The sequence below is a fragment of the Alligator mississippiensis genome, chromosome 2 (genome assembly GCF_030867095.1).
Source record: "Alligator mississippiensis isolate rAllMis1 chromosome 2, rAllMis1, whole genome shotgun sequence".
Classification (NCBI taxonomy): domain Eukaryota; kingdom Metazoa; phylum Chordata; order Crocodylia; family Alligatoridae; genus Alligator; species Alligator mississippiensis.
Window position 1 is genome coordinate 135,605,299 of NC_081825.1, and position 72,089 is coordinate 135,677,387.

The 72,089-nt window shown below is 46.8% G+C and overlaps 3 non-coding genes across 3 annotated transcripts; all 3 read right to left on the reverse strand.

Annotated features, from left to right (window-relative positions):
• Positions 1–7,328: 7,328 nt before the first annotated feature.
• Positions 7,329–7,400, reverse strand: TRNAC-GCA (transfer RNA cysteine (anticodon GCA)). The gene has a single exon. It is a non-coding gene; the product is annotated as a tRNA-Cys (tRNA).
• A 5,199-nt stretch (positions 7,401–12,599) lies between these two features.
• On the reverse strand, positions 12,600–12,671 carry TRNAC-GCA (transfer RNA cysteine (anticodon GCA)). Its single transcript has one exon. It is a non-coding gene; the product is annotated as a tRNA-Cys (tRNA).
• Positions 12,672–17,863: 5,192 nt separating this feature from the next.
• Positions 17,864–17,935, reverse strand: TRNAC-GCA (transfer RNA cysteine (anticodon GCA)). The gene has a single exon. It is a non-coding gene; the product is annotated as a tRNA-Cys (tRNA).
• Between the last annotated feature and the right edge of the window lie 54,154 nt (positions 17,936–72,089).

A 72,089-nucleotide genomic window follows, 5' to 3' on the forward strand; every position in this document is an offset into this window, starting at 1 on the left:
TTGCATTGGTGGAAGCACTACAGGGTGAGAGGCATTTGTAAGAAAGTCAGGGATATGACCATCTGTTGCTGTGCCCTAGTGAAAGAGGAGTGTAGGGGGGCATCAGTCTGGAGGTCTGGAGCCTGTAATGTGCAGCCTGGCTGGCTTGTGCATTTAAAGGCAGAACATAAATGGCTCTGGGGCTGTGGGAGGGAGCCCATTCCCAGAATTCCTCTGGCCAATTCCCTGGAGGGGTGGAGCCACAATGGAGAATAGAAAAGCCCTAAAGACCTGGTCCTATGCCTGGGCCAGTACCACCTTTGGAGAATTCCCCACCCCCACCCCCTATTCCTCACTGCTGTAAAGCAATAGCCCAAGCCCATTCCCATGTTACCATGGTACCTGTGGGACTAGCTGGGCTGTAAAAATTCCAAAGGGAGGGGGAACCTGCTTCTTTTGTCTCAGGTTCCTGCCCTTGCAGGTCATTTGACTAGTCCTCTCACCTAGGCTGTCCAATGTCATTTGGAAGCACCGATCAGCATCTAATGCTTCTGATGGGAACTTAGTGGTGAGGTCCAAACAGGTGTAGAGAACAGCCTCCCACCCCTCCCCCGCCCTGAGGAAGTGTGGGGAGACATATTTGGGAACATGAAGCAAGCACAGGGCCTCTGGAGATCTTTTAGACTCCAAATGAATATGTGAGTAACTTACCTAAAATTTAGCCAGTAACAGTGTTCTAGAAATGTAACAAAAGGCTACCAAGCTGCTTATATTTTCTAAGGTCTATTCTCTTGCTACTGCTCTGACTGGTACCCCTCCCCATGCCTATCCTCTCTACCCAATACAACTATCCATTATAGCAAGCCTTCTTGTACATGCTTGGGAGGGATTGTGCAAGCCTTCTTTCTCCCTTTACTCAGCTGACTAAGCAAGGCTACTTTCTATGTTTCAGGCTACAAGAAGCACGCATATCTATCCAGATGGGGTTAAAGAACCCCTAGGTCTACAGGGTCTATGTACCCCAGGCGTCACGGGGCCCAGACAAAGACCTGAGTCCAGGTGGTGGCAGCGTTATGCCAGGCTTGCAGGTGTACTTCAGGAACAGGGTCAGACAGATGTAGGTGCCCCCAGGGGAGGCACTTGAAGCTTGGTTTTTGGTGGGGTGCAGTGAGGTGGATGACTCAGCAAAGCAGCACTCTCTACTGGCCCTTCATACTACCTGGACCTTGGCAATGAGACATGCCTAGCATGTGTGTCTGTGGCCAATATAGGCCAGATATGTGTGATGGAGCACCTTTGGGGTGCTTGCCATATGGCAGGGGTAGTTGTAGGCTGGGGCAGAGCCCAGCAGGGAAGGCAGCCAAGTGAAGCCCCCCTCCAAAGCTCATTCCAAGGGGGGGAGGTGTGTGGCGGAGCATCTTTCAGGGTGCTCACCACTTGAGGGCTCTCACAGGCTCTGAGGGGAGCCTGCTTTGGAGGAGCAGCAGGGGAAACCTCCTCTGGGGGGAGGTGTGTAGCAGGGCACTGTTGGTGCCTGCCACTTTAAGACCTAGGCCAATCAACCAGCAGGTGCCTCATTGCAGTGGCCATTTTAGAGCTTTGGCCACATATATAAACAGGGCAGTTCATTGCCTGGCTGCCCAGGCAGCAACATTGTCTGGCTGTGAGGCTCCATAACATCCTGGAGGTAAGAGAGGAGCTGTAGGGGGATGGTTTAGGAAGCTCCTGGTCCTGGTCCTCATCCTAACCTAAAACTGCACCCTGCCAGGAGTGGGTGGCCTGGTAGGGCTCTCAGTGGTGTAGGAGCCTCCTGGAAATGCCAGGCCATTTATCACCCTGGTGAAAGGCAGGAAGGGGCACCTTAAACCTAGCCCTCACCATTGGGTGTGTTTATGTATCATTGGAGGCATCTGGGGCCAGGCATGGATGCAGCCACGTGAGCCCACTGGGGAGGAAAGCCCCATGGCCCCAAGTGATGGGGCTGTGCGGAGCCCCAAGTGAGGGGGCAGAGATGAGTGGTCCCAGTGAGGGGGCGGTGTGGAGCCCCAGTGAGGGGGTGGAGATGTGGAGCCCCAATGAAGGAACAGAAGAACCAGAGGGCTGAGGGCCCAGCACATATATATATTTATAGTGTTACCCGAGAATGGGACAGAGTATGCTTAGACTCGGTCGGGAAATTGCCTGACCACTACCCTGGTGAGAGTCAGAGGAGAGGCCCAAAAGACGGTACGTCTGCCACCCAAGGGATGGACTAGCTAAGCCTATGGCCTAAGGGGCCTGCTTCAAGAGGGAGCAGGGCAGCATAAGTTGGTGAAGGATGAAAGAGACCCTGTGAGAGAGGGTGGAGTCTGAGTCCCAAGTGAGAGGTGGGCAGTACGAATGTGCATGTGACTGAGGCCTGACAGCGTGGCCTAAGCTTGCTCCGGCTGTAGGCCAGGAGGACTGTAACATCCAGATGCCATCTGCGAGGCATGGGCTGCAGTGTAGGGGAGGTACAGAGCTGCAGATAGCAACCCCTGACATTGGGGAAGTAAATGGGCAGCCTCCCGCCTAATTAAGATCGATTAATTAATAACAAGGCACAGCAGGTGAGTAAAGTGGGGGGCGTGCCCAAAGACAAGTGGGGCAACTAGCACTGTGGCTAGTCAGGGAGTCCCACTGTGCTACAATATACAAAGAAAAAAAATCAGGGGCTGAGAGCATAGCTCAGTGGTATGGTGTTCAACTGTAGATCAAAAAGTCTCCAGTTCAAATTAGGGTGCTCCCTCTCTATGTTCCTTGCTGTTGGATACCTCTTGGGTTGGGTAGGTGATCACCCCAGTTTCCTAGGTATGATTGTTGGCCCTTGTGATTCTGAGGGAATTAGGGGTTAAGTTAGGGATACTTTCCTATCATGGCAGGAAAAAAACAGAAGGCTACCTACATCCCAGCAGAGAAACTGTGGGAAAGAATGGGATACGCTTTGATAGCAGTGATGGGGTGGAAATGGTGGGCAAGATAGTGCTTCTTCTTTGCACCTCAAGCAAAACCAAGGGGCAAATTAGGTAATATTCACTGTGGACACCTGTCAAGTGGATGATGGTGGGCAAATGTGAAAGGCTCATACCTGAAGTAATGTTCATGGAGACTTCGTTGCATGTCTTTAGCCCAGAGGTCGAGATTGCGTGTCCAAATGGAGATAATGGAATCAGAGAAGGAGCGAGGCCAAAGCTTACCTTACAGTGTGCATAGTGGTTCAGTGACAAAGTGAGGAACCATTTACGTAGAAGGAAGAAGGAGGTGTAGTGAGGTAGTTTTAAGATGATAGGTGGTGAGGCCAAACATTTCTTTTAATAATTAGGAACAGGGCTATAGAAGGCTGTTACACCATGAAATAAAAACATCAGAGTCTCTGAGGTGTATAAACATGACAGACACCATACCTCCAAACCTGCATCCCAATCATGCAATACCATCCCCTTTCCCAGGGCCCCTGCAAGACATTGCTACACCCTTTGACTACTAAACAATGCCTAGATCCTGAAATTGCTTCTATCATAGCAAAATCATCCTGTTAGAAGCCCAACACTGACACACCCTTGAGGGGTCTGTACAACAGCCCCTGGTCCAGGGCTCCCCATGCCTCCTACCACACACTCAAACTCCACTCCTGGACTACAGCCATGCTCTGAGCCCTCTCTCAATATCTGTTCAAAAAACGCAGCCTGTCCACCTTGGGTCTCCAAAACGTGCCCCCTTTCAATCATTCCACGGTTTTGCAGAAAAAGAACAGGAGTCTCAACCGCAACTGCTGAACAGTTGCTCTCTGCCTTTACTGTAGGTCTGAGCAAGACCTGTTTCGGTGCCAGGCAGCCAGGTCCTGATCCTCACATGAACCCAACAGCATCCCACACCTTCCAGCAGCTTCTCCAAGCAGGTTAGTAGCAAGCCCTCACTCTCTCCCTACAAGGGCAGCCAAGATTCACCAACAGAGCCCCTACATTGCCCTTGAAGCCACAATGGCCAACCATCACAGACAAAAATGCAGGAGGATAGGGATGGCCACCTGGGCTGCCCCAGAGGTACCCAACCCCAGGCAACATAAAGAGGGAGCACCCAGATTTGGACTGGGGACCTCTTGATCTGCACTCAAATGCTCCGCCACTGACCTATGCTTCCAAGTTAAGGCAGCCCAGCGCCTTCTGCACACCTTGCCACGTTCACTACAGGCACGCAGGCTAGGCTTCTCCCAATGCCAAGAGCTGGCTGGTAGTGGCCAGAGGCATAGACCTGGCGCTTCAGGGCTTGTCCTGTCTCTGTTGTGGCTTTGCCAGTCCAGGAGATTACCTAGAACAATGCTAAGAATGGGCCCCACTCCCACAGCCACACAGGCAAGCCCCTTCTGCCTGTCAACACATGGGCCATCCTGGCTGCACATGACAGGCTCCAGACCTCCCAGCACATGGCCCAATGGCCCCATACCCTCCCCTTGCCCAGGGGCCCGCCAAGAGATGGCCCCACCCTCAGCCATGTGAGCAAAGTACGGCTCCCTGGACTGCTTCTACCAGTGCAAAGCCATCCTGCTTAGGAGCCGAACACTGACACACCCTTGAAGGGGTCTGTACAACAGACTCTGGTCCTGCGTTTCCCATCCCTCCACCCACACAAGCAAACTCCACTCATGGACTACAGCCATGCTCTAAGCCCTCTCTCAATATCTGTTCACATAACACGGCCCCTCCATCCTGGGTCACCAAAATGCGCCCTCTGTCAACCACTCCACGGCTTTGCAGAACAAGAACTGGAGTCTGAACCGCAACTGCTGCACAGTTGCTCTCTGCCTTTACTGTAGGCCTGAGCAACACCTGCTTTGGTGCCAGGCAGCCAGGTCCTGGGCCCACAGAAACCCAACAGCATCCCACACCTTCCAGCAGCTTCTCTGAGCAGGCTAGTAGCAAGCCTTCACTCTCTCCTTACAGGGGCAGCCAAGACTCACCAACACAGCCCCTACATTGCCCTTGAAGCCACAATGGCCAACCACCACACACAGGAATGCAAGAGGATAGGGATGGCCACCTGGGCTGCCCCAGAGGTATCCAACCCCAGGCAACATGAAGAGGGAACACCCACATTTGGACTGGGGACTTCTTGATCTGCACTCAAATGCTCTGCCACTGAGCTATGCGCCCAAGTTGGGGCAGCCCTTTGAGTAAAACCATACCAATTCCCTTCTGTGCCGCCGTGATGAACTTATAGGCAGCCACAAGGTCGCCTCTCAACCTTCTCTTGCGGAGGCTGAAGAGGTCCAGGTGCCCCAGTCTCTCCTCATAGGGCTTGGCCTGTAAGCCTTTAACCATACGAGTGGCCCTTCTCTGGACCCTCTCCAGGTTATCCGCATCCCTCTTGAAGCGCGGCACCCAAAATTGCACACAGTATTCCAACGGCAGTCTCACCAGCGCCCGATAGAGGGGAAGTATCACCTCCTTGGTTCTGTTCGTCATGCATCTGCTGATGCACGATAAAGTGCCATTACCTTTCCTCATGACTTTTTTTGTCACACTGACGACTCATGTCCCTTTCCGCTTCCTGCTACCAAGCAGGTCATTTCCTAGGCAGTAGGTATGCTGGACATTTTTCCTCCCTAGGTGCAGCACTTTGCATTTCTCCTTGTTGAACTGCATTCTGTTGTTTTCTGCCCATTTGTCCAACCTATCCAGGTCTGCTTGTATTTGTTCCCTGCCCTCCGGTGTGTCCACCTCTCCCCACAGTTTTGTGTCATCTGCAAACTTGGACAGAGTACACTTCATTCCCTCGTCCAAGTCGCTGATGAAGACATTGAAGAGTATCGGTCCAAGGTCCGAGCCCTGCGGTACCCCACTGCCCACACCCTTCCAGGTCGATACCGACCCACCCACTATGACTCTCTGGGTATGACCCTCTAGCCAATTCGCCACCCACCAGACCGTGCAGTCATCCAAGTCACAGCCTCTTAACTTGTTCACCAGTATGGTGTGGGATACCGTATCGAAGGCCTTCCTGAAATCTAAGTAAATGACGTCAACCCCTACTCCTGCGTCCAGGTATTTTGTAACCTGGTCATAAAAAGAGACTAGATTAGTCAGGCATGATCTACCTGCTACGAACCCGTGCTGGTTTCCCCTCAGCATAATTTTTCCTGCCGGGCTCTCGCAAATGTGAGCCTTGATCATTTTTTTTAAGACTTTGCCTAGGACGGAGGTGAGACTGACTGGCCCATAGTTGCCTGGGTCCTCCTTCCTCCCCTTCTTGAAAATGGGTACCACATTGGCCCTTTCCCAGTCCTCCGGGACCTGACCCGTGCGCCACGAGTGTTCAAATATTCCTGCCAGTGGCTGTGCAATGACGTCAGCCAGTGCCTTCAGTACCCTCGGATGGAGCTTATCTGGGCCAGCCGACTTGAACGCATCCACTTCCTCCATGTGCTTCTGCACCACCTCAGGGTCTACGCTTGGTAGTCTGGAGCCCTGCTGCTGCCTCTCTACAATCCCATTGAGAGACTTGTCTTGCCCCTCGCTTAGGAACACTGAGGCAAAGAACTCACTGAGGAGTTCAGCCTTGTCCCCCCTGTCCGTCACCAATTGCTTCTGCCCATTTAGTAGAGGTCCTATTCCACCCTGGGCCCTCCTTTTACTCCCTATATATCTAAAAAAACAAATTTTTGTTATCCTTAACTTGGGATGCCATCCTCAGCTCCATGGTAGCTTTGACCCATCTAACTGCCTCCCTGCAAGCGTGAGCAGAGGAGGCATACTCCTCTTTAGTAATCTCTCCCTGATTCCACTTGTTATGTGCCCCCCTTCTTACCCGTAGGCTGCTCTGGATTTCTCTGGTCAGCCAAGGAAGCCTCTTGGCCCCTTTCTCCCTTTTTCCCTGCATCGGGATCGTCTCCCTCTGTGCCCGAAGGATCATTTCTTGAAGGCACAGCCACCCTTCTTGGGCTCCCATCTCTTAAAATCTCTTACTCCTCAGTGCATCCTTGACTAAATGCCTGAGTTAATTGAAATCAGCTTTCCTAAAGTCTAGCACTTTCACCCTACTAGTTACCTTACCGACTTGACGTCTTCTGATGAAGCTGCCTGGCTCCATTGCCAGGCAGCCAGGCCCTGGGCCCCACAGGAATCACAACAGCATACTTCACCTTCCAACAGCTACTCTCAGCTGGCCAGTAGCAGGCCATCACTCTCTCTCTACAGGGGAAGGCAAAGCTCAACAACACAGGCCCTACAGTGTCCTTGAAGCCACAATGGTCAGGCACCACACACAGGAGTGCAGGAGGATAGGGCTGGCCATCTGGCCTGTCCCAGAGGTAACCAACCCCTGGCAACATAAAGAGGGAGCACCCAGATTTGAACTGGGGACCTCTTGATCTGCAGTCAAATGCTCTGCCACTGAGCTATGCTCCCAAGTTGGGGCAGTCCTTCGTCCTGCCCCTTTCGCACACCTTGCCACGTTCACTTCAGGCACCCAGGCTAGGCTTGCCCAAGTGCCAAGTCCTGGCTGGTAGTGGCAGGAGGCATAGGCCTGGGGTTTCAGGGCTTGTCCTGTCTCTGTTGTGCCTTTGCCTTTCCAGGGGATCAGGTAGAACAATGCTGAGAATGGTCCCCCTCGAATAGTTCCACAGCCATGCCCCTTCTGCCTTTCAACTCACAGGCCTGGTGTCTGCAAATGACAGGCTCCAGATCTCTGGGCACATGGTCCAATGGCCCCATATCTTCCCCTTTCCCAGAGGCCTAGCAAAAAAAGGGCCCCACCCTCAGCCACGTGAAACAAAGTTTTGCTCCCTGTACTGCTCCTACCAGTGCAAAGTCATCCTGCTTAGAAGTCCGAGACTGACAAAACCTTGAAGGGGTCTGTACAACAGCCCCTGGTCCTGGGCTGCCCATCCCTCCACCCACACAAGCAAACTCCGCTCCTGGACTACAGCCATGCTCTGAGCCCTCTCTCGGTATCTGTTCACATAACACAGCCCCTCCATATTGGGTCTCTAAAACGCGCCCCCTATCAACCACTCCACGGCTTTGCAGAACAAGAACAGGAGGCTCCACCGCAACTGCTGCACATCACTCTCTGCCTTTACTGTAGGCCTGAGCAAGACCTGCTTCTGTGCCAGGCAGCCAGGTCTTGAGCCCACAGGAACCCAACAGCATCGCAGACCTCCCAGTAAGCCTTCACTCTCTCCCTACAGGGGCAGCCAAGATTCACCAACACAGCCCCTACATTGATCTTGAAGCCACAATGGCCAAACACCATGCACAGGAGTGCAGGAGGATAGGGCTGGCCATCTGGGCTTTCCCAGAGGAAACCAACCCCTGGCAACATAAACAGGGAGCACCCATTTTTGAACTGGGGACCTCTTGATCTGCACTCAAATGCTCTGCCACTGAGCTATGCTCCCATGTTGGGTCAGCTGTTTGCCCTGCCCCTTTCGCACACCTTGCCAGATTCACTACAGGCACGCAGGCTAGGCTTGTCCCAGTGCCAAGACCTGGCCGGTAGCGGCAGGTGGCATAGGCCTGGGGCTTCCGGGCTTGTCTTGTCTCTGTTGTGGCTTTGCCAGTCCAGGGTATTAGCTAGAACAATGCTGAGAACGGCCCCCCTCCCACAGCCCCACAGCCATGCCCCTTCTGCCTGTCAACACATGGGCCATCCTGGCTGCACATGACAGGCTCCAGACCTCCCAGCACATGGGCCAATGTCCCCATACCTTCCCCTTTCTCAGGGGCCTGCAAGAAATGGCCCCACCCTCAGCCATGTGAACAAAGTTTGGCTCTCTCTACTGCTTGTACCAGTGCAAAGCCATCATGCTTAGAAGCCCAACAGTGAACCTCCCTTTAAGGGGTCTGTACAACAGCCCCTGTTCCTGGGCTGCCCATGCCTCCACCTACACATGCAAGCTCCACTCCTGGACTACAGCCATGCTCTGAGCTCTATCTTGATATCCATTCATAAAACGTGGTCCTTCCATCCTGGGTCTCCAAAACGCGCCCCATGTCAACCACTACACAGCTTTGCAGAACAAGAGCAGGAGTCTCAACCGGAACTGCTGCACAGTTGCTCTCTGCCTTTACTGTAGGCCTGAGCAAGAACTGCTTCATTTCCAGGCAGCCAGGCCCTGATCCTCACATGAACCCAACAGCATCCCACACCTTCCAGCAGCTTCTCCAAGCAGGTTAGTAGCAAGCCCTCACTCTCTCCCTACAAGGGCAGCCAAGATTCACCAACAGAGCCCCTACATTGCCCTTGAAGCCACAATGGCCAACCATCACAGACAAAAATGCAGGAGGATAGGGATGGCCACCTGGGCTGCCCCAGAGGTACCCAACCCCAGGCAACATAAAGAGGGAGCACCCAGATTTGGACTGGGGACCTCTTGATCTGCACTCAAATGCTCCGCCACTGACCTATGCTTCCAAGTTAAGGCAGCCCAGCGCCTTCTGCACACCTTGCCACGTTCACTACAGGCACGCAGGCTAGGCTTCTCCCAATGCCAAGAGCTGGCTGGTAGTGGCCAGAGGCATAGACCTGGCGCTTCAGGGCTTGTCCTGTCTCTGTTGTGGCTTTGCCAGTCCAGGAGATTACCTAGAACAATGCTAAGAATGGGCCCCACTCCCACAGCCACACAGGCAAGCCCCTTCTGCCTGTCAACACATGGGCCATCCTGGCTGCACATGACAGGCTCCAGACCTCCCAGCACATGGCCCAATGGCCCCATACCCTCCCCTTGCCCAGGGGCCCGCCAAGAGATGGCCCCACCCTCAGCCATGTGAGCAAAGTACGGCTCCCTGGACTGCTTCTACCAGTGCAAAGCCATCCTGCTTAGGAGCCGAACACTGACACACCCTTGAAGGGGTCTGTACAACAGACTCTGGTCCTGCGTTTCCCATCCCTCCACCCACACAAGCAAACTCCACTCATGGACTACAGCCATGCTCTAAGCCCTCTCTCAATATCTGTTCACATAACACGGCCCCTCCATCCTGGGTCACCAAAATGCGCCCTCTGTCAACCACTCCACGGCTTTGCAGAACAAGAACTGGAGTCTGAACCGCAACTGCTGCACAGTTGCTCTCTGCCTTTACTGTAGGCCTGAGCAACACCTGCTTTGGTGCCAGGCAGCCAGGTCCTGGGCCCACAGAAACCCAACAGCATCCCACACCTTCCAGCAGCTTCTCTGAGCAGGCTAGTAGCAAGCCTTCACTCTCTCCTTACAGGGGCAGCCAAGACTCACCAACACAGCCCCTACATTGCCCTTGAAGCCACAATGGCCAACCACCACACACAGGAATGCAAGAGGATAGGGATGGCCACCTGGGCTGCCCCAGAGGTATCCAACCCCAGGCAACATGAAGAGGGAACACCCACATTTGGACTGGGGACTTCTTGATCTGCACTCAAATGCTCTGCCACTGAGCTATGCGCCCAAGTTGGGGCAGCCCTTTGAGTAAAACCATACCAATTCCCTTCTGTGCCGCCGTGATGAACTTATAGGCAGCCACAAGGTCGCCTCTCAACCTTCTCTTGCGGAGGCTGAAGAGGTCCAGGTGCCCCAGTCTCTCCTCATAGGGCTTGGCCTGTAAGCCTTTAACCATACGAGTGGCCCTTCTCTGGACCCTCTCCAGGTTATCCGCATCCCTCTTGAAGCGCGGCACCCAAAATTGCACACAGTATTCCAACGGCAGTCTCACCAGCGCCCGATAGAGGGGAAGTATCACCTCCTTGGTTCTGTTCGTCATGCATCTGCTGATGCACGATAAAGTGCCATTACCTTTCCTCATGACTTTTTTTGTCACACTGACGACTCATGTCCCTTTCCGCTTCCTGCTACCAAGCAGGTCATTTCCTAGGCAGTAGGTATGCTGGACATTTTTCCTCCCTAGGTGCAGCACTTTGCATTTCTCCTTGTTGAACTGCATTCTGTTGTTTTCTGCCCATTTGTCCAACCTATCCAGGTCTGCTTGTATTTGTTCCCTGCCCTCCGGTGTGTCCACCTCTCCCCACAGTTTTGTGTCATCTGCAAACTTGGACAGAGTACACTTCATTCCCTCGTCCAAGTCGCTGATGAAGACATTGAAGAGTATCGGTCCAAGGTCCGAGCCCTGCGGTACCCCACTGCCCACACCCTTCCAGGTCGATACCGACCCACCCACTATGACTCTCTGGGTATGACCCTCTAGCCAATTCGCCACCCACCAGACCGTGCAGTCATCCAAGTCACAGCCTCTTAACTTGTTCACCAGTATGGTGTGGGATACCGTATCGAAGGCCTTCCTGAAATCTAAGTAAATGACGTCAACCCCTACTCCTGCGTCCAGGTATTTTGTAACCTGGTCATAAAAAGAGACTAGATTAGTCAGGCATGATCTACCTGCTACGAACCCGTGCTGGTTTCCCCTCAGCATAATTTTTCCTGCCGGGCTCTCGCAAATGTGAGCCTTGATCATTTTTTTTAAGACTTTGCCTAGGACGGAGGTGAGACTGACTGGCCCATAGTTGCCTGGGTCCTCCTTCCTCCCCTTCTTGAAAATGGGTACCACATTGGCCCTTTCCCAGTCCTCCGGGACCTGACCCGTGCGCCACGAGTGTTCAAATATTCCTGCCAGTGGCTGTGCAATGACGTCAGCCAGTGCCTTCAGTACCCTCGGATGGAGCTTATCTGGGCCAGCCGACTTGAACGCATCCACTTCCTCCATGTGCTTCTGCACCACCTCAGGGTCTACGCTTGGTAGTCTGGAGCCCTGCTGCTGCCTCTCTACAATCCCATTGAGAGACTTGTCTTGCCCCTCGCTTAGGAACACTGAGGCAAAGAACTCACTGAGGAGTTCAGCCTTGTCCCCCCTGTCCGTCACCAATTGCTTCTGCCCATTTAGTAGAGGTCCTATTCCACCCTGGGCCCTCCTTTTACTCCCTATATATCTAAAAAAACAATTTTTTGTTATCCTTAACTTGGGATGCCATCCTCAGCTCCATGGTAGCTTTGACCCATCTAACTGCCTCCCTGCAAGCGTGAGCAGAGGAGGCATACTCCTCTTTAGTAATCTCTCCCTGATTCCACTTGTTATGTGCCCCCCTTCTTACCCGTAGGCTGCTCTGGATTTCTCTGGTCAGCCAAGGAAGCCTCTTGGCCCCTTTCTCCCTTTTTCCCTGCATCGGGATCGTCTCCCTCTGTGCCCGAAGGATCATTTCTTGAAGGCACAGCCACCCTTCTTGGGCTCCCATCTCTTAAAATCTCTTACTCCTCAGTGCATCCTTGACTAAATGCCTGAGTTAATTGAAATCAGCTTTCCTAAAGTCTAGCACTTTCACCCTACTAGTTACCTTACCGACTTGACGTCTTCTGATGAAGCTGCCTGGCTCCATTGCCAGGCAGCCAGGCCCTGGGCCCCACAGGAATCACAACAGCATACTTCACCTTCCAACAGCTACTCTCAGCTGGCCAGTAGCAGGCCATCACTCTCTCTCTACAGGGGAAGGCAAAGCTCAACAACACAGGCCCTACAGTGTCCTTGAAGCCACAATGGTCAGGCACCACACACAGGAGTGCAGGAGGATAGGGCTGGCCATCTGGCCTGTCCCAGAGGTAACCAACCCCTGGCAACATAAAGAGGGAGCACCCAGATTTGAACTGGGGACCTCTTGATCTGCAGTCAAATGCTCTGCCACTGAGCTATGCTCCCAAGTTGGGGCAGTCCTTCGTCCTGCCCCTTTCGCACACCTTGCCACGTTCACTTCAGGCACCCAGGCTAGGCTTGCCCAAGTGCCAAGTCCTGGCTGGTAGTGGCAGGAGGCATAGGCCTGGGGTTTCAGGGCTTGTCCTGTCTCTGTTGTGCCTTTGCCTTTCCAGGGGATCAGGTAGAACAATGCTGAGAATGGTCCCCCTCGAATAGTTCCACAGCCATGCCCCTTCTGCCTTTCAACTCACAGGCCTGGTGTCTGCAAATGACAGGCTCCAGATCTCTGGGCACATGGTCCAATGGCCCCATATCTTCCCCTTTCCCAGAGGCCTAGCAAAAAAAGGGCCCCACCCTCAGCCACGTGAAACAAAGTTTTGCTCCCTGTACTGCTCCTACCAGTGCAAAGTCATCCTGCTTAGAAGTCCGAGACTGACAAAACCTTGAAGGGGTCTGTACAACAGCCCCTGGTCCTGGGCTGCCCATCCCTCCACCCACACAAGCAAACTCCGCTCCTGGACTACAGCCATGCTCTGAGCCCTCTCTCGGTATCTGTTCACATAACACAGCCCCTCCATATTGGGTCTCTAAAACGCGCCCCCTATCAACCACTCCACGGCTTTGCAGAACAAGAACAGGAGGCTCCACCGCAACTGCTGCACATCACTCTCTGCCTTTACTGTAGGCCTGAGCAAGACCTGCTTCTGTGCCAGGCAGCCAGGTCTTGAGCCCACAGGAACCCAACAGCATCGCAGACCTCCCAGTAAGCCTTCACTCTCTCCCTACAGGGGCAGCCAAGATTCACCAACACAGCCCCTACATTGATCTTGAAGCCACAATGGCCAAACACCATGCACAGGAGTGCAGGAGGATAGGGCTGGCCATCTGGGCTTTCCCAGAGGAAACCAACCCCTGGCAACATAAACAGGGAGCACCCATTTTTGAACTGGGGACCTCTTGATCTGCACTCAAATGCTCTGCCACTGAGCTATGCTCCCATGTTGGGTCAGCTGTTTGCCCTGCCCCTTTCGCACACCTTGCCAGATTCACTACAGGCACGCAGGCTAGGCTTGTCCCAGTGCCAAGACCTGGCCGGTAGCGGCAGGTGGCATAGGCCTGGGGCTTCCGGGCTTGTCTTGTCTCTGTTGTGGCTTTGCCAGTCCAGGGTATTAGCTAGAACAATGCTGAGAACGGCCCCCCTCCCACAGCCCCACAGCCATGCCCCTTCTGCCTGTCAACACATGGGCCATCCTGGCTGCACATGACAGGCTCCAGACCTCCCAGCACATGGGCCAATGTCCCCATACCTTCCCCTTTCTCAGGGGCCTGCAAGAAATGGCCCCACCCTCAGCCATGTGAACAAAGTTTGGCTCTCTCTACTGCTTGTACCAGTGCAAAGCCATCATGCTTAGAAGCCCAACAGTGAACCTCCCTTTAAGGGGTCTGTACAACAGCCCCTGTTCCTGGGCTGCCCATGCCTCCACCTACACATGCAAGCTCCACTCCTGGACTACAGCCATGCTCTGAGCTCTATCTTGATATCCATTCATAAAACGTGGTCCTTCCATCCTGGGTCTCCAAAACGCGCCCCATGTCAACCACTACACAGCTTTGCAGAACAAGAGCAGGAGTCTCAACCGGAACTGCTGCACAGTTGCTCTCTGCCTTTACTGTAGGCCTGAGCAAGAACTGCTTCATTTCCAGGCAGCCAGGCCCTGATCCTCACATGAACCCAACAGCATCCCACACCTTCCAGCAGCTTCTCCAAGCAGGTTAGTAGCAAGCCCTCACTCTCTCCCTACAAGGGCAGCCAAGATTCACCAACAGAGCCCCTACATTGCCCTTGAAGCCACAATGGCCAACCATCACAGACAAAAATGCAGGAGGATAGGGATGGCCACCTGGGCTGCCCCAGAGGTACCCAACCCCAGGCAACATAAAGAGGGAGCACCCAGATTTGGACTGGGGACCTCTTGATCTGCACTCAAATGCTCCGCCACTGACCTATGCTTCCAAGTTAAGGCAGCCCAGCGCCTTCTGCACACCTTGCCACGTTCACTACAGGCACGCAGGCTAGGCTTCTCCCAATGCCAAGAGCTGGCTGGTAGTGGCCAGAGGCATAGACCTGGCGCTTCAGGGCTTGTCCTGTCTCTGTTGTGGCTTTGCCAGTCCAGGAGATTACCTAGAACAATGCTAAGAATGGGCCCCACTCCCACAGCCACACAGGCAAGCCCCTTCTGCCTGTCAACACATGGGCCATCCTGGCTGCACATGACAGGCTCCAGACCTCCCAGCACATGGCCCAATGGCCCCATACCCTCCCCTTGCCCAGGGGCCCGCCAAGAGATGGCCCCACCCTCAGCCATGTGAGCAAAGTACGGCTCCCTGGACTGCTTCTACCAGTGCAAAGCCATCCTGCTTAGGAGCCGAACACTGACACACCCTTGAAGGGGTCTGTACAACAGACTCTGGTCCTGCGTTTCCCATCCCTCCACCCACACAAGCAAACTCCACTCATGGACTACAGCCATGCTCTAAGCCCTCTCTCAATATCTGTTCACATAACACGGCCCCTCCATCCTGGGTCACCAAAATGCGCCCTCTGTCAACCACTCCACGGCTTTGCAGAACAAGAACTGGAGTCTGAACCGCAACTGCTGCACAGTTGCTCTCTGCCTTTACTGTAGGCCTGAGCAACACCTGCTTTGGTGCCAGGCAGCCAGGTCCTGGGCCCACAGAAACCCAACAGCATCCCACACCTTCCAGCAGCTTCTCTGAGCAGGCTAGTAGCAAGCCTTCACTCTCTCCTTACAGGGGCAGCCAAGACTCACCAACACAGCCCCTACATTGCCCTTGAAGCCACAATGGCCAACCACCACACACAGGAATGCAAGAGGATAGGGATGGCCACCTGGGCTGCCCCAGAGGTATCCAACCCCAGGCAACATGAAGAGGGAACACCCACATTTGGACTGGGGACTTCTTGATCTGCACTCAAATGCTCTGCCACTGAGCTATGCGCCCAAGTTGGGGCAGCCCTTTGAGTAAAACCATACCAATTCCCTTCTGTGCCGCCGTGATGAACTTATAGGCAGCCACAAGGTTCGCCTTCTCTTGCGGAGGCTGAAGAGGTCCAGGTGCCCCAGTCTCTCCTCATAGGGCTTGGCCTGTAAGCCTTTAACCATACGAGTGGCCCTTCTCTGGACCCTCTCCAGGTTATCCGCATCCCTCTTGAAGCGCGGCACCCAAAATTGCACACAGTATTCCAACGGCAGTCTCACCAGCGCCCGATAGAGGGGAAGTATCACCTCCTTGGTTCTGTTCGTCATGCATCTGCTGATGCACGATAAAGTGCCATTACCTTTCCTCATGACTTTTTTTGTCACACTGACGACTCATGTCCCTTTCCGCTTCCTGCTACCAAGCAGGTCATTTCCTAGGCAGTAGGTATGCTGGACATTTTTCCTCCCTAGGTGCAGCACTTTGCATTTCTCCTTGTTGAACTGCATTCTGTTGTTTTCTGCCCATTTGTCCAACCTATCCAGGTCTGCTTGTATTTGTTCCCTGCCCTCCGGTGTGTCCACCTCTCCCCACAGTTTTGTGTCATCTGCAAACTTGGACAGAGTACACTTCATTCCCTCGTCCAAGTCGCTGATGAAGACATTGAAGAGTATCGGTCCAAGGTCCGAGCCCTGCGGTACCCCACTGCCCACACCCTTCCAGGTCGATACCGACCCACCCACTATGACTCTCTGGGTATGACCCTCTAGCCAATTCGCCACCCACCAGACCGTGCAGTCATCCAAGTCACAGCCTCTTAACTTGTTCACCAGTATGGTGTGGGATACCGTATCGAAGGCCTTCCTGAAATCTAAGTAAATGACGTCAACCCCTACTCCTGCGTCCAGGTATTTTGTAACCTGGTCATAAAAAGAGACTAGATTAGTCAGGCATGATCTACCTGCTACGAACCCGTGCTGGTTTCCCCTCAGCATAATTTTTCCTGCCGGGCTCTCGCAAATGTGAGCCTTGATCATTTTTTTTAAGACTTTGCCTAGGACGGAGGTGAGACTGACTGGCCCATAGTTGCCTGGGTCCTCCTTCCTCCCCTTCTTGAAAATGGGTACCACATTGGCCCTTTCCCAGTCCTCCGGGACCTGACCCGTGCGCCACGAGTGTTCAAATATTCCTGCCAGTGGCTGTGCAATGACGTCAGCCAGTGCCTTCAGTACCCTCGGATGGAGCTTATCTGGGCCAGCCGACTTGAACGCATCCACTTCCTCCATGTGCTTCTGCACCACCTCAGGGTCTACGCTTGGTAGTCTGGAGCCCTGCTGCTGCCTCTCTACAATCCCATTGAGAGACTTGTCTTGCCCCTCGCTTAGGAACACTGAGGCAAAGAACTCACTGAGGAGTTCAGCCTTGTCCCCCCTGTCCGTCACCAATTGCTTCTGCCCATTTAGTAGAGGTCCTATTCCACCCTGGGCCCTCCTTTTACTCCCTATATATCTAAAAAAACAATTTTTTGTTATCCTTAACTTGGGATGCCATCCTCAGCTCCATGGTAGCTTTGACCCATCTAACTGCCTCCCTGCAAGCGTGAGCAGAGGAGGCATACTCCTCTTTAGTAATCTCTCCCTGATTCCACTTGTTATGTGCCCCCCTTCTTACCCGTAGGCTGCTCTGGATTTCTCTGGTCAGCCAAGGAAGCCTCTTGGCCCCTTTCTCCCTTTTTCCCTGCATCGGGATCGTCTCCCTCTGTGCCCGAAGGATCATTTCTTGAAGGCACAGCCACCCTTCTTGGGCTCCCATCTCTTAAAATCTCTTACTCCTCAGTGCATCCTTGACTAAATGCCTGAGTTAATTGAAATCAGCTTTCCTAAAGTCTAGCACTTTCACCCTACTAGTTACCTTACCGACTTGACGTCTTCTGATGAAGCTGCCTGGCTCCATTGCCAGGCAGCCAGGCCCTGGGCCCCACAGGAATCACAACAGCATACTTCACCTTCCAACAGCTACTCTCAGCTGGCCAGTAGCAGGCCATCACTCTCTCTCTACAGGGGAAGGCAAAGCTCAACAACACAGGCCCTACAGTGTCCTTGAAGCCACAATGGTCAGGCACCACACACAGGAGTGCAGGAGGATAGGGCTGGCCATCTGGCCTGTCCCAGAGGTAACCAACCCCTGGCAACATAAAGAGGGAGCACCCAGATTTGAACTGGGGACCTCTTGATCTGCAGTCAAATGCTCTGCCACTGAGCTATGCTCCCAAGTTGGGGCAGTCCTTCGTCCTGCCCCTTTCGCACACCTTGCCACGTTCACTTCAGGCACCCAGGCTAGGCTTGCCCAAGTGCCAAGTCCTGGCTGGTAGTGGCAGGAGGCATAGGCCTGGGGTTTCAGGGCTTGTCCTGTCTCTGTTGTGCCTTTGCCTTTCCAGGGGATCAGGTAGAACAATGCTGAGAATGGTCCCCCTCGAATAGTTCCACAGCCATGCCCCTTCTGCCTTTCAACTCACAGGCCTGGTGTCTGCAAATGACAGGCTCCAGATCTCTGGGCACATGGTCCAATGGCCCCATATCTTCCCCTTTCCCAGAGGCCTAGCAAAAAAAGGGCCCCACCCTCAGCCACGTGAAACAAAGTTTTGCTCCCTGTACTGCTCCTACCAGTGCAAAGTCATCCTGCTTAGAAGTCCGAGACTGACAAAACCTTGAAGGGGTCTGTACAACAGCCCCTGGTCCTGGGCTGCCCATCCCTCCACCCACACAAGCAAACTCCGCTCCTGGACTACAGCCATGCTCTGAGCCCTCTCTCGGTATCTGTTCACATAACACAGCCCCTCCATATTGGGTCTCTAAAACGCGCCCCCTATCAACCACTCCACGGCTTTGCAGAACAAGAACAGGAGGCTCCACCGCAACTGCTGCACATCACTCTCTGCCTTTACTGTAGGCCTGAGCAAGACCTGCTTCTGTGCCAGGCAGCCAGGTCTTGAGCCCACAGGAACCCAACAGCATCGCAGACCTCCCAGTAAGCCTTCACTCTCTCCCTACAGGGGCAGCCAAGATTCACCAACACAGCCCCTACATTGATCTTGAAGCCACAATGGCCAAACACCATGCACAGGAGTGCAGGAGGATAGGGCTGGCCATCTGGGCTTTCCCAGAGGAAACCAACCCCTGGCAACATAAACAGGGAGCACCCATTTTTGAACTGGGGACCTCTTGATCTGCACTCAAATGCTCTGCCACTGAGCTATGCTCCCATGTTGGGTCAGCTGTTTGCCCTGCCCCTTTCGCACACCTTGCCAGATTCACTACAGGCACGCAGGCTAGGCTTGTCCCAGTGCCAAGACCTGGCCGGTAGCGGCAGGTGGCATAGGCCTGGGGCTTCCGGGCTTGTCTTGTCTCTGTTGTGGCTTTGCCAGTCCAGGGTATTAGCTAGAACAATGCTGAGAACGGCCCCCCTCCCACAGCCCCACAGCCATGCCCCTTCTGCCTGTCAACACATGGGCCATCCTGGCTGCACATGACAGGCTCCAGACCTCCCAGCACATGGGCCAATGTCCCCATACCTTCCCCTTTCTCAGGGGCCTGCAAGAAATGGCCCCACCCTCAGCCATGTGAACAAAGTTTGGCTCTCTCTACTGCTTGTACCAGTGCAAAGCCATCATGCTTAGAAGCCCAACAGTGAACCTCCCTTTAAGGGGTCTGTACAACAGCCCCTGTTCCTGGGCTGCCCATGCCTCCACCTACACATGCAAGCTCCACTCCTGGACTACAGCCATGCTCTGAGCTCTATCTTGATATCCATTCATAAAACGTGGTCCTTCCATCCTGGGTCTCCAAAACGCGCCCCATGTCAACCACTACACAGCTTTGCAGAACAAGAGCAGGAGTCTCAACCGGAACTGCTGCACAGTTGCTCTCTGCCTTTACTGTAGGCCTGAGCAAGAACTGCTTCATTTCCAGGCAGCCAGGCCCTGATCCTCACATGAACCCAACAGCATCCCACACCTTCCAGCAGCTTCTCCAAGCAGGTTAGTAGCAAGCCCTCACTCTCTCCCTACAAGGGCAGCCAAGATTCACCAACAGAGCCCCTACATTGCCCTTGAAGCCACAATGGCCAACCATCACAGACAAAAATGCAGGAGGATAGGGATGGCCACCTGGGCTGCCCCAGAGGTACCCAACCCCAGGCAACATAAAGAGGGAGCACCCAGATTTGGACTGGGGACCTCTTGATCTGCACTCAAATGCTCCGCCACTGACCTATGCTTCCAAGTTAAGGCAGCCCAGCGCCTTCTGCACACCTTGCCACGTTCACTACAGGCACGCAGGCTAGGCTTCTCCCAATGCCAAGAGCTGGCTGGTAGTGGCCAGAGGCATAGACCTGGCGCTTCAGGGCTTGTCCTGTCTCTGTTGTGGCTTTGCCAGTCCAGGAGATTACCTAGAACAATGCTAAGAATGGGCCCCACTCCCACAGCCACACAGGCAAGCCCCTTCTGCCTGTCAACACATGGGCCATCCTGGCTGCACATGACAGGCTCCAGACCTCCCAGCACATGGCCCAATGGCCCCATACCCTCCCCTTGCCCAGGGGCCCGCCAAGAGATGGCCCCACCCTCAGCCATGTGAGCAAAGTACGGCTCCCTGGACTGCTTCTACCAGTGCAAAGCCATCCTGCTTAGGAGCCGAACACTGACACACCCTTGAAGGGGTCTGTACAACAGACTCTGGTCCTGCGTTTCCCATCCCTCCACCCACACAAGCAAACTCCACTCATGGACTACAGCCATGCTCTAAGCCCTCTCTCAATATCTGTTCACATAACACGGCCCCTCCATCCTGGGTCACCAAAATGCGCCCTCTGTCAACCACTCCACGGCTTTGCAGAACAAGAACTGGAGTCTGAACCGCAACTGCTGCACAGTTGCTCTCTGCCTTTACTGTAGGCCTGAGCAACACCTGCTTTGGTGCCAGGCAGCCAGGTCCTGGGCCCACAGAAACCCAACAGCATCCCACACCTTCCAGCAGCTTCTCTGAGCAGGCTAGTAGCAAGCCTTCACTCTCTTCCTACAGGGGCAGCCAAGACTCACCAACACAGCCCTTGCATTGCCCTTGAAGCCACAATGGCCAACCACCACTCATGGGATTGGAGGAGGATAGCGATGGCCATCAGGGCTTCCCCAGATGTATCCAACCCCAGGCAACAGAAAGGGGGAGCACCCAGATTTGAATTGGTGACCTCTTGATCTGCAGTCATATGCTCTGCCACTGAGCTAAGCTCCAAATTTGGGGTGGTCCTTTGCTCCGCCCCTTTCGTACACTTTGCCATGTTCACTACAGGCATGCAACTAGGCTTGGCCCATTGCCAAGACCTGGCTGGTAGCGGCCAGAGGTGTAGGTTTGGGGCTTCGGTTGTTGTCCCATCTCTGTTGTGGCTTTGCGAGTCGAGGGGATTTACTAGAACAATGCTGAGAATGGGCCTCCCTTCCATGGCTCCACAGCCATGCCCCTTCTGCCTTTCAACGCACAGGGCAGCCTGGCTGCACATGACAGGCTCCAGATGTCCCAGCCCATTGCCCAATGGTCCCATACCCTCCCCTTTCCCACGGGCCTGGCAAGAGTTGGCCCCACCCTCAGCCACGTGAACAATGTTTGTCTCTCTGTACTGCTTCTACCAATGCAAAGCCATCCTGCTTAGAATTAGGGAGTGAGTGAAGGCTTGCCAATGCCTGCACAGAGGCTGGGATTGGAGCCAGAGCTACGGGGGAGCTGAAAAGGTAGATGGGGAGATGGAAAATTGGACTAAGGGAAAGTTTGGGTTTTAAAGAGGGGCTCTTCACATGGGGAGCAAGTTGAGAGAAGCTGCTGGGAGGTATAGGACATTGTTGGGTTCCTGTGGGGCCCAGGGCCTGGCTTCCTGGCTACACATGAAGCCCTATTAAGCCACAGTAAACTAACTCTACCTTTGTTTAGTATTTGTAAACCCAAGTATTATTGTACAGCATCGCTCTTTATTGTACAGCAATGCATGTTTAGATGCTGATGGGACTTGCTGGGGTATTAGGCTACTTCAGTGCAGGAGATACATGCTGGTGAGGCCCACACTGGAGCACCCTTGTTTCCCAGGAAGTGCCTCTGCAGCACTTGAGCTGAGTTGCTACAGCCCTGAGCTGGCAGGCTGACCCCCTGTGCCCCCTGCCAGCCTGCTTTGCTCTGACCCAGACTTATGTGCTGCAGTTCCAGGTGCCCATGTATACAGGGCACCAAGAAGTAATAAACTCCAGTGTGATATGCACCACTGTTCATTGCTTCACGATTTTCAGCACATGTAGATGTCCCCAGCCTGTATTATGCTATGCTAATAAGGAATATAAATGGCCCATATTATTGATTAACAGGCTATGATATTATAGTGTTTATAAGCATTGTAAAAATATACTATTTATAAGCATTGATCTGTATAGCTTCTAGTTCCACATTACTGAATTTCTATCTTAACCACTAATGTTTTTTGTTGTGAGTATTTTGTAAAGTTTAGACATGCAGATGTATATCAAATATATTATTATTTGGCATTACTGAATCATTGGATCAATTACTTATTAGTCATAAACTTAAAGGAGGACTGCTGGAAAAAGTTAAAAAGAAAGACCTATTATAAGATGTTCTATGAATCATAGACCTATCAAGATGTTTTAGGAATGGTTTCACAAGAACTATATTCATGCAAAATTTCTTCTACCCTGTCAGTATGGCTTTCCTTTGACCATCTGCTATCTTTAAATAGTTTGGCCCTGCAGGAGCATTATGCTAATATCCTTAAGAGAAAGGCTTGGATTTCAGAAATAAGAGCCCCATCTTAAAGGATTAAAGGCCCCAATATTCTTTTTGTAAAATATAAAAGATAAAAACACACAATGGCCTCTTCCACCTGGGTATCCAGGTCTTATTTTGACACAATTTTGATTTCTCAGTTGTCAACAATTTGTAAAGAAATGGCATTAAAATGTAAATTCCCTTCAGTTTTCAAGTACTCTATAATAGCTGATTCTTTAAATGTTACGGTGTTCACCTTTATGCATAGATAATGACACAAGGAGCATTTCCTTAAGGTTCTGTCATTTACTTTTGAAGTTTTGAAATACTGTTCTCAAGACCCAAGAAAGTGTTAATGAACAAATATGTAGGATGATAATAAACTATAGTTCCTTTGTAAAGCTGCTTAAGATCTACTGATGAAAAGAATTTCGTTTCACTGTTTCCACTTTAAAGAAAATTGAGAGAGAGGTGAAGTGTCCTGCTCATGGTTCACAGAAGCTGAACCAGGAAATCTTTGACTTCTGAATTCCATGCCAGTGCACATTATATACAGGTATCTTGGCTTCGCAACAGGAGATGAAATTGTCCTTTAAAAATACTTTTAACAGAAAAAAATGTGTAATGATAGAGAAGGATTTTTTTTTTTTTTTTTAACATGCAGGGTACCTGTTCAAACTTCAAGCTCATTCAGCACTTAAATCAGGGTCAGCTAAATCCAGAAATGGATTTATCCCATAATAGAAACAAATGGAAGCTTTGTCAGTCAACCCATTTTCAAATGGGCATAGACTTACTACTCATCATGGCTGGATTCCAAAGAGTTAGTGGTCAAAGGGAAAATCTTTAGCCAATCTAGTGAGCTATACAGTCCTTAAGTACCTGTTTTGTCTTACAGCAGAATATCCCATTTCTTGCTAAAAATATAAGCCTTTTACTTGTAATCATTTCAGAGAGTTCTTTTGTGTCTTGTTTGTAAATTTCCTGCTAATGATGTATTTCATTCCAAGGGGTTCATGAATAAAATATGAAGATTTTAAGTTCAAAACTCTTTGATGTATTTTCAAGCATTTGAACTTGATCTGTTCTGTAAAATTATACCTTTGATGTTTCAATTGGGCATTTCCTTGTTAATACAGAAAAAAAAATCCCATCCTTTTGAGGATCCTCTTATAGTTGCATGGCTTATTTATTTATTTTATATTTTAAAAATTCTTTTAGAATAAGTGTAACATAGCATGATTAAAAGACCAGGTCACAAAGGACATGTCTACACTTATTCCATACTGTGCCTGGGACTGTTGATGTGAAGCATAACCTGGCCATATGAGCAGATCCAGGATGGTGCATCCACGCTCTCTTCATCTATGCATTGGATATGGAGTGAACTTTCTGACTCCACCAATTTGTCAGCTGAGCCCCTGGCTCAAGCTGCCATTTTAGCACAGCTCTAGACCCCAGGAAGTGAATTCACTACCACTGGATTTGGCAGTGGGCAATCATTCCTTGGGGTTCAAAGCCACACAAAAGTGCAATTCTAGTTAAGAGCCTCACCAAAGAGCTGGTGATCTTAGAGAGCTCACTGTGCAAGTACCACACAAGTGAAAAGGGGTGCAACTGCAACTCCTGCACACATCTGGATCCACTGGTGCTTGGCACTCCTGCTCCATGGGCACCAAGTCCTGGAGTTTAAGCAATGTAGTTCTGTATCAGGAAACTAAGGTGCCTGCTACTCTCAGAGCAGAAATAGCAACCCAGGTGCCAATTACTGGGACAACTGGTTAAGGAGGGAATTAGCTGAACCTGCACCTGGTCAGCTGACCGGAAGGGGCAGGACCTGGCTCCCACATAAATCTCAGGCCTGAGGCCAGGAGGGCAGTTCCCTACTGGCAGCCAAGGGGGGAGGGAGCTCTGCTGGAACAAGCGAAGGGGAGAGGCCTGACTGCACGACCAGCTCCTGATGCTGTTATGGGATGGGGTATTCCCTGGTAGGGATTGAATGATGTTTTAGCCAGGCAGCTTGGATTTTTGGTTATAGCCCAGGGGCTAGTGTTTTGTGTTTGCTGTTTTAACCAGTGGTTTGGGTGAGGCTATTAGGGGATAGAGGAGGCCTCATAGCCGACGTGCAGCAGCATGGGAAACCTAGCCCCAGAGAGAGGGGGCAGTGATATGCTCCAGAGAAAGGGGGCAGTGAGTAGCCCCAGAGAGGGGGCAGCAAGTGCCAGTGAGGCACAGTGCAAGACTGGGCCATGGAGAGCCCGAGCACCAGTGAAGGTGTAGTGCCAGACAGGGCTGCGGAGAGCCCAAGTGCCAGGAAGGTGCAGAGTGAGACAGAGAGATAGGGCTGTGGAAAGCCCAGGGAGGACAAGGGGAGGGCCAAATTACAACAAGGCCCAGATCAAACCATGTCAGTATCATCCACAAGGCTTGGGCTGTAGTGTAGGGGAGAAAAAGGAGGTGCAGATATTGCCCCCTGGCACTGGAACAATAAATGGGCAGCTTCCTGCTAGTTAACATCCATTAATTAATATCAAGGTGTGACAGGAGAGAAGGCAGGTGGTTGGCCCATAACAGGAGGATAGAGTCACTGATAGATGGACTCCAGAAGAGGCACTCCTGCCACAAGTTCCCTTGCAGTAATCTAGAGAGAGCACCCAAGCACTGTTTTAAGACTCTCTCTTCTGTGTATACTTAGTATATTATCAGTGCCATTCTAAGGTGGAAATATTCCTGCATGGGAGTAGGCAGATAGGGAATGTTTTGTGAGTAGGCAAGGAATTTTTCATGACAGTGCTCCTGAGCACAGTAAGGAGTCCATGTAGTTCTGCCCCAAGTTGTTTTGAGTGTTAAGTTCTGCCATGGGGACAGCATGGATTTACAGTGGCATAAATGCATTTTCACAGGCTAGGTTCACTTTTGTATTTGTCTCGGACGGCCAAAGCCGACTCGAGGTGATTTAATAATTACTTGTTCGTCGGGGCGGGCTGGTGAATAGAGAGGCCGAGAAAGCTTTATGGTTGTAAAACTTTACTTACGTTGCTTGCTGTTGCGACGAAAACGGTCCAGTCGTCTGAACAACTACGCTAGTTGTTCCAGCTGGCAGGGCTCAGGCCAGCACGTCCGTCTACAAATCGGGCTGGCAGGGAAAGGGATACGTCTGGGATTGCGCTTGGCGATGGGGAGATGGATCAATAGGTTATCAGTCTATCGATCAGCTCAGCCACGAGTCAGATCTCTTCAGAAGCACTCTGCAGCGTGCACAAAGTTCTCCGACTTGGGTGGAAGTCGCGCTAATTTTTAAACAGCCAGCAAGCCAATCACTAGCCACCACGTGTGCATAATTTAGAACTGGCCAATAGCGGGACACAAACTTGCATTCGAATGGCGGGAACTCTCTTGCACCGGGGGTTTTCTGCAGCAACAGAAAGCCTTTACTTTTGCAAGAGGCTCTCATGTGGCGGGAAAATTCCACTGTGCAGAGGCACCAAAATCACTGGGTTGTGACAGTATTATGCCAGGATGACATCAAGAAAGCTTCATTTCTATCCACACATATACAAAACTGGAAAAATTTAATAGAAACAACAGCCTTGTAGGGATTAAAATGCAGAGAAACTTATTCACAGTGCAAGGCTTATGCACAACTTTAGTGTGTTAGTCAGGATTGACTCTGGTTGGGTATGAATAATGTATAGGCCTTTGTCCTGACTTTCTGCTTGGGTGTGAATGCCCTTTTCAGCAACTTAAAATCTTGACTATGTGTAGTTTTATCACTCAATTGTTAGATTTGCCATATTTTAGGATTAAGAATGTCTCTTTAGTCATGCTACTTAAGCAACTCAAGCACAATCATTGAAAAAGTGGATACAGCTTGGCATGACAGACACATCACATGTGTTTGGACCTCCAAAAGCACTACAGAAAATGTATTCATAAGGATGCATTGTAAAAATAATAAAATTATGAGTTTGTTTGACAATATGCTTTCTATGAACATCCATGTCAATATTTTATGGGGGGGGTTCTTCGTTAATTTGTTTGTTTTTTTTTTTAATAGCCAGGACTTGCATTCAATGAGAAAAGTTTGTTGTGCAGAAATATTACCAAATGTCTGTATAATTGCCCATTTTTATCTGTATCCAAAATGCAGTTGATGTGCTCAGTTTCTAACGATATACCTATATGTATATAACATATTACTACACTGTAGTATAAACATCTGATAAGTAGTTTGGGTTCTGCTATCACTCTAACAATTGCACCTTATTGGGCATAGCTACACAAGATGCTAAATGAGCAGTAGACTAATTCTAATGTGCATTAGCACATCACAGCAAAAGCTGAACTATTGCACTAATGCACAGTAGAATTAGTCTACTGCTTTTAAGCATCACTTAAAAAACATGTGCTGGCATTACTGCACAGTAGTGCCAATTATGGCATGTTTAGTTAGTACCTGTTATTACAGATACTAAACTTAATCTGTAGTAATGATGGCACATGAACACACATGTAGATGTGCCCAGTGAAGACATGCTGTAAGACTAGATGTTAAACTAATATCATATGGGTCCACCTACAAATATAATTTTTACATTCTCACTCACAGGAAAGAGTGAGCCATCAGGTATGTGATAACAACTTATTGGGTACAGCTGATCAGTCATGGTGGATTTTTTTTTTTTTTTTGCATAAGCCTTGCTAAATGCTGTACCTGACTGGAAAATACTATTTCAAGTAACATCTAAATCTGAAACTATTGGGTAGTATGATAATTGGGCCTTGGCGCACAAAGGTAGGGCAAGGGATTTCTAAAGTTGACCTTCCCTGACTGGGAGAGAAGAACTGCACAGACACATAAGAAGCTCTGGGCTTCCCCAGAATAATATTATTTGGCATATTACTATCATGTAAATAAAGGAGAAAATCTATATAATTCATCATGTGTTAAAGTTAAAGGTTAGGTTAAATATGCATGTAGGCTCTGTGGTGTCTTAAAATATCTTTTAATCCTAATTACTTTGTTCCTAAATAAAAAAAAAAAAAAATCTAGTTTTAAGGAAGTGCTGGCCACTGTAACGGGGTCCTGAAGGGAGAAGTCACAGGTGCCTGAAATCGATATGAACCCATGGATCAGGGAGTGCTCTATATGGGACAACGTTCTGCATCTTGGAATGTAAGTGGAACAATTGCAAGATTCCATTTGACATAAGGGTAGGAGCCCAAATACCTGGGAGCAGAACACTGAGTAAGACCAAAAAGGGACCAGAGATATAAAGATAGCTCCACAGCCAGTACAAGTACTCATACAGGAATATACTAACATAAGTGCTTCTGAATACTTTAGGTACATTTGGTAGACAGCCAGCCTGAGGAAAGAAGCAAATACCATACGACTTGGAATAGTGATACTCAACCTTTTTTGTCCACAGGGCTGGATGAGCAGTGTCCAGTCTCTTTGTGAGCCAGATCTGACCAGTGGACCCAATTGAATACCCAGGACAAGCACAACATGAACACATGTGGAAATGTGGAATGGGGTAGGGGGCATTCCCCCCCAAGTCAGTCATGTGGAAGAAAGGGGTTTGGCCAGGCCTCAACCCAGTCCTATAGCTGGAGACGGGGCATGGCCTAGCCCTGCACCACCTGTGCAGGGGAAGGGGGCATGGCTCAGCCCCACAGGGGAAAGGGGTGTGCCCTGGCTCCAAACCAGCTTGCACAGGGGAAGGGAGCATGAATCAGCCCCAACCTGGCTGCACAGAGGGAAGGAGATGTGGCCCAGCCTTGATTTGGCTGTTCGGGGGCGGGGCGGGGGGTAATGGCCCTTCTCTGACCCATCCATGTACAGTTTGGGATTTTGGCAAAGGGAGGGGTGGCAGGATTAACTGCCACTGCTTGCCCGCTACCAAATTTTCCAACCCGTAGGGAGCCCTGCAGGTTATGTTCTAAGGCTCCACAGGCCACAATTTGTCCTCGGTCCAGAGGTTAAGCACCCCTGACTTAGGTGATCAAGCTACATACAAGCAGTGACTATGAAGCAATACTTAGGGCTGAAATGAAGTGCTGAATCCATTTGTCAAATCATTTTGAAAAATAATACAAATTAAAGACTGTCTATGAATAAATATAAACAAGAAAAATAAAATACTAAATTCAGTACATGAAACTACTGCTCCGCTTGACTTAGATATATTGTCAGTGAAAAAAAAGTTCAAATGGTATAGAGCTGCATATCACAAAAAATGCCGGTCAGTTAATGAATTAATATGGGTTCATGTAGATGATATCAATGACAAGATTATTCCTCAAATCCTGGGCTTGGTAGGCCATTTTACTTCAATTATCAACATAAAACAGCTATACACTCGTTGATGCAGGAAATCCCCTCCCTCCCCCATCAATAGAAGTTTCTACTAGCAAGGCCACTGTAGCAATGAGACACCACCTATAACCTATATATTATGACTGGGTATAGCTAGAAGGCCACTATTTTTTAATGATTTCTAATTATTCAAAGCCCTCTTAAGACTATGGGCAGCCCTGCCAAACATAATGATTCAGAAACCTTAGGTTTAGAATTCTACAGCTCATGGATAATGTGCTTCTCATGAGATCCTTTCACATTGCTAATAACCACAGGGAATTTAAAAAGTTGAAATAGAGGTTGGTGGGGAAACAAAGCATGACGTAGCATGCAATATATCACTTAGTATTGTTGTCTGTGGACCAGTGAAGTTTGAGGACCACTGCCCTACAGTTAAAAGATAGCATTTTTGTTATGTCAATACTCACAACCAATCCAATGTTTTAATCTATACCTACTGGCCACTGACATTATAACCCATCAGTTTGCCTGTAGAGAGTGGATCAGTCTGCCCCTAGAAGCAGGCTGAGCATCAGGGCTCGGGATAAAGGTTCCTTCTGTCCCCTCCCTCCTACTGCATACTCATTATTCCTCCAAGTATTGTAGGATACAGGACAAGAAGTCTACTGCTAGTCCATCTGAACCATGCTTTCTCTCTCTACCACCCATAATATTACCTTGTTTCATAAAATATTTTGTTATTTTACAGTAAGCCACTCAGAGCTTTTGTTGGAAAAGGTGAAACATAAAACTAATAAATAAAGAGAAGCATGGGAAGAAAAAAAAAAGTGTTGGGTGCAATGCCTAGAAAGTATTGGGTCCAACTCCTGTTCCTATTTTTCTAGGGATTAGTCTGCCCATTTGAGGAGTGTCTGGAAAAGTGTGCACGTGTGTTTCCCCAGGAGCAAATAGCAGTGGTACACAGTTGTACTGATGCTCCTTGTTTCCAGGGAACACCCCTACATGTGTGCTCTGGCATGAGGCAAATTGCCCTGGGTGGGGTAAGGGAGCCTGAGCCAGCACCTGGGCTAGCTCCAGCCGCTTTACCTAGGGTTCTGGGGGCCTTCCGGGGCTGCAGAAGCAGCAATCCAGGTGCGTAGAGCCTGGTCAACAGCCAGAACATGGTCCTGGTCAGCCAGGCTCTGGTTTTGGGCAGTGCAAGCTGTAGCCACATGCACCACCCCACATTTTTTTTAAATACTGGGATTTCCTGATATCTAATTTTGGCTACATACTGCAAATACATAGCACAGAGAATCTTTTCACACGCACCACATGCATTTTGAAGAACCTCAAAAGCTTTTGAGGTGCTGCAAAGCACATGATACACCCTTGCTTTCTTTCCTTCTGTACTTCTTACATGCTTCTGCAGCATGATGATGTAGATAGGGATGGGTGCCTCATACAGCTCAGGGTAGCTGATGGGGAAGCTTCAACTCACCTCAAAAGAGAGGTGTGCACACGCACATTAGACCTGAGACATGAAGTGATTTGTCAAGTACATCTTCTGTTCATTTCAATGGAAATGTCAGCAAAATAAGAGCCTGGAGATACAGCTCTTCTGGTAGTTTCTGCATGTAATTGTTGATCAGGTGATGGCCATTCTTTCTAACCACAGATAGGACTGTTTTCAGTTGTGGAGTAAACCAAAACCAAATTATCTGCTTTTGTGAGAAAATTCAAGAAGCACAAGAAATCAAGGCTGAACTTACAGTGGTTTTTTTTTTTTTTTTTTTTGGTTTTTTTTTCAAATTTTCTCTGCACAAAGGAAGGACTTGGAAAGCTGTTGGGGAAGGAGGGGCTGCAATCTGTTGTATTCACTTATATTGATGGGAATGAGAATACCTACTTCCATGGAAAATCAACCCTTATCCTCTCACCCCTGACCCTTCACCCTAACAGTATAGCTCCTGCAGAAGTCCAGATGCCCTATACATGTGATAAAGCCTTTCCTTCAGGGGGACTTCAAACAGGTGCCTTTGTCTTCTTAAAGTTTCAGAACTTAGAGATGGCTTGATTGGCAGCTTTTCCCCATTCTGTCTGTTTACATTGAAAAGCCATGGAGTCCCAGCTACAGAATATTTCAGAAGAAGTGCAATATTAGACTCCTTAGTAAGGGGTCATCATTCCCTTTTTCTTTTCAGATTCATTTTTTGTCTTATCTTTGGAGCTCAGTGGACAATCTCCAAATACATGTTGGATGTTCTTTAATTTCATTACATTTGTGCTACTTCAGGTCTTCAGTCAGTCTTCTGCACAGGGCTGAATTTCATCCTTTGCTAAGTTAAAAGCAAATCAATACCAAAACAAGCCTTTTGGGTCAACAAAGAAAGTTAGCTGTTTTCACTATTGCATTATAATATGTTTGTGCTTCCTCTGCAAGAGACATTTTTATTTCACCATTAAAGTTCTTTGTAACATGTGTAACAGTGTAGTTTTGGAAATCAAAAAATCATGAAAAAGATTTCCAGCCCTGTAGCCAGTTAATGCAGTTGAATAAATAGATTGATTAGGAATGCAGGATCAGGTGTTCTTGACCTATTTTTGTTTCCACAGTGAGCATGTGGGTGCCCAAATTATACAGTGCAAATAATACGTGTATAATTTATTCCTCCAGACATAACTGAGGCAAGTTATATCAATTACTTATCATGGGAGATGCTTAACTACTCTCAGTTTTGTACTTTTTCAGCAGTTAAAAATGAATGAAGATTACTTTCTAAGTACTTGTTCTGTGTAAAAAACCCTATAGAGAACTGAAAGACTGATTTTGATCCTTTTTAACCACTAAAATAATGCAGATATGTTAGTAATAAGCATTTAAAATCATTTTCCTCACTCCACAGCTCAATTTAAGAGCTTTAAAAAAAAAAAATCTCTTCAGACATAAATGCATTTAAAGCAGTTATAACAGCTTTTACAGATTGTGATTGTTTTACATACATTTAGCTGAAAATAGTATGAAAACATAGTCAGCTAAAACCCAAAAAGCAGTAGATTTCTGTTGCTGTGGTAACACATTGTTCATACTTTGCCTGTCAAAGGCAACAAAGATCCCAAAATATTGAGTATCTTAAACATGCTTAAGTCCAGCATTCATACTGCTTCACCATGTCCCAGTCGAGAATCTGAAAGGTTGTTTTCTGTTTCATCCACTGGAGTCGTCTTGCTGAAAACCTAAATATTGCATACATTATTGTTAATTCGTTCAATAGGAAGCAAATCATTTTCCTGATGCAAGGACAATGGAACACTTGCAGCTTGGTTTTGTACAGTCATCTACATCAGCGGTTGTCTACTGGGTGGGACTTGGGAAGGCCCCAGGGGGAACATGGCAGCAGCATGGAGAAGGAGGTGACGGGGCTGTCAGCACTTTATGCTGCTTTTTTACCAGAGCCATGTGCTGCTGGCGCTTCTGCCACCATGCGCCGCCAGCACTTCCAGTTTTGCTGTCAAGGGCTGCTGGCACTTTGACCCCACTCCCCGCATTGCTCGGCTGCTGGACCACCTCCCTACACTCATCAACCGGCCACCAGGGAACTCCCTGCTTCTCTATTGGCCACTGGTGGTACACAAACCACAAAAGGTGCAAAACCCCTGATCTACATCTAAGGGTTAGTACTGGTGTTTCCAGTCATTATCAAACTGCAGGGGTAGGGGTCAGGTTGAGAAACAGAGCCTGTTCCTCGCACAGGAGAGCATGGTGTGATTTCTCCTTAACCTGTATTAAATTAACTGTATTGACTTCAATTTATACCTATGTAAGTGAGGAGAATAAGGTCCCTTCTTATCTCCTACAGGCAGAATGTCACTGGCTTCAATTGTATCTGCTACTGCAGATGCATCCTCCTATCCTGTCTTAGAACTGCTGGATGGGAGCATTCAGGATTGGCAGTGGTTTAATCCTTTAAAAGATTACAATATGCATTCTCTCCAGCACCATTCATGGACTGTCAAGCATTGTGGAAGGATGTTTTGCACTGTGAAAAGGCCAAAGTGCTGCTCCTACCCCCACTCAGTAACATCTTATTTGAGAAATACAGATCTAGTACCACAAATACAAAATAATCAGATTATTATTAGTCCCAGCCCTGGCACTGTACCAGGACAGTTCAAGTGTGGTGCTGTAGTGCCAGTGCAATGCTGGGGCTGGACCAGAAAATCAGTAGCCATCCTTGTTCAAGATTGTACAAAATATTATCATGCAACTGCTTAGAATATGTTCTAATTTTAATACCACACCGATTTAACATGTACTAAATGTTCCATGTGACAAGGCCCTGAAGCACAGTCTTCTAAGTACAAGATCTTTCATCTAAATTGTTAACCTTTCCCCATATGGCTTCTCCTTCAAAACCAACAGTACATTTAGAGAGGAGGGAATTGAAATCTCTTACAGACTTCTGTAAGAACAGTGTAAACAGTGAAAGTATGATCCCCAAGGAAGACTAATGAGAGAATCCTTGTGACTGCTTTCCTCCCCCCCCCCCCCCCAAATGATTGGGGAGGGGGGGAAATAAGATTAGAATTACTCTGTTTTTCTGTCTCTCAGCTGGGCATCTGAGGAACTGATATAGAATTAATGGAAATTGAGAGAAATATTTTTACATGTTACAATCAGCAACAAATGGACCTATTAGCTGCCCTGTCATGTTTCAATTCAGTTAAGGTCACACAGAATTACTTTAGCAATTCTGAAATATGAAATGTCAATCTCAAAGTCAAAAATATATAACATCATGGTATACACTTCTCTCAAAAAATAAGAGGTTTTGCTCTGTCCCTTGGGAGTTTGTAGTAGCCATTATTTAAACACATTTGAAAAAGACTAAAACAAATTTGCCTCTTCCATTTTCCCTGGGCCATCATGGCTACATCACCCCAACTCTAAATCCAAAAAATTAGCTTGGTTTAGCTTTAAAAATATATATTTTTTCATGGTTTCCTTTTTCCATGCTAGGCTAAAGGGAAAAATAGTGAAAGTTGCAATGGCTGTTTAAAAAACAAACAAGCAAAACAAAGCAAAACAAAACCCCCAGAAGACAAACTTATCTAATCTTGGCATTTCTCTCTACATGAGTTAGTCTCTAAGGTACCCCCTACCCTGCCTTCTACCTAACTTCATACTATCATGGATAACTGCCTCTCCCTTACATTTCTCTCCCTAGGTGCTTCCTCATTTTGTGTGTGAAAAGAGACTTGCAACAGAATCTAATTCCTGCCATAACTGCACAATGACATTCTCTGGCTTATCAGCCCAGCACAAATTATATCAGCTGTGGTGCACCAGTAACGGGCGCTCCTGTGCTGACCCACCCACCTCACTGCTCTCAACCACCTACCAAACTCCAAGTGCCTCCTCTGGGGTGCCTCACATCTGGCTGACCCCCTTTCTGGAGCAAACCTGCAAGCTTGAGGTAACTGCTGCCACCACCCAGTAGTCTGGACTGCTTCCAGGCCCTAGGCCCCCTGGGGTGCACTGGCCTGGTAGACCTTGAGGGTGCTTGACCCACTGTGAGAACTTGGGGTGCTTTCTTAAGCCTGAAGGACAGAAAGTAGCCTCCGTTAGCCAGCTGAGCATAGGGACTAGAAAAGGCATGCCCGATTCCTCTCCCATCAAGTCCATCCTGCTTATTATAGAGGTGAGCTTTATTGAATTAAAGAGGGTAGGCTTGGGGAGTGGTATAGAATAAAGAAGCATCAAAGAATAACCTAGAGCAAACAGTGTCAGCTTAGTAGCTGGTTGATATGCTTCTACATTACAGTAAACCATATAGCTAGACAAGTTTCAGATACACTCCAGACATAGAATTTCACTAATCAGGGTCACCTGAGGCTCATCCCCAGTGGCTCTTCTCAGGCACTCAGGTACTCCGAGGAGCAAGAGTGTGAGAGTGACCACTGAGGATAAATAGAGAGCACGCTGACCAGAATACTTCTGGGTCTGCACACTCAGGTAGGAAGGGTATGTTTGGCCTCATCCCTTGCCCGGACTTGCCACTGGCATAGAATGGACAAGCTCTCTCAGAGATATGAGAGCTTATGCCTCACTCTGGTATTGTGCTGAAGACTAGCCTCAGTCAACTCAGCTGTCAATAATTTATTTGCCATTCTGGCTGGAACATCCAATGTTGGCAGCCACATCCTTCTGTGTGTTGCTGGCTGTCGGAAGTGGCATGCCTTACTGAGTAACTGGGCTTGGGTGGGTCTTTGATATCTCAGGAACCCTTTTATCAAATTTGAGCATGTATTCTTCTCCTGAATCCATGTGAGACATTGTGATTTGATGGCATTCCAATTAGCATGCAGTTTTTAGAACATAGAAGATCAGTTGTTAAATCATAACCTGGTCTCTCAAGCTTAATTAAAGGGATGCCTTCTCCCTCTCCCCTATTATAATATAGGGGTTTCTTCAGTTCAGATGTATTATCTATACTGTAGGCTATATATAAGCTCTGCAGAAAAGCAAGCAGCAGCCAGAGAGCATAGTAAGTTTAGTTCTGTGAATCTGTGCACATTTACATAAGCTCTCCACCTCTCCAACGTCTCTGAAGATCCCTGACATATACGGTTCCCTTTTGGCTTGGAGCAGTGGTTTGACCTTTATTCCAAAGAGCTCAGACTGATATTGAATACGCAGTCTTGAACACTCCAGAAAGAGTCTCCCCCGCCCCGTCCCCACCCCCAGCTAGGGCTCAAAGTATTATACATTCAGCTGGCGCACATACTGTGCAGTTGCACTTGCAGAGATAGCATCACGGCCCTTCCGGCATCTACTTATTCTTTAAATACTACAGCACTTATGGGCCTCCCTTCATCTTTCCGACATTCGTGGCAAAAAAACAAACTTTTATTGAATATAACCTGTCAATGTATGACAGCTCTCAAGCTATTTATTTATTTCCTTATAGTGTCTGCTAATATGAAATCACTGCATTTGCTGGGGTTTTTTTTCAATAGTGAAGTTAAATAAACAGACTTTAAAAACTGCCCTGTTCACCTTCAGACACCTAAATACAATGGCCTAATTTTCTGAAGGGTTTTGCAATTCAGTGGGAGCTCATGGGTATGGAATACTTTTGAAAATCTGGTCTTCTCTTATTTAGAACAATTGCATAATCTTTAATTTCAGAAGAGTTATGGCAGTTCATATGAATAAATACTCCAGAACATTACATTATACACAGCTGCTTGACTTGAATCATTTTTGTTTGGTAAGATGTCCCAAAACTCTGTATTTAATATAGTAAAATGGGGAGCAATTTTCAAAGTGGTTCATTAGCAGGGATCCTGGTTTCCTCTGTTAAAAAATCCCCAATTCTCTGATTAAAATCCACATTTTTCTGTGATTAAAATAAAACACCCCTATATATATAGGTATCAGCTGAACACAATATTTTATTGGAATATTTAAAATTAAAAATCAAGTTGGAAGCCTGCCAGTGCCTCAATCATTATAATAAAAAAAAAAAATTCTAAAAAACTATATATTTTGGTGTCTGATTTTGTCTTTTTACGATGCAGAATCAGAGCTCCCCCTGCCCTTTCACTCACTACAATGCAGGTCCAGCTGCAGCTACCCCACCCCACACTGCTCTGTGGCACTGAGCAGCCCTGATATGCCGGTGCCCCTCACTCCCAACCCACAGTCCCTACCCACCCTACACTGGCTCCCTCTCACTCCCCCACAGCTCCTACTGTGCACCGGGACAAGGGTCCAACTGTGGTTGCCCCCCTTGCTGCTTTGTGACCGTGAGCAGTGCCTGCCAGCCCACCCTACATGGCCCAAGCTGCCCACCCACACACCCCTGCCCTGCTCCCAACCTTTAAAGGGGAAAATCTGTGTTTTATGCATTTTTTCTGCAGGAAATGGAAAACCTGGATCCCTGTTCATTAGGTGGAATATGGGTGGAGTTCAGACACGTAAGTTGGGAAGAATCAATCAGGCTGGCTGTACACCAAGCTCAAAAAAAGGTCTCTAAGCTCCAATGAGATTCAAATTTTCCCTGGGAAACCCAGACACTCTGCCTATGTCCCTGAAGAGGACTAAATTGATAGGGAGGGAAAAGATCAAATAAAGCATGTCTAGTTGATATTGACTTCAGCTCAAAGGCAGTAGTGACAGTGCCCACCTTTTGCTTGACAGTCTAGCAAGAGGGTGAGATCCGCATGCTCAATGTACTAGGAGAATGCTTTAACCAGTATGTGGAAGGTATTTTATTTTGCTCCTGTTGAAGTTAAGCCACAGGGGACACATCTACATGCACCCCTACAGCTTGGGTGACTGATGCCTCCTGAGACTTAGGGGGCACAGTTTGTGGGCGTCAGCATCAGCGGCCGGGTGGCAAAAGGTGACTAAACACAGAAGCTGGCAGCAGCAGGGAGGGTGGCAAGTGGCAACTGCCCACAGAAGCTGGGGATGGTGTTGGCAGTGGCAGGGCGGTAAGTGGTAACTGCCTGCAGAAGCTGGAAGCAGGGGGAGGACAAAGTGGCAAATGGTAACTGCCTACAGAAGCTGGTGTTGGCAGGGGCCAATCTCAGGGGGCAGGGGCACATGCCCCCTTGTATCCTCCCTACCAGTCGCCTATGCCCTATGGTGCCATTGTTACTGCACTGTCATTTAGTACTTCCTTTTTGAAATGCAGTAACAGCCTGTACTGCGCCATGCCAGCAGCGCATGGTAATTTTTTCTTGCTACGTCACCTTAGCAACATGCTATAATGAAGGGACACATGGCTATGTAGCTGTGGCATCATGGTTTGTGACTGATGATGATACATCGTGGTAGTGCATTGCTACGGCAATATAGCATCATGTATAGATACATCCTGTGCAGGCAAGTTTGCAACAGGCATGGGACCATAAGAGAAGCCAACAAGAGGGAGTCTGCCTCTGTGCGTATTAGTTATAGCCCACCTGTAGGAGGAGTGACTGCTGTGATGCAGTCTGTGATGCATCATTTTTAACCAATGATGGTCCAACACAGGAGTAGGAAATTATTTGGGCTGGAGGGCCACATAATGAATTTTGGTGAGCTGTTGAGGGCCGCACACGGACATAGACACAAGCACAGACAAACACATGCATGTACGTGTGCGCACACACACACACACACACACACACACACACACACACACAGGTGCTCCCCACAGCCAGGCCAAGACTAAAATCAGAGAAGCAGAGGGAGCAGAACATGAGCCTGCCTGGAGCATCTTATCTCCACCCCTCCCCACACTCCCCCAGAAACTGGTTTGTCATGAGGTTCCATAGATTTCAGTTTCTGCTGTTAGTTTTTAGGCTAAACTTCAGCATTTGTATTGCTTGGCATGGCTTTGTCACATTGTTGTTCCTTTCTATGTAAATGATACTCAGATATTTTAATTGCCATGCAGAACAGTCATTAAATCTCTCTTGTTGTTTCATTATACACAGTGATTCCAAGATCAGATTCCCAAAACGAGCTGCCAATAATTTCTTGCTTCCTGGAAAACTGAAATTCTCTAGCAGGAGTCATCTGTTTTGTAAAACTTACGGCAATAGTTCCTGCTCCAGTTGCTAGGAAACTTGTTAGTCTTTATGAAAGGACTTCCATTTATCTCTTGATTCACATCTGAATTAAGTGATAAAGGTTTTCCTCAGCAATCTAAATCTTGTCCTTCTTCTGCAAACACCAGTGCATGTCAGTGTCTTGTCAGTTCACAGATTGACTATTATAATTCCTTATTGGCAGGTTTCCCAGATAGCACTTTGAGAAAATGTCACTTGGTCCAAAATTTTTCAGCAGAGTTAATCACCAGTCCAAAATGTCACCATCATATTTCCTTTTTTCTTCATTTACTGGATTTCCTTCCCATAAAGTTTTGAATTAACTTTAAAACCTATGATACTCAGTGGCCATTCTGCTGCAGTTTAAGAAATACTCAAGAAATTAGTAATTTATTACTATATTGAAGTGCATCAGAGCTTGATGTCAATATAAAGTGGCCCGGAGGGAACTGCATTCTGTTCTGCTTAGGTTAGTATACTGTGTGGCTTCTGTGTGCATGCACTCTAGTATGGGATGTAGTACAAATCAGGATACTATATTCCAAGAGTCAAAAAGGGGGTACATTTTCTAAAACTCTGCCTTGATATGCACATAGAGGCCTCCTCTTACCAGCACATAATGACCTTCTAGTCAAAGGACCCAGCAGTGCAATCCATACATTAGAGGCAGGTAGCACTTAGCCCATGACTATTATAAGCCTTTGGCCATCAAACAGGTGCCATCACAAGGAATTTTCAAAAGTCCAAATTTACCTGTGTACCTTTTGGTGGCTCTGTGCAGCTCTACTACAGAAGCTGTTCCACCATTGCACACAATGCTCCCTAGGATGAACCATGCTTTACATGGGGCCATCTTTGGCATTGCTAAAATAAGTCTAAAAGATGTTCCCATCAGGCAAATCTGTATGTACTTTCTCACAGCTTCCCTGTCATGGCAGAAGCTTCCTGTCCCTTGCAGACCTGATGTTGGTCTACCAGCAAAAAAGAAGGCCCATATCCTTTCTTTTGAAAACCTGAATTTATTATATAATATTAACTATTTTTAAAAATGGCTTCCAGAAATCTAAATAAAATTGTTTTAGAAATGCCAAAAATAGACTAAGAAAAAAATAGGCTGTTAACTTTTTCTTTAAAAAGAGTAATACTGCTTGAAATGCTAGGACCTCTTTTGTAACTTTGTCCTTGAACGCCTCAAAGGAGTCCCAGACATAGGATAGATACCCTCTGTGACTAACGCAGCTAATACAAACTCTTGACAATGAAACCTTTGAACTTCATTACTGTAATTTATTACTGGTATATTTGGAAGAACTGGCTGAAAAAAATGTGAACAATTGGGTTGGAGGTAACCTATTGGGACCAGCAGGGCCAGCACCATGCCAGCAGGAGCACAGGGTGCTTGTCATTGCAAACACGGGCAGGGGCTGAAGCAGCAAGGTAGTGGGAGTCACGGGGAGGGCCAGAGCCTGGAACAGCTCTGGTGTGGGGAGGCCGGGTGGGGAAGCAGGGAGCTGCTGTGTACTGCCCCTGCACTGGGCATGAGGCTGCTAAGCAGGGGAGGAGCTGGCCAGAGATCATAGTTTCCAAGAGGGCTTCCAGGTGCTGGCAGCTGGCTCTGGCTTCAACATGGCTGCCAAGTGCTGGCAGTCATGTGGCCAGAGGTTGAAGCTCCCCCAGATAGCCGCAGCAGCACATGGCAGGGCTGCAGGAACTTGGGACTAACTTTAGCCCCAAGACTTTGCACATGAAGTTACCTGCCAAAATCACTTAATGTGCAGTAGCTTAATGAGCATTAAATTTAGTTGCACTTAAATGCACATGTAGACACCCATGGTAATCTAAAACACTGTCACTGCTTTACTGACAGCTATCAATAATGATTTTGTATTTATAATATCTATAACTTAACTGTTTTAAAAACAGCATTAAGAACACTTTAATTCAATGTGTGACCAAGTTTATTATTCAAATTTAAGATATTATCCAAGGTACATTCTCTGTATTTCTGCATGTCTAGTACAGAATGTCTAAAAAAAAAATTTGCTCTATCTCAACAGAAACTCAGTCCTTTTACCCAATTTTTAACCATCTGCAGCAAAGTAAAAAATTTCATTATCTGATCAGAGCCGGTGATGTGAGTAAAAGGTATGTACTTGGAATTTCAATTCGGCACTTAACTGTTTTCATGTAATAACTATCAAAGTAAGGTCACTTGAAGCAAAGCAAGAATGTCAAATGGTTCACCCTCAGTGAACATTGTCTGATTTGATGTGTCCACATGCTGCTGTGTGAGCAATTTAGGCAAAGTCAGCTACTGTCACATTCACTTCCATTTATCCCAGTGCTAGGTACTTGCCTTTTTCTGCCATCTATTTTTTGTCCACACAGTTGGAAAATACAATAAATCAAAGATAAATATGTATTGAAAAAATCTCCAGTTTAAGTCAAAATCCAGTGAGGTGGTGACTCTAGCAGGGTAGGCTGCAGGGATGAACATTTGCTGTGACCAGTGAAAGTGCGTGTGAATGCAGTTGTGCTAGCCACATAAACATGTACGTAAATGACTAAGGTACTTAGGTGCAAACAAACTCCCACTTTATTTAGGCACCTATCAGAAAGTCCAACATTTCCTACTCAAAACCCCAACTCAACTGCTGTCTAAGCCTAAAGAGCCCAGCAGCTCTACAGTTTCACTAGTAGAGTTCCTCAGACATCTAAAGTTCCATGCCTGGGCACATGCAGAAGTTTCTCAGTTTTCGCAGTGCCTATCTCAGACCTAAACCTGCCATTATCTGTTAAGCATCTATCTATTGAATAGTCAAATATGTGTTAATTTTTTTTTAATTGCTTATAAGTCCAAATAATACAAAGAAAAAGTAGACATTTTCCATTAACAAATGTGTCAAAAATGATAAAAAATCAAGTTTAGGTAAAGAAAAGTCCTATAATTTTTGATTGGATAAAAATATGCAGTCAATTGGCAATATTTGGCCAGTCAATTGACCAGCTTATAACCCTCAAATTAAATATTCACTGGATGAGAGAGCAAAAACCAGCAACCATGCATATAGGCAAGGAAGAGCATGCTGTTTAGCACCACAGTTATAACAAACTACCTGGGAAGGGAAGATCTGTGTTCCAGCCCTCCTCTTGTGAGTACTTGATAGTGAAGGATTCAGAAGACAAGGGGTGAAAACCAGGTCTTTTTGCTTCCCTAAATTTATGGTTAGAGTATCAGGTTCTGTTCCCAGATGTTTCTTGCCAGCCTGGCCTGACAGACCCCACCCCTAGCCCCAAGGTAGGGGGCATGGGGAACAGGAAGCTTCTGCCTAGCAGAGGCTTCTGCCTGACGACCCCGTGACTGTTCCCTCCATATGGCTGGAACTTCAGGGAAGAAGGGCCCCAGGGATTCCCACTGGGAAAAAGTTGGGGGAAAGGGGAGGGGGCCATGGGTGATTGCCCCACTCCATGCTGCACATGCAGCTCCTGGGACTCTGGCTGGCCCATCTCCAGTTGGTGCCACCCAATCAGGCCAGGCTGGGTAGGCTGGGGTGCTGGGAACCCCACTTGGAGGTATGGAGCTGGCCCGGCCTAAGGGCCTGTGGCTCCCCACATCTCCTGATACTCCAGTCAGGGGGCTCTGTCTGCCACAGGCCATGAGAAAGGCCCATCGCCTGCTGCTGCTGCCACTCCCAACAGGAGCTGTGCCATGGCAAGGGGACTGTGTGGATAAGGTCCTCACAAGCACACTCCACCATTCCAACAGTGTCCCCCCCCCCCCACACACACACACCCCATACCCACGCCCAACTACATCCCCCCACATGCCTCCCCCAAAACTGCATGCACATACACACCCACACCCCACCACATATCTACAACCCCCTCACAACCCACCACACACATACACCCATCCTTAACCACACCCCACACTCCCCCAAACCCTTCCTCCACACAATATACAAGACTAAGACTTTATTTTGCGCTATTATACAATTGTCTCTATATACACTATGCAGATACACAAATCAGCGCAAAAACATCTTTTAAAAATAAAATTAAAATATCTTATAATAGATGTTTGATTTTTACTATATGATTGGGGGGGGGGTTGTTGTTGTTTTTCCAGTTTCAAGATGGCAACCCCGCTCCGAAAAGGAGTACTTCTGGGACAAGGGGAGGGATTTCTGGTGGAAAAGGTCAGGGGTTAGGGTCAGGATGTCTGGTACCAAGATGGCAACCCGGAGGCAGGGGACCTGTTTCACTTAGACAGTGCACACTTGAGTGACCAATTCCTGATTTACTTTTTTGTTTGTTTGTTTGTTTTGCACTACCCTTGCAGCCCTCAACAGCTCACCAAAACTTATTAAGCAGCCCTCCAGTTGAAATAATTGCCCACCTCTTACTTAGGTCTACTACTTCCCCAAACTTCACTTATGGTCAGTCATTAGGGCACATCTTTAGGGAAAGGGTGATGTCAGTTTGAAACCCTTAATACAGAGAAGGACATTAAATTATGTCTTCCCACATCCTGGGTGGATGTGCTAACTATTTATCACCTGATAAATAGTTAGCACTATTTAGCGCTGTTAGCACTGTTGCACTGTTGAGTGATGGCACAACCACTACCTGGTGTTAGGACTTTGTTACACATTAATTTTAGTCAGTTCCTAAACCTCTTAACCCCTGGATTGTCCACACAGTAACACCTGAACCCTGTTTTAAGCACACTTTAGATGGCTTACAGTTATAACACCCCAGGGCAGATTTATCTCTGATCTGTATTACCCAGTTCATATTCCATTAATGTGTGGCCACTCACTACAGATGAGCTGCCCAAGTTGCAGTCCTCCAGCATCCCAGGATGCAGTGTCCCCTCCCCCACATTCCTGTTCTGTGTGAATAAAGCTTCCATCCCATAAACTCTATTGCCCAGGGGATGGTTCTGGCATGAAGCCAACACCCCCTCCAACTCCTGGGGGTTTGACCTTCCTACCCCCAAGGAGTGAAAAAGCATGCAAACAGCTTGCAGAACACATGGCAACTAGACAGGTCTCAGGGCATGGACAGGTCCAGGAGTGAGGTCTAGGGGGCTGGGGGAGAACAAGGTAGGGGGCCAAATTAAGTTCCCATGAGCAAGGGCTTCCTTCCTTGAGCAGGGGCAGCAGCTCCCCAAAAAAGCCCATTCCTGCACCACTTCTACCTCCCAGTCACCCCAGGTAGCCTGGCTACCACCCTGAAAACCCAATCTCAAATCCCATTTTATTAAAACATGAGACCTTCATAACTTACTTCCCCTTTATTTATTGATTTATGTATGTATGTATTTGTACATCCTTTTATTTTATCCTTCAATAGCTGACTTCTTTCCTTTTACCACCCTTACCCCACCCACATTTCCTTCCCACCTCCCCTTTTATTACCCACTTGCATCCCATTCACTCTCCACCTCCTAGCTTTATGTTCCCTCCCCTCCCAAACTACTTCTTATGCAGCCTACCTACAGCAGGGATAGAAGCCTGTCCAGGTTCACCAGCCCTCTTATGGCAAGTCCCAGCTGTGCAGGTGAGATAGAGAAGATTTTTAGCTTTAAGGTAGAACTGCTCCAAACTCGAGTTAGCAATAATGCCAATAACCATCTGAGCAGTTCAAAATGCAACATGTATCAAGGCCCTTAGAAATCTAAGATCATTCCTTTGCAACTCCAGGAGAGGATTCAAGGCTACGAGTAGAAGGAGTAATTTCTAATTGGAATGGAAGTGAAGTTAAAAACATACCCATGTCCTCAACTTTTGACAGTTCTTGGTTCCACATGTCAGCCTTTGTGAAACTCCTTCTCAGATACCTAACTCACATCGTGCCCTGCACAGAGTGCCTAAGTATTGACCTGAGAGGCATGGGCTCTACTAGCATACCAAACCTTTGTACTCCCTTTGTGGATTCAACCCGCAAACATTATTCCAAGATAAAGGGTATTTTGGGGTTGTTTGTTTTGGGGGGTTTGTGGGGTTTTTTGCACTATAAAAAGGGGTTTTAATATAGATTCATAGATGTTAGGGTCGGAAGGGACCTCAATAGATCATCGAGTCCGACCCCCCCAAAAATATATATATATTTGATTGTATGAAAAATATATTATCTCCTGAGTCTCACAGCACTAGATTTTGAAGCATATCCTTGCATGTTCCCCCTTCCGTTGTTGACATGTACTCTTAACTCCAATCTTTGTATGTAAGCTGGGGGTAAACATAGTATTTGAGTACAGAATGAGAAACATGGCTAGGGAAACCAAGGTCTGATAAGCATGTTTTCAAAACAAAGAAGCTGCACAAATATATACATTCCCTGCAGACAATGTAAACCAGGCAGTGACCAAACAGTAGGAAACCAGAAAAAACAAGTTTTCTGCAGTTTGAAAGAAACCTGAACATCAGAAAATGAACCATGGTAACATGAACATGAATGATCCATGGCCTGGAACTAATATAAAGTGAACAAGAAATTGTTAAATCCGTGCCTGACCAAAAATCAGATTCCCAAACTGACAAGAATAGTAGGTGCATTTTGATACCGTGTAAATATCATTGTTCTTAACCCACCTTATAAAGACTTTAAAAGAGTTGGTTCTCCAATTATGTATCCTAGGTCCTATTACAAAGGAAGATGTGACATGGGATTAAATTTTAAAACTACATACATAGCTTGAAGTGACATCAACAAATTGTTTGCCTTCCTTTTAACACCTGGCTTTCCCAGCTGAAGCTATCTGGACAAGTGACAATGAGTTGTAGTGAAAGACTGACCAAAGGTTATGCAGGTAGGAAACTGAAACTTCTGCTTTTATGTCATACCCTGCTAATGTTGTTGTGGCTTCACCCTCCCAAATCCTTAGCTCTGCATTAAATCATTTTATCCATTAGTTGTCTCCCCTCTGACATTTAGGTTGTACACTATCTAGTCAAGTACTGTTTTCTTTGTTCCTTGGTTATACAGTATCTAGCATTCTAGGGTCTTGGTTCTTGACTGGTGTTCCTACTCCAATAGGAATAATATTAATGATGGTGGCTGAAATTTGCTGTCAGTAGGACTTACTAAGCCTTTTCCTTTAAACCTTAATGGAAGCCTAAAATTTCACAACCTGCCACCCTGCACAATGCCAGTCCTTTACTGGTATCTAGCATAACTTTTCCCACCTTGTACATATCTCAACATACTTACTGGATGTTCCCACCCTATTCTGAAAATCTTGCAGATTACCAAATACTAAGTCAATTTATGACACTGTAGGCTGGGTTACTAAACTTTTATTTTAACCAGACTAAATCTAAAGTGAGCCTTCAAAACCCTTCCCTTCCCTGCTTCCAAAGGAATAACGAATTAGATGCAAAATATGCAATACTCCTCTTTCTGAACATGGTCTCTCTGACCTCTTATGATTTTATTTTCCAGACTCTTTTGCCATGTCTACACATGTTTTAATGTGTAGTAACCTATTTTACTGCATATTAAAGCGTCATGTAAAAATAACACTCAAATATGCTGATGTGCAGTAAAACAGACTACTGCACATTAAGTATCACTAAAAAGTGTGTGTTTTTGCTACTACACACTAGGGCAGTCTAATGCATCTTTATTTAGTACCTCTCACATTGGAGGTACTAAATGTCATGTGCATTAGGAAAAGGACTTTAATGCATGTGTTGACCGCTCCCTTAAGTTCCAAATGAGCCATCTCAGTGATCACATTCCATCCAGGAGCCTCGACTTCTGTGCTGCTTTGCACCAGTGGCAGATGGTCTCTTTGGGCTACATCCTATTCCACTTACCAGGCATGTAAGTGGTATTTAAGCATCAGAGTGTAATCTGGGTGTAGTCCACCCTACTTGTGAAAAGAGATTGAGTGAATGCAAAAGCAGTGATTGAAAAAGGGAAGTCCTCTTCCTTATCAATTTTTGTGGCATGCAGGTTAACAAGAGACTTGCAGGAAATCCTGTTCCTGCTTCCTTCTGTGAGCTCTTCTGTGGCTGGAAAAGGGCTGATAAGAACACCTGTGTTAGCTTCTGCAAGAACAGACCAAAGTGCAGGTCTCATCCCTTAGCTAGAGAGGCTTATGCAAACTCTAGGGACTAGCACAAACATGTGGACCCCAACAATCATGCTCTTCACTATCTGTGAGGATCTGTCAGATCCAAAAGAGTAAGAGTTCCCAGATCAGTGACCAAAAGCTGATGCTAGAATAGTGTGTTGCCAGTTGTGTCTACTTCTGGTAAAACTATCAGGTACTTATAGCAGTGTTAGGACAGTTTCTCAGAAAGTCCTGCTTCCCCAAAGGCAGTAGGAAGGGTTTCACCTCAAGGTAAGGAGTGGGAATTTGAGCTGTCTATCAGTATGAGCCAGAGAGCACTCATCTGTATATTGATTCTATTTGATAAGTAACAAAATTCATGTTTTACATGTATTTTTTCCTTCTAAAGGAGTGACAGCCTAGTTATTCTAAATGAAAGGTTTCTTAGAGAGTGCATACTTGAGTGACCAATTACTGATTTAAATGTCTAATATGCATGTTGTTTTTATTAACGAGTTTTATCTAACACATCTAGAAATAATTCCTAAGTCAATAAAAGGGAGAGTTGCAAAGTAATTCAGCTTCCATATGGGGAGAGAGAAACAAAACAAAGAAGTTTGCATAATTGTATATATGAAGGTTCCATTTTTTTAAAGTAAAAGTTTAATAAATGAACTGCAAATGTTACTAACATATTAAGCCAGTGGTGCTCAATAGGGCTGTGTGAAATGGGCCCTATTTGACTCGGATTCGGATTCAGCCCGAATTGGGGACAGTGGTTTGATCCGTTGATTTGGATCACTGTCCCTGATTCAATTCAACCAAATCTAAATCTGAAGATTGAATGCTAATTCGGCAAATCAGTGATTCAGACATCAGCACAGCTTAAAAAATGTTTTTCTACATACCATGATGTAGCTGGAGCAGTTTGTGATTGCTGCAATGTTGGGGCAGATGGAGAATCCCACAGTAGCATGGGGGGCTCTCCAGCATACTTGGCAGTGAACCCAGAAGTGGACCAGAAGCACTTCCAGTCCACTTCTGGGTCTGCCGGGGAACATGCTGGGGGATCCCCCATGCCCCCCTGGCTCAGTGATCAGCCACAGGGGGACCCCAGTTGCCCCCCTAAACCCAGGAGGCACCAGTCACCAAGCCGGGAGAGCATGGCAGGGCCCCCCTGCGTGCCCCCAGGTGAACCAGGAAGTGTACTGGAAGTGCTTCTGGTCTACTTCCAGGTCTGCTGCCGAGCATGCTGGGGAGCCCCCCTTGCTTCTGTAGGACACTGCATCTTCCCCAGCACCACAGCATTCAGAGCCCCTGCTACCTAGAGGTATGTAGAAAAATCATTTAAACCTGTATCTACGTCCAAATCAGCGAATCTGTCAGAATCACTGTGAATCGAATTGGAGGGTTCCAAATCAATTCAGAGAGATTAAAGAGTCCTCTGATTTGATTCAGATTCAGAGATTTGGCCCCTGAATTGGGCCGGATCTCTGCTGAATCAAATCAGAAACCAAAGCTTTGCACAGCCTAGTGCTCCACCTCTGATCACTGGCCCAAAAATGGAGTAGTGTCATCCGAACTAAAGGGATCCCCCTTGGTGTGGAAATTTAGTGGCAGCACTTCATGGCAGTATTAATTGCCACTCCCTGGTTGCCAAATTTCCAGACATGTGGGGATTCCTGCCCCGGCATGTGGGATGACTTATGGATGGATCTGTGTGTAAAGGATCAGGATGGTATGTGATGGGATGAGGACATTGCAAGCCACATCCAGCTTGTGGAATTCGGCCATCACATGGCTGGATCTGTGCACATGGGGTCAAGCTAGTGCAGGGGTAATAAACCTCCAGCATGTGGGCCAAATGTAGCCCATGAAGCCATCACATCTGGCCCACAGGAGCTACAGGTCAGGAAAATTGGCACTGAGGGAGTGGGAGCACCCTCCCCTCTGCCAAAGTCCAAAACCACAAGCCCTGTGTGGCTGGTCAGGGCTGGGCTTTCTTCTGTGGGGCCAGGCCACAATCCTCTCTTCTGGATCAGCACCAGGATTCCTCCCTCCTCCCCTGGGGCCAGGTGGGGTTGAACCATGCCTCCTTCCCTCCCATGAGGGCTAGATTGGGTCCTGGCCACTCCCTCTTCCCCTCCAAGTAGGGCCAGGGCCATGGCCTCTTTCCTTTCCATGGGGCCAGGTCAAGCTTCTTTCCTCTGAGGAGCTGCATTGGAGCCAGCCTGCCCCTCACCCCCCTCCACGCAGCCACATGGTGTCCACTGTCCTTGCCTGGGCAGCAAATCAGGAACACTGGCTGGATCTGCTCCACAAATGGACCAAGTACTGCCAGTCTGGCCAGCCTGGCAAAAAGGTTGAGTAGCACTGGGTTAGTGCATAGCCAGATGTCACCACATGGTCAGGATGGTGCATAGAAAGATCCAAAGTGCAGGATCAAGCCAGTGCATATGATCACACCCATGGATCAACCACATGCACTGACTATACAATGGATCTTGTGTGTGGAGCAACCCCATGTCCCTCATCTACCCTGTGGGGGAGGAAGGCTGGACACCGCTGTGTTGGGCAGATAACCAAAAGATTGTATAGAAGGTTACAAACATTCTATTGACCTGTTGGATTATCTAATAATCAATTAACCATTTATTTAAAGAACTATTTATAATTTAACTGATTCTTTATTAATTCATAATTCATTTCTAATAAATGTGCATCATACTAATAGAAAAGAGTGACTACATTTTTTTTTAACTGAACAGAGATACCAATATGTAATTGCATTATTCCTAACTTAGATTTTTTTTGTTTGTTTGTTTGGTTAACAGCCCTTCAGCTAATAACTTTAACTGGTATAAACTTAATTGGCAAACTGGTAAGAACCTGAACTTAAGACTCTATATACCACAGGGGGAATTTACAGATTCATTTGATCTAAGATCAGTTGATTTGTGAGTAAATGCTCCTAGGCAGACATCTATACATGCGGGGACATGGCAGCACATTTGCTGCTCATAGCAGCAAACTGCTGCTACTTCATAAGGTCCTGCAATGGGCCCTTGCTTCCACTGAGAGTAGGAAGCCAGATTGGGTCCCTGTGATCTGGGACTTTGTTCCTGGGGCATGGGCAGAGGAAGTAGTTCCCCCAAAAAGTGCCTTCCCTCACCTCCCACCTCCCAGCCATTCTGGGAACCATGACCAGCACCCCCCACACCCCAATCCCAAAATCCAATTTCTTAAAACATGAGATCTTTAATTTGCTTCCTCTTTATTTCTTTTTATTTTTGGTCTTACCTTTTAATTTTATTCTCCAGTGGCTGACTTCCTTCATTTCACCAGCCTCCTCCACCCCCATTTTCTTTCTAACTCCCATTTCACTAGCCACTCTCATTCCATTAAATTTCTCATCCCAGCTTCATGTTCCCGCCCCCCTCCCAACCTCAATCAGGAATAGAAGTCTGCCCAGGCTCACCAGCCTGTAGTTGCAACTCACAGCTGTAGCTCCTAATGAGACCCGTGCTCACCAGCCCTTGAGTGGCAAGACACAGCTGTGCAGGTCAGGGGACAGCCAGAGAAGGTTTTTAGCCTTAAGGTGTGACTACTGCAAACTCGAGCTAGGACTTATACCACTCAACATCTGGAGTTCAAAGTGCAACATGTAACAAGGTCCTGTGTACTAAATAGAGTAGAAATGAATGAAAGAACACCATTTTCTTGCTCAGAAATTCTAAAAGCACTACACTGACTTCTATGGCCAAATAATTCTGTCTGGGATTTCCTTTTAGGTTCATATTGAGAACTTTTCTTGGCCTTCTCTGCCTCCATCACACATTTTGAAACTAACACCTTAGACCCTGGGTCTAAGTGAACTCACAGTTAGTTTAGCTGTAGGCTGCCAACTAGAGGACATACAGCTTACTTTTTGAGCTGTACATAAAAATAAACAAAATAAATGTTGTTAGGGAAGAATTAAATTTGGGAGATGTATGTTGGAGCTCCTATGAGTCAGTAGCATGACATTATTAGTTTTTCTCTAAAGAGTACTCACAATAATTTTATAATATTTAAAAGGAGTAAACCTAAAACTATGCAAATCTACTTAAAGATGAGTTACTCACTGGACTGGAAGGTGCCTAGGGAACCAGTAATTCTGACATGCCTGCATTAAAAATAAATCAACATGAGGCATTCTATCAGTAATACAATACAATACAATGCTGATGGAATTTCCTTCTGTTGATCTACCATATTTTCTTGAATAGAAGATGACCCCAATTATAAGAGGACCCCCCCTCCTCCAATAATTAGATTATATATATGGAACATTTTTAAAAAGTTATAATTTTCCAGGTATAGAATTATTAGAGGCTTGCTCTAATTTTTAGAGGCTTGCTCTTTCCACTGCTACAGAAGGGAAAATAAATCCAGGGAATCAAATAGCTCTTTGTTTTCTGATTCCTCCCCTCCCCAGTTTTTTCCCTTGGAAGCCCCTTCCCCCTACCCTAACTGTCAGACCCTGGCTGTACCAATCTGCATACCGTATCCATAGTAGGCAGTGAGGGGAATTGCACTTAATGGTCACTAGCATATATAAGCCTTTTGTTTAAGAGCAAGCAGGAGTAAGGGGCATTTAAACTTCAAGGCTTCTGGGCCTGGTGCTTGCATTAGGATGCCTGCCAAAAAATGTAAATAAAAAGGTTTCCATCAGCTATTCACTCAATCTGAGCCATGTGTTTTATAGTTGTTCTCAGTATTGGCTACATTTAATCAACTTAATTGCTGGTTTCCATTGATGAACACAGGCTGCTGTTGGCAGCAGTTTAATTATAGACAATGTACTTAGTGATATTTCTTTGTATGCAATAAGACAAGGGTTCCCAAACTGTAGTATGCATACCCCTGGGGTTATGCAAGACATCTCTGGGGGGTACACGGGAGAAATTATGTAATGGTGGATTTAATTTTCATTATAATAATAATTGGCATTTGAGGGGTTAGAATATAAAATGTATGCTGGTAGGGGTATGTGGGCAATTGGGAAATATAGAAGCGGGTACACGAAAAGAAAAATGTTGGGAACCTCTGCAATAAGACAAGGGGCTTTTTCCCCATGCCAACTGTCATCTTGGAATCAAGCATATATAGTATGTTAAATGTAACTGAGTCAGAATCGCTGGTCCCTAAGCACCTTCCAATCCAGTGATAAGTCTTCTTTTTATGTAAAAGAGAGGAACACTGGAGTGGAAGGTATATATAGATATAGATATGCCTTTCTGAATGAGTTAGTTTTTAAGGTGCTGCCCTACCTTGTCTTCTGCCTGGTTTCAGACTAACGTGGCTAACAACCTCTCTGAAAATACTGCATGATTCAAAATGTTTAATTTCCCACAGCCAAGTAAAAATTCTAAGCAAAAATTACTGGGAAGAAAAAAAGATAAAAATAAATTAGTTACAATGGAATTCTTTAGGCCAATTCTAGTTGACAAGCACATTGTGGCCAATGGTGAATAATCTTGGCATCCACTGACTTTAATGAGAATGAAAAAAGCTCTCTACTGGGAGTCATTAGCACCTTTTGATATAAACATGAGATGTTTTACTCTAGTGTTTTCTGAAAGGTACTTTTTAAGAGATATTGGGGGGAAAACCAGGAAAACATAGTAACACGATTAGTTAGAGAGCATGAACCACACCACTCTAGTTACTGGCACAACTGCACCTCAAGAGTACTATAAAGGGCCTATATTTCATGTCATCAAGCTGCAGGGTGCTGAAATTTAATAGCAGCAAGCATCAGAACCATTCTTCAAACTATATATTATCACCCTTCATATGAGGCCCTCCCTGCTGTTATAGCATTAATGCCAACAGGGCACTAATATCCCCATCATTACTTCAGATCTCAGTGAAAGGGAACAGAGAGTGTAGGACAGCAAATAGATGGTAAAAACACTGGGAATCACATACAGTATGGGTGTCAAACATCTAGGCCATAGAAACACTCAATCTGGCTTTCTGGGCTACCAGCAGGCTAGCAGAAGTTGAGGGCCTGGACAGCAGTAGGTGTGGCCCTGGAGAACATGGCCCTCAGCAGCAGGCAGGTGAGCAAGAGCAGAGCAACATAGACCTCAGTCACTTTGTGGCCACCTGGACCACAGTGGCAACTGGTGCCTTCACCACAGCAAGTGCCTACCTGCTCCATGGCTGCCTGCATCACTGCCACTACTACCCCATTCCCAGTGCTGGATCCAGCCTGTGAGGAGTCCTATGGTCCAAATCTGGCCTGGAACCCCAAGTGAGTTTAGCATCTCTGACATATAAGAATTGGGTGTCTACTGTATTTTACAGCATATAGGTCAACACATTGTATATGTCAACCCCATATTTGTGTAAAAATTTAGAATTTTGGGGTCTGTTCTATAAGTTGACGCTGCCTCAGTGTGCAAAGTGTTGGAAATGTGGGTGGGCTTGTGGGAGAGGTGGCATGCTGGAGGGCTCCCAGGAAATTGGATCAGGCCCCTGGGAACTTGGGCAGAACACAGCCTGCTGGCAGCCTGCCTGACCAGCCCTGAAAGGTGCTGCTGTCATGGAGGGAAGGACCATCCCCCCGCCTCTCCCGCAACTCAGGGGCTGCCTAGCCCACCAGCAGCTTGCCCCTTGCTGCACACCAGGTGGGGAGGCTCTGCCAAAGCAAAATTGGGCTCTTCACCACTTCTGCCTTCAGCAGGTGCCTGCAGCCAGCTGGGTGCTTGGCACTGCCCAGAAAGGGGCTAGCTTGCCCCAGGGGCAGTGTGGGGTGTCAGGCAGGGGTGGGAGAGAGAGCCTAGGAGTGTTGGGCAGGACCAACTTCCCCCCCACCACACACCTCTGCCCAACACCCAACACTGCCCCTGGGGCAAGCCAACCCCTTCCTGGGTGGCACCAGGTGTCCTGCTAGCCACAGGTGCCTGCTTTTGGCAGAGTCTCCCTGCCTGCCCCAGAGCTAGGGGGTGAGTTGCCAGTAGCCTGGGCAGTCCCTGAGCTGTGGTGGGGAGGGGATGGTTCTTCCCTCCACAGAAGCAGAGCCCCCAGGGCCAGCTGTGTGGGCTACCAGAGGCCCATGGGCTTCCCAGGGGGGTCCAGGCCGCACTACTTGCAGGCAATGATATATAGGTTGAGGTTGAAATTTAAGAGCTAAAAATGTGGTTTCAACACTCAACATATACAACACGAACTATAGTACTTGTCTGAGCTACACTTCTATTACCAGAATAATTGACATGTAGGTAAATCAAATGTCCAGTAACTTTTCTGATTAGCCTTTCTTTATCTGTAGAATAAAGGAAATTAACTTGTGGGGCAGGAGGGTTTTTTTGTTTTGGTTTGCTTTGTTTTTTGGGAGGTTTTGGTGCTAGCTTTTCTTTCCTAATTAAAGTTTATGGGAAAGCTGAACACTGAATATTAATTCACTAGAGATTCTAAATAAATTTACTTCCACATATCTAAAGGAGGATTTAGAGACCAATGCAAATGAGAGACAGGTTTGCTCTTATGAAGAAGCAGTGCACCAATAATTTACCACTTCTGTCTTCTTCTAGGAAATGGAGCCAAATCACCTGTAATTCTGTAGACAGATATTATAATTTAGAGACACTTTCTAATAAAGAAGGCAACAAAAGCTTGGAATTGCGATTTGGTCACTCAGGGGAGCTATTTAGAGGCCAAAAGTCTGCAGAGATTGACTACAACTCTACAATTAAGGTTTGTTTAGTTCTTCTCATGCACATATGCCAGTGTTTCTTGAACCCACAGACAAAACACCAAGGTTGTGTGTGTCTTCCATTAAGCAGGCATGATGTTGACATGTATCCCATGTGGAATGAATCCCTTCTAAGGTAGATAAAGTACCCAACTTTCACATCTCCTGTTGTTGATCTTGATTAAGAAGGCAGGTTTCTAGCAGGAGCCTCTGCATTTCAATGCTGTTTTATGACCCTTTTAGAAGAAAGGGGCCAACAAGATTAAGATCAGAAACCTAGAGCTCTAGGAAGCAAAAAACAAAAACAAGAACCAAAAAAAGCCCACCAACCACCCCCATAAAACAATATCATATAAAAGAATTTCCGCCTTCTGACCACTGGTGTCAGGAACCAATTTGGTGTCCTCACAGCAAGTGTTTCAAAGGTTAAAATTTTAGTCTCTCAAGTCACAAATATTTATATAAGCTCTTCAAAAGTCAGGTAAGACGAAATGCTGAAGGAACAACTTCTAAAAATGTTGATAAATTGCTGGAATAAAGACACATCACATTCACATTAGGTGATCTTTTATGAGAAACACTTGATTGTCAAAATAGTAGTACTGCAAAAGCAAGCTGGCTAGTATAGCAATTAATTTCAACTTGAGATCACTGTAAAGCAGGGGCGGGCAATTATTTTGGGCAGTGGACTGCTTACTGAGTTTTGACAAGCCATCAAGGGCTACATGACAGGCAGCCAGGGGCAGATAAATATTAATTTTCTAAATTTTTTAGGGGCCCCACAGGCCAGATAAAATAGCCTGGTAGGCCACATCCGGGCTGCAAGCCACATTTTGCCTACCCCTGCTGTAAAGGTTTCTGCACACTATAAAATACTTAACTTACCAACTGTGGCAGAATGCCATCTCTGTCTCTCCCCAAACTCTGCTATCTGACAATTTCGTTACCATGGTCAATGCAGAGGGCAGACTTCTGGTCCCTTCTGCTTCATGTAACCCTGAGTTGTAACCTCAGGATACATTCCTGAGGGAGTGGGGAAACCTGCTCCGTCTGCCTACATGACTGGCATCACACACCTGGGTGGGGGGCTTAAGCTCTTTATTGTTCTAAGCAATGCCAATATTACTGGGAGGGGACTAAAGACCCTGCCAGTCTAGCTGGCAACCAGTGTTGCATTTCACATTGGTTGGCTGGCAGCCAACAGTTGCTAGCCTTCATTGAATCAGGTAAATGAGGTTATAAGGGCTATATAAGTGAAGGACTGCCCAGGAGGAGGAGCAGTAGCCATGATGAAAACTCACAGAGAGAAGCTGGACCCACTGAAACTTGCTCTCTCTCTTGAAACTCATAATCAGTGAACTGCCTGCCTCCAGAGGGAATCTCCACCTGCCTGTGGATGACACTTGTGACTAAGCTACCTGAGATCTAACTAGATATATAGCTCAGATGTGTGATCAAAGGCTACCATGTCACTGTTTGCTCTAAAGTATTTTTCTGATATTGCTCTACCCTGTAACCTATTCCAAACCTACTCCTTGTAACCAATTAAGTTCTCCTTTGTACCTAGCATGGGAGATTTATTGGGAGAGAGTCTAGATTATGCTTTAGGGTTCCCCTTGGTTTGCCTGACTAAGGGAGATCACTATTTGTGTTTCAGACTGAGGGAAGCACCCCAAGTTCTTGCAGTGGGTCAAGTACCCTCAAGGACTACTAGGCTTGTGTTTCCTAGAGGGTGCAGGTTCCAGATCAGTCCAGACTCTGGTTGGTGTCAGTATTACCCCCATGCTTGCAGGTGGGCTCCAGGAAGGGGGTTGGCCAGATGTGAGGCACCCCCATGGAGGCACTCAGAGCCTGGAAGGTGGTCAGGCGCAGTGAGGTGGGTGGCTCAACTCAGGTGCACCCACTACTGGCCCGCCACAACATCTATATACATGTTATTAAAGGACACTGTAAAAAGGAATTTGGTGAATGCTGACCTAGAGACAGACAACTCATGCTAGGTATTAAATGCTAGCATGTTGCTTTCAGTGGCAGTAGCTCCAGACATCCTGTGTCTCTGTGCGGTGAACACTTGTCTATACACTGAGATGTCACTCTCATCATCCACTGAGTTCATTGGAAAAATGAGGCAGTGTTTTGCCAGGGTGTAGAGATCTGGAAACTGGTCAAAGACAGAGTCCAAGAACACAGGCACAGGCACCGGCATCCAGCACTCTTTGACAAAGTTCATGGAAGCAGCATGTTCATTATTATGCTCTTTCTGCCATCCAGGGATAGATTTCAGTAGCTGAGGGTCACAACTCATAACAGGCACTTGGTTTGGATCCAAAACGTGAACAGCACTAAGAAAGGAGGCAGCTGGTTGTCTGAACTGCAGTGGTAGTGATGTGTTGTACCTATAGAACTAGTTCAGCTTCACAGCTAGTGCCTGGAACAGTTTCTGTCTCCACTAGTTTTCACGAGGACAGCTTGACAGTTCTTGCAATGCCATTTCTTCAACCCAGCTTATCAAAACCATCAACCTGTGTGCACATAGTGGATCACAGCCTGCCAGCCTTCAAACCACATTAGGAGATCCATGACCTGGATAGCATTTTCAGCCACAAACAACACATGGTTTTGAATGCCACTTCACATTAAGAGATCAAGAAGCTTAAGCATGCACTGTGTGCTAGGTATAATTTCCAGCTCCTCACTCACAAACTGCTGGTAGTACTGCATATGCTTGTCATGGTAATGGACTATGTTGAATCACATATTCCACCTTGTGAGTACAGGCTCTGGTGGCAGCAGAACAGTGACATGTGAGCCCCTCCTTTGACTGGTGAAGGACTCCCTGTACCAGAGCTTACAGCCTGAACAGTGCTTGAAGGGTTTCTTGAAGCAGGGTACCAGGCTATCTGCATTAGGGAACTGCATGCATCGGATGTCACTTACTAAAGACAGAATGTGTGCATTGCAAGTAACAAGAGATGCATTGGTCAGCACATGAATGGTGTGTGCCCCTGGCAACTGGGGGGGCATGGCTGCACTGTTGGCAGCAGGAGCGCAGCGGTAAGAGCTCAGCGGTAGTAAGCAGGGGAGCTCCTACAGATGCCGCCGGCACTGTCAGTGGTGGCGGACTGGGGGTGGCGAGTGCTGACCAGGTGTTGGCGACCATCCACAGGTACCAGTGGCATTGGTGGCCAGCGGCAATCGTGAACCACTCACAGATGCCACCTGCAGTGTCAGTGGTGGGGTGGTGAACAGAGACTGCCCGCACTCTTGGACAGGAACACTGCGATCTTGTTAAGTTTTAAGCCATAGTTGACAATTATCTTCACTATGAATTGAGACATGGTAGAAAAATTAACAGATGTGAGGTGGACAGCTATGTTTGAAACACAGGCAGGTCCCAGTCTGTCCAGCTCCTAAAGACAGGCCATAGTAATAAAATGTGCAGCACATAGTTAGCTTGAGTGCTGGTGGCTTCATCAGCCCCAATAGAAAAGAATCCATACACTGTCAATATAGACTTTGTGGGCTGTACATGCAAAGCAATCACTGCAGGGAAAATAGCCTTGGTGAAGCTTGTTGGCACATGGGAAACTGCCAACATTTTGCATGTTCTGGTTCAGGTAATTCATTAACTTTGGGTGATCAAGTTTCTCCAGTGGGACGTTTGCCACTGTGAAAGCCTTCACAAGGGAATATGGCACTTCTCCCCTTTCCAAGCTGCTTTCTGTAGTCCTTTTAAAGAGCGAGTGTGGGTGTATGGGTTCCTTTACTTTCCTTTGTCAAGTTATGATCACTGGGAACTCTGCCTTGTCTTCTGTCCCTCTCACCTACCACATCTTGATGTTATGATAAACTTTGGGAGGATGGATGGTATCTCGAGAACTGGTCCATCTGACAAGGGGCTGGCACCTCTACACCCTGCCCCTTTCCTCTCAGGTGATGAGTCATAATTCTCTGTTGACAGTGAGTGGGAGTCACTGGACCTCAGTTCCTCCCCAATTTGGTTTGGTTACTTGCTGCATGACTGGTTGGTGTCCATCTCTTCTACATAGGTCTGACCTTAGATGTTCCAGTCTAGTTCATGATCACCTTCCTTCTCCCCTTTCTTGCGCTCATCTCATTGCAGCCTCCAAGTCCTCTATCATGAGGCTCTACATTCAGTGGTTCTCTGTGGATTGGCACGTCTTGAATGATGAAATCTCTCCCTGCCAAGACTCTTAACTAAACAGCTTCATAAGGTCCAGGTGTACAGATTAGGACCAGTTAGCTGTAACTCAAATGCACAGGGGATCCTCCTTTCCCTAGATGTCTCTCCCTCACCTAGGAATACTAAATTAAAAAAACAAACAAACAGGCCCTCATCCACCTTGCCTGTGGTACATACTCTGAAAGGCTATAAAGAAAAATTCTGGGCCCCCGGGTTTGAAGGTTCACCTAAGCTCCCTGCAGCTGGTTCAAACCTGGTGGCTATTTACTCAGTTAGTCCAGACAAATTCCTCCTCTGGGCTATCTCAGTATTCCTCGAGCCTAACCCTGGCTCTGTGGCCTGCTCTCACTCTCTTCCCAGATAAGCTTGGCTGCCCTTCTGCTGGGGAACTCCTTCTGCATTCCCCCTACCCTCTGGCTTGTGGAGCCACCCATCACTACCCTGCTGTCCAGCATCACTTATCTCACTGGACACAATGCATTGGTCATTTGCTCATGGTCGCTGGATCCCACCATCCCACGAGGATTCAGTTGGCTGGGTCACTGGTGCTGCTGGTCTTCTTCCCAGTCCTGCTGCACCATGTTTTTTCTTGGTCATGCTGAACACTGCACTTCTCTTGGTGTCTCCCATTAAACAGCCCAGGCTTCTTCCTGGGCAAATCAGTGCCAGCTCCTAGGGAAACATGTCCCCACAACCCTGGAGCTGGTGTGCCACTCTGGTTTCCCTGTGGGTCTCTTCTCCAGTGCGCTGTGGAAGCGCTGGTCACCTGGACCCCACCAGGTGAGTTTTCCCCTAGACCTCTTCTCTGGTGCACCAAAGAAGCATGACTCACTGCATCTGAGTCCCTGCTACAGGGATGACATGGTTACTTGTTTCTTGCTCTGACTTTCAGCCTTTGCAACAGCCTTTCATTCCATGTGCACCTCAGACTCTAAGTGCCGTTCTATACTGGTTGTCCTTCATATATCCAAAGCCACATTGTAGGCTTCAGAAATCAGTCTGCCTCCATCTGTGTGCAAGGCCCCTGCAAGATAGTGCATTATATGGTCCAGTACTGAAAAGTATTTGGCTCTATTGTAGGATTTCTTCTCAGTGGTCATGCTGAATCCTCCCCAGAATGCAGCATGTTGTAGCAACATGCCTGTGGCTGATTTAAAATCTGGTGACAATACCCTCTTGTTTCCCTGACTGGCCTCAGACTGGCTCCTGGACTGAGCCTACTTCATGGGCTCAGCCTCTGAATTTCTCCTTCCCCCACCTCTCTCCCCCTGTGATTCAGGACTGCAGGGCTTCCTGCCCTTTTCTCTGCTTGCTGGTAAGTTTTATTTATTGTAGCAGATATGCCAAAGTTTCAGAGCCTACCTTTTTCATGGAGCCCAACATTTTTTTTTTTTTTTTTACATATCCCACCCAATTTAACAGTTTCCATGAAAATCATGCAATTGTTATTTTGGTAGGTCCCTACCCATAGTATTGTAGGCAGCTCCACAGAGGACCCAAAAGGCACATCCTGATAAGCATGCATATACATTTTGCAGTTGCACATGTGCAAGCACTAACTACACTGCTAATTAGTGCAGCCATGCTCTGGCTCCCAGGCAGACTCTGAGCACCTGGTTTGGCAACACTGCTATCCTGGGAGGCCCCCAAGACTCCAAGTAAGGCTGCTGGAGCCAGAACAGGTGCTGGCTCCAGCTTCCCATACCCAATTTGGGTGACTTTGCTGTGCACCAGAGCATGCATGCAGTGATGTGCCTGGGGACAAATAGCAGTAGTACAACTATGTGTCACTGCTAATTTTCCCCTGGAAAAGCACACCCCAGCACATTCACATTAATTGGGAGTCAGGACATGCCCAGGTCTGAACCTATGAGGTGTCGGATGACTTGACATGGAGTACGGGATGTGTTGTTCTTTTCCCCTGAAGGAGACGGGTTTCAAGGAAATGGGAGTGCAAAGTGTTCAATTCAACTGTTGCCCTGTGGGGTAAGGCCAGCTCCCAGGATCTCAAAATTGTGCTGCTAGACAGGAGGGTGCAGTACACAATTGCACATATGCAAACACAGATGTCAATTATGTGCGCGCGCGCGCACACACACACACACACACTCCTACTCTTTTTCCAGTAATCTTTTACATATTTCATGATGGAGGGAAGCCATGATAAGTCTTTTTTTGTCTCAACTAACCTAACTCAATTTATAACATTTCCACTAAACAGCAAGTAGCTTGATGTGTGATCTGGAACTTGGTGCAACCAGAAGAAGGTTTGTCATTAACTTCACAGTATCAAAGACTGGATCCTCCCAGAAGAATTCTACTTTTCCTTGTATCACATAAATAAGGAGTCATTCCACTGACTTCATTGGCATTTTGTGGGTTTGGGGTCTGCCTCCAGATGAAACGCATGAACACTAAATCTTGTCTAAGCAACTTCTCATTAAACAACTAGATGAATATTATTACCAAGCACTAGCCATAGAAGAACACTGAAGTTAACCACATTTAAACCAACAGCAGAAATCGTTCTGTATTTAGAGCCAGAATACATTGTGTAGAAGTGTAAAATTCTTCCTTATTTCTTTAAAAACAAATCTCTCTGATGGAAATTAAGAACACCCTCCGTATACCTTTACAGACACTTAATTCTCTGATCTAAATTTCATCACACACATTTTAATTCTGATGTTCTTGATCGAGCCTCTAATGGCTACTTTATATTTGTCACAAATGTTCAGGGTTTGTCACAAATTATACAGCTGTCTCTAATTAGGGGTGGTTTAGGACTGAGCTCTAGATACATGCAGGGGATTTCCTCGCACTTCAAATGAGTTGAGAAGAGATTCAGTGGGATTATGGTTTTACTGTTATATGTCTGCCATAATGTTCCTAATGATCTGTTTACTGACAACGCACTGCTCAGTGTGTTGATGCTATTGTCCCTCTAAAGTCTTGGCTCAGAAACAGGGCGAAAAAAAATAGATTAATAAATACTGGGTGTGGCTACATGTGTCCCTGACTGCACAGCTATTACTGTGCAGTCATTTAGTACTAACCACTGTTACTGCACAGTCCTGACAGTGCATGAGTCATTTCTGAACTTCCTGCACAGTAGCAATGAGCTACTGTGCAGTAGCATCAGTGTCACAGTTCCATAAATAGCCATAACTTATCACTAAAGCAATTTAGATGGGCCCACTGTGAGAGAGAACCCACGTCTCTCAATTACAAGCTGTGCATTCCAGAAGGCCCATAGATAATGGGGTAAAGGTGGTTTTATGCACATTTCAAAATTCAATAGCAATTTTCCTTTGAGCATAAAGTGGAGCATGTTCTAATGTTATATTATACTAGCCTTTTGTACATCAAGAATGACGGGGAGAGGGGTGGCCAGGGACAATGGCCTTTGTTCGGCCCTGTTCCTCACCCTCCGATCTTCAGGGCCAGGCCTGCTTCCTCTCTTCCCCCCCCAACCCCCCCGCCACTTCGGGGCCAGGCCACCCCCCACATCTGTGTGCTGGCCCTGCCCTCCTGTCTGCTCCATTGTCCTGGTTCCCTTGCCATTGCTCCATTGACCTGGTTCCAGCTCTGGCCAGAGCAGGCTAAGATCTTAGTAAGCATTACCATTCAACTGCTTAAAATGTTTTCTAACAATTTAATATGGCACAGTAATGCTTATTACTATCTAAATAAAATACATGGTAATTGTCCTGTGTAAAGGCCCCAGAGCTTGCAACCTTGTTATATACTGTTAACACATTTAAATGAGAAATATTACAAAAAAAACCCCCATAATCTATCGCAGGAGGTGCTTTCAGTTTTATACTAAACACTGATGGGCCAAAAGACCTTATTTTTACCCCTCATCTGAATGATGGCATCTCTGGGCTTTGAACTCCAGACTTAAATTTTTGAGGAGGGCTTTTTTATTGAATTGATGCATGCATTAGTGACACCACAGTCAAATTCTGACACGGCCAGGCCTTGTTCATTTGGGGAAACGTAGCAAGATCACAACTCAAGGTGATTTGTTGTGAAGCTAAACTTCCCTCATCAAGTACTTCAGGCTTCATTTTATTGATTTTTTTTTTTTTTTTAATATTAAGTTCTTGTTATAGTCTAAGTATATTCCAGTATGAGGTGAGCAGACTATGGATTTGTGACGAGTTTGATTCTTTCTGATGTGTTTCTCAAGAAGCTTTTTGAATGTTTATGTCTGGGCATGTCCCTTGCTCATTTAAAAATTCAAAATAATTTCTTCGAGTTAATAAATTGCTTTTAGTAAATAGCTTTGTATCTAAAAAGCGGTTCCATCAGGTCAGTCTGTCTGTTTTCCCTTTAAAAAACAAATTTCCTTCAAGATAGAAATACTCCAGGGGGGTGGGAATATATCTTGACTATACAGCTCTTATTCAAACTTTCATTAGATATGTACAGGCTATACTCAGAAGTAATTAGTGTTACAGATATTATTGAAATTAGCCAGGTATTCACACACTAACAGAAGATTTCAGTGACCCTGTTTAAAATAGATTCTGTTCTTCAAGATCTATTACTATGTATGCAACAAAATACCTATGCCTTCTCTACAATTAACTGTAACCTGAGGACTTTCTCTAATATCTGTAATCTGAATCTCAGCTATGATCTGCCCTTTTTAAGGTTCCTAACATCAGTCAAATTGTAAAAATAAACTTACCACACATTTAATCAAATGGATTCTGAACTTCAACAAAGATTATGGTTGAGAGACTTTCTCTTCTCATTTAAAATTTAACATATTGGACATTTGACTGCACTGCCTGTACCTTCTAACACGATTCTTCTGAGCATTCACTCAAACCTAGTAGCCTTTTTTGTTGCTGCATTTGATCCAATGGATTTGAAAAGCAGGCAAAGTCTACTTTTAATCAATTCTAAATATAGAAGACTGCAGTTGCTTTGCAGTGAGTTTTACATTGGTTAACTAAAGCTTACCTCAGTAAGATAAACCCTAGCTCTTTCTTTCTAAGGAATTTTATTATGGCCTCACTTTGCATATCTAATTCTTAATTAAGGTCCTAGTACAAGCAAGTTACTTAATCATGTGCTTTAACAGTGAATAAGTTAATTAAACTTGACAGGCTTGTTCATTTGCTCAAAGTTAGGAAGCACTGTGCTGGAGGAGGGTCTATAGCTGTGGATCTCAACCTCATGAGACTCCATATAACTTTTGTGAATTGAGAACCACCTTATTTTGGAAATGAACTTATTTATCACCAGGGATCCTGGTTTTCTCTGATGAGAGAAAAAAATCCCAATTTTTCTGATTTTAAAAAATTAACCCCAAATCCACATTTTTCTGTGATTAAAATGAAACACCACTATATATTTATGTAACAGCCACACATACTTGGGGTTGTGTGTGATCTAGTGTGTTCTGGTTTTATTTTCCTATATATCTTGTTTATGCTGTATATTTTGCCTCCTCTAGGGCTGAAAGAGAACCACACCTCTTCCCCTCATTGTGTTCAGGACTTTGTTTTAAGATTACCTCCAAGGAACCTGTAGAACCAGTTTGGTGATTCTGGCCACCTCACCAGGGGTTGCTGACCACCTTTGAAATGATTGGTCTGCATTAGCAGTGTTAAAGTAATGCCAGCTTCTGGTTGGGACCAAAGGCATTTGTACATGCCACATTTTTTGCTATTGCAGCACAAGAAAGGGCATGATTGTTTGCATGAGCAGGTTTTCTGGATACTTTAAAAGTCTTTCTGGTGCATTAAACTAAAACTCCTTGGACATAGTTGGTTTATTAAATTAAAGCATCATGTTCATGGATTCTTTGCATGCAAACACAAAGGCACTCAAAGACGTGTAATGAGCCTCTTTGTCCACCAGATGGCAGTGCAACTTTTTTGTAGCTCACCTTCAAATTGCTGCTGCTTTCAAATTGCTTCTGGCTTTTTGGGGTGTGTTCTTGTTGTTGTTGTTTTTGTTTTGTTTTTTTCCTTCCCTTGTGCCATGTGTTGGTTCCCTGCTCCCACAGCGGTGTGGCAGGGCACGGGGGGCAGGCCGGGGGCTTGGGACCATCCCACTCTCCTGTAGCATTGGCTGGGAATCGGGCTCAATTCGTTTGAACACTAGTGTGTGCAAACACTGATGTGATCCTTCAAAATCAACAAGTTAAAATTTTATAAACCTTTTTAATTTAATGAGGATTAAACCCTGTGACATGTACAGGTTCCCCAAATGATAAGGTCAGAAAAGTGCTTTAGGGTCAGGCCACCTAGGTTGGGTATCTCATCTTCCTCCTCAGGCTTCTTAAGCCTGAAAGCTGAATTGGGAGCCAGAAAAGCCTGCTTTTTAGGTAGGGATGGGTCTCTCCCCACTCTTCACTTAAGAAGCAAGCTGAAGCTATGAGGGAGAGAAAGTCTGTCTCGGGGCTTGAGACATCTGTTCCTCTTTTTCCCCTTTTTGTTTTCTGGATTTTGAGTGGGATTTGGTGGGGGGGCAACAATCCCTGCATCAAACTAACCAAGGTTGGAGCCTAACTGTTTTGCTGGTGCACTATGGTCCAGGGCTGAGAGCCTGGCATGTTTTCGTTGCTATTGCAACTTCTTTTGGGTTCAGCATAGCTATGTCACTGAATCCCAGCTGCATATCTTGCAGGCAGTTTTGACCACATGAGCCTTGAGCAGGTGGGTAGTATGAGTATATCTGTCCCTAGTGCTTGCTGCCCAAGAAATGGAGTCCTGACAGCTAAAAGCCGTGCGGGCCTTGAGTGGGATGATGCCATGAGTGCATCATTCCCTAGTCAAGATTGACCAGGAAGCAGGGTCCTGGCAGTCTCTAGCCCCTGTGTTGGGGATTGTAGTGTCTCAGTATAGTGGTATATCTGAGACTACATGTCCAGGTTGCAGGCATAAGCATGGGCACTTTTTGCTGTTTTACAGTTGTTGCACTTCAGCCCACCAGTGTGGGGCTGAACCCCAGCCATATGTTTGATTGGAAAATTTGGGCCAGAGTGAAGCTCTGGCACTTCTTGTTGTTTATCCAGGCCTCTGTGGTGGATAGGCCTGGCCAGCATTATGCTGCCTAGCCCAGGCCCAGTGAAATAAGTCTCAACCTCCTTTTGTCCCTTTTGCAGTTTATGCCCCACCCAAGCAGTGTAGTTGGGAGGTACTTGTAATTCAGGCCCAAGCCAAAATAGGCCTGGCCCCACTTTTGCTGTTTCTATCTTTTAGGTCTCAGCCTGCCTAGCAGTGTAGTTGAGACTATATTTCCGGGGCACAGCCAAGTAGGCCTGGCCCTCTTTTGTTGTATGTTCAGGCCCGGGTGCTGGACAGGTCTGAATCCCGCCTCTTACTGTTTTACGGTTGTTGTGTCTCAGAACAGCTGTATTGCTGAGCCCCACTGTACGTTTGTTTGCTATATGTCAAGGCATGTTTTGGGCCTGCCACATCTTGCTTTTGTGGCTCTGTCTTACTGACCAATGTAGTATGCTAAGTGCTAGTTGCTGGTCAAGCACTTTTGCTGCTTGGCTGGATTTTCTATGAGTTCTCTTGCAGTTTCCTGCCCTAGCAGAACTGGGATTAGGACTAAAAACTTTGAGGTACAATATGTTAATGAAAACTACAGTTGACCCCTCAAATCCACCATGTGGAAGTAAAAATTGGTGCTATGATTTTGCAGGGAGCAATGAGGGGCCCTTTGCAATGCAGAAGGATCTACACTCTCTAGCAGCTCCCTGCAGCACAGTGGACCCATGGAGCAGCTCATTGGACTCTCCAGTGTGGGCCCCCATCTCCAGCCCAGTGCTGCAGGGCAGGTATAAGGGTGTAGACCCCCAGAACTACCCTTTGGGGAGTCCCAACTCCCAGACTTACTGGGTATGGGTAAAGACCCCCACCCTGAAAGGTTGCCACCTATAGATTTTGTTTTGTAGTGTTTTAAAATTATAGTTAGTGTTTACTTTTGTTTTTCTTTATGCTTTTTAATAAATTTGGATTCTGTGTTTACACTGCTTGTGAGAAAGGGGTTGTTGGTTTTATTGAACACCATAATTATTAATTTATTGTTTCCCAGGTAAACTGGGTGGGGGCTTGAACCAGGTAAATGTGTTTAGTACCCCAAAATTGGACCTGGCCCTTGTTGCTGCTAACAGCTGCTCAGCACAAGGGTTACATTTATATATATATATGGATATTAGTGGCATTTCATTTTAATCATGTAAAAATGTGGATTTGGAGTTACTTTTTTAATCAGAAAATTTGGGATTTTTTTTTTTAATTGGAGAAAACCAGGATCCCTGTTTATCACAGTTCTTACATCCTTGCAGAGAGGCTGGGTTAGGGAATAGCCAGGTAGGCAGGACCCAGAATCTGCAATTACCTGCTCATCTTCTCACACCTTGTTGCACCATTCAAAGGACCTTACAACACAGTCATTGCGCTGCACAGTCATTTAGTACTTGCATACACAAGTACTAAATACACAAGTACTAAAGTACTGTGGAGAGTAGCATCACTGAACAGCTTTTAGGTGATGCTGACTGCAGAGTAGCTCATTACTGCTGTTTAGTAGTGTCATGTCGCACTTTATGCTATGAAACACTACTGCGCAGTAGTAACAAGCTACTGCACAGTCAACATCTTGTGTAGATGCAGCCACTGTGTACCTGCCAAATCGTAAGCCTTAACTATGCTGGCCTAATGAGCTGTCTAGCCTTAAATTGGATTTTTGAACTTGGGTAACAAATGGGAAACAACAAATAAAGGGGGAACAAGCTGTCTTGGGTTGTTATAAACCTGTATTATAAATGGTTAAGGAAGTACTAGAAAGACCGAGTGAAAGAATTCTGGCGGAAAATGAACCCTCTGGTGCATCCATGCTACCCAGGCAGCAATAACAAACCTAGAAATGAGGACAGAATAATCGTGAAGTTGCTCCCAAGACACTTGCCAGTTTAATTTAGCTTTGTAGTTGCATAAAATTCAAAGGGTTGAGATTTTTTTTTTCCCGTTTATGGGGAGAAGTAGAATTGAATAGAGAAAATAGAAGGGTAGAAAGGAAATGAGAGAACTAGCCGGAGAAGCTTAGATACAGCTGTAGGAAAAGGCAGATAATTAAAAAAAATCCAGTGTTTCTTTCTCCACTGGGGGAATGTTTCTACCATTTGTGACAACAAAACGGAGACCTCTTTCATGGTCCCGTCCCTGTCCCCACCTGTTTTTGTTTATTTGTTTGCTTGCTTGCTTGTTTTTTGCTTCAAATGTGGTAACTAAAGACACAGCTGTCATTTAAATGATTTACTAGTTTTCTGGATTTTATCATAGGTTCTAACAGCAAAAAAGTTGCTACTTTAATTATGAAGACCTTAGTACCACTCTAATAGTAAATTTAATTTACCTGACACAAAACATGAATATTGATTATCCCCAGAGTTTGCCATTTTGTATGACATCTTCTATTCATTATGGGATGATTGACATAGCATGTAGGGCATTGTAAGGTTGCAATATGTAAGCTATTTCCAGTCTTGCATAATAAATCACTGATATTTCCTAGATTTTACAGGAAAGGATCACAAATATCAAAGGCATTCAAGCTTTGTGCCTGAAACTGAACTGTTCTGAGATATTTGATATTATATAGTTGAGAATACACAGTTCAAATATTTTCCTAGTATTTCCAAATATTCTCAGTTGTGGACGTGATGTAGAACAGCAGAATCATCTTTATACAGAACCTGATCATGTTATGACTTCCCTTGCCTGTAGGAGCTATTGCAGATTGAGTTCACATTCTGATGTTTAGTGTCATACAGCATACTTTTACTACAGGATATTTATACTATACATAATCTTGGTCATAAATTGACTTCCTCTGTTAATCTCTGCACACACCAATAAAAGGGAATAGCATCAGCATTAGAGATGGGTGATGCTTTACTATTTTAATGTTATCTTTCAGGAAGAGGGATGTGTGCGCTATGAATCTTCATTTAGAAATTCACTTGGGATGCGTTCCCCTTTTAAAATGAAGGTGATCATCATATAAGATACTGATTCCAATGTGTTATTTTTTATCTCTCCCCCTTTCCCATGGGGAGTGAAGACGATGGAAGGGATACTTACCAAACAAAACTGCAAACCATATGCTGCCCAAAGGGCCCACATTCTTTCTGCTAAGCCAATGTTTTGTTTGCCTGTGGGAATCTGAGCAACACCCCTTCAAAGCTTCCCTCTGCTAATTCAGCAAATCATAACTGGAATCATCCAGAACAGAATTATTTCACTTTTAAACTGACTAGACATAAGATGATGATGATGATGATAATGATGACGATGATAAGAAGAAAAATATCCATGTTGATCAACATTCTATGCAACCTTCTGCTTGGTGAGTAAAGACATTTGACCTTTTTTTCCCCTGAAGTACTTTTATGAGTGAAATTGGAATTTGACTCCGTGTATAGTAGACTACTGAAGCTTCCAGCACCTGAAATATCTATCCAGAACAGTAGATGCCATATGAGATGCCATCTGTTCTAAAATGGACTTGCTAGCTCATCTTGACTGTTGCTGAAACATCATGTCCAGTTCTGTTGTTTACAGTTCAAGAAGGATGTTAAAATGCTGGAGAAGGTTAAGGGAAAATAATGAATCTAATGGAGTGAGCGCTGGCATTTCTCATTATTTTATAAAAAAATGAAGACTATAAGTTTTACTAGGTCAGAATCTAAAAGTAAAATCATTCAGGGCACTTCAGGCTTAGGATAAAGAATCTAACCAGACCAATGGCTGGATGTTTTCATTTAAATCAGGAGTGGGGAAAATATGGCCCATGGAGGGGCTTTGTCTGGCTTGTGGTGGGTCCCTTGGTCACACTTGGCCCAGGTACCACCCACCCGTGGTGCGTCCTGCTGCCCCTGGGCATGCAGCAGAGGTGAGGTGGCTCTGTGGCTGGACTGCCTTTTTCTAGGCAGCCCAGGCAGTGGCAGCTCCTTCTGGCTGCTGTCCAATGTCCCCAGCCCTGCTGTAGCAGTGAGGACCCACGCACATAGCCCCAACTTGGCACACCCCACACATGCTCCAGACTCGCCCACCCAAGCTGAGTAGCAGCAGCAATGGTGGTGGCTGGGCAGAAACGGTTACTCATTGTGGGGGGAAACTGCCCCCTACCCCTTGCTGCTGCTGGTGCTTTGTGCTACAGCCAATGGAGCCCACGCCCCGCTGGGCTGCCCTGCATCTCTGCCGCCATCACTGCTGACTCCAGGCTGCCCAGTGGGGCAGTGGTGACAGTGCAGAGCAGCCACTGGGCAGTCCAGAGGTGGTGGTAATGGCATCGGAGACTTGGGGCAGCCCAGCAGGGCTTGTGCTCTGCTCCTTGCAGCAGGAAGTGCCATCAGTGGAGAGGGGGAGGGGCCATTTTTCAACAATGCCAAGCAATAATTTTTGCCTGGCTGCTGCTTCTGCTGCTCAGCCTGGGTGGGCAAGTCTGGGGCAAGTGTGTAGCACATGTGCAAGTCTCTGCTGGTATCACAGGGCTGGGGCCAATGGCAGCAGCAGCAGCCAGAAGGAGCTGCCACAACTTGGGCTGCCTAGTAAGGCAGTTCAGCCACAGAGTTGCCGCAGCCCCACTGTGTGCCCAGGGGCAGCAGGATGCATCATGAGCAGGTAGTATGGAGAAGGTGTGGGGCAGACTGGGGCTGCACACTGTTGGTGGTGGGGAGGTGCTGCAGGGAGTGTGGGATCTGCGCTGTTGTGGGGTGGGGTTGGGTGCTAACCAGCTCAGGGGAGCATGTGCAGGGGGTTCCTGTGCCCAGTCCACCCTACCCTCAAACCCTCCCCACAAACCCAACAACCACACACAATCACGCACCCCACACACACGACATCCACTCACATCCTCCCCCACACTCCCACACACACATCTACATGCCTCTGTGGGGAGACCTACTCAGTGTTATGTGCACACACACCACCACACACAGACCACCAGTGACCCTTTTGCTCCACACACCCAACAGTCCTCCACAACCCCCCCCACACACACACACAAAAACCCCCATACCCACACACCCATCCACCCCACACCCCTCCACACACACCCAATACACAAAAGTAAGACTTCATTTTGAGCTATTATGTAATCACCTATATATACACAACACAAATGGACAAAAATCAGGACAGAAGTCCTTTTTAAAATAAAATTAAAGTCTGTTATTGCAGATGTTTGATTTTAGTATATAACTTGTTTTTCTGGTTCCAAGATGGCAAACCCCCTTCTCAAAAGGAGTACTTCTGGGGGCAAGGGGAGGGACTTCTCATGGCAAAAATCAGGGGTTAGAGGACTTCTGATCTCACGCTGGTGACCAGGGGGCGGGGTGACTGTCAAGGGGCAGGGCTTTCCTTGAAGCTCTTGACAACTCACCAAAAGTCATTAAGCAGTAGGGCTGTGCGAGACAGCACCATTCCATTTTGCCTTGAGTTTCAATGGTTCGAGAGAACAGTGTTTCATCTTGAATTTCACTTTAAGTCAGAACAGCTATTCTATTCCATTCCGTTGAAACAGAAAAGCTGTTTTGACACTGTTTCAAGTTTTGAAGGGTTGGGAAGTCAGCCCAGCTGGCCTGACTTCCCATCCCCAGCACTACATCGCCCCGGGGGCAGAGGCAGCCCAGCTGGGCTGCTTCCCTGACCCCCATGCTTGATTGCACCAGGGGCAGAAGGCAGCCTAGCTGGGCTGCCTTCCACCCCCGGCGTGATCAAGTGTGGGGGTCGGGGAAGCAGCCCAGCTGAGCTGCCTTCTACCCCCGGTGCCATCTAGCATGGGGCACCAGGAAGCAGCCCCACTGAGCTGCCTTCTACCCCTGGCACAATCAAGAACAGAGGTTGGGGAAGCAGCCCCACTGGGCTGCTTCTTGCCCTCTGCCAGATCTTGTGCTGGGGATGGAAAGTCAGCCCAGCTGGACTGACTTTCCATCCCCAGGCTATGTTAGAAATGTTTCAACTTTTGAAATGTTTTTATCAGCCTCGTTTTGTTTTGAGGCTATTTCAATGGTCTTTGTTTTGTTCTGATTTTGCTGTTTCAACCTCAAAATTGGTTGAAACAGTATAGGAATAAAATGTCCAGTGAAATTTTGCACAGCCCTATGAAGCAGCCCTTGAGCTGAAATAAGTGCCTGCCTCAATCTAAATACATGTTTGCACCTGATTTCCTTCTTGACTTTAATAGTAGTTGAATTAACCATTGGAACAATTTATCAAGGTTTTGTGGTGGTTTTTCCACTGTATTACTAAACATGCCCTAGTTCAGGGGTGTCAAATTTGTCTGGTCCCATGGAGCTAGATGTGTAGCATACAGGACCAGCTCCAGAGGTTCATACCATATTGTGAGCCAGATGAAAGGGTTCTGTCTGTTAGATCTTTGATACCCCTGCATAAGGGCTAGTAGAAGAAAGTCCTGGGGCCCTTCTGGCCTTAGAGTGGATAAATTCAATGAAGGAAATCCCTGAAGCACTAGAGACGTGGTATAAACACTCTCTAGTCTTACCTCAGGAAATGAAGGCAGGAGATTCTGGCCCTCACAAACCCCCATACCCACCCACACACATCCCCACACACCCCCAATAGACCTTTGGGATGCCTGCTGAGAGTGAATTTCACTACGAATGCAGGAAAATATAAGATC